This window comes from Thalia democratica, chromosome 9 (genome assembly GCF_965202585.1).
Source record: "Thalia democratica chromosome 9, ktThaDemo2.hap1.1, whole genome shotgun sequence".
NCBI classification, from domain to species: domain Eukaryota; kingdom Metazoa; phylum Chordata; class Thaliacea; order Salpida; family Salpidae; genus Thalia; species Thalia democratica.
Window position 1 is genome coordinate 17,984,273 of NC_139173.1, and position 72,089 is coordinate 18,056,361.

The window sequence follows — 72,089 nt, forward strand, 5'->3', positions numbered from 1 at the left end:
AATAATTGTCATACCTTTTTATTAGCTTTAACTTTAAACTAGATTCGTAAAAAAGAAGATCGGTAATTTTATTTGATAGTTGTAATACATTAAACGTTTCTAAAACATTGGTTGAACATCAGTAAGCCTTGTGTAATGATATTTATTTAGCCTAAAAAAGAAAGCTGGGACAACAAGTAGATGATTTATCTGACTATAGAAAAATTTTATTGGCTTTACTTTAAAAAAATTCAAAAATATAAATCGTGATTTAAATTGTGATGTTGGACTTTTAACAAAGTACACAACACTAAACTCGTACTACCAATAAAATATTTCATAATAGTGTTAACTTAAAACTAGTAATTTTAAATTTGTGCATGTTAATTTCATTTATTTAAGTTCTTCTGAAAACTGCTCTGTACAGTTTAAATTATTGAAAATACTTCTAAAAAATACTTTTTTAAATATTTAAGACAAAATCAATGATTTAAAGCAAAGTTTTAGAACATTTTATAAATAACGAGACAGGTTTCAGGGTCTTTACGCGGGCCACCATAGTTTAAAAAATACAAACAAACGCATCAACAACAAAGCATTACTAAAATAACCATTACACAAAAACTACTGCTTACTCATAATCAATAATAAGTACACATTTTTTTTAAAGAAAGCTTAGGTTTGTTTGTTTTGCTAAAGTTTATTTCAAGCTAGAAAAAACGTTGTCAGCAAGGGATTTACGCTTGATCGTCCGAATCTGGCCTGCGGGTCGTATTTTTACGACCCTGACTTCGTTTAATTGATGATATCCTCGTGTTATAATAAGAAAACAAAACAAGTGTGGTATCTTTTATAACAAGTTTTCTATCAAATGTTAGACGTGAATCAAGTGTTTCTTATGTTTATTTTACACAGACTCAAGCAAACTAATTTTATCAAGTTTTAAACAACATAAACTTGTGGTTAAATTTTTTTGGAAAACAATTACAATTAATAGAAAAACCAATTAAAAACCTTATTTATTCTCTTTATTATAAGAATGCTTCTATTTCCCCTCAAAAATAAAAGTTTTGTGGTAAATCTTAGGTTAAGTATTTGTTTGTAACAAATCATATAAAAAAAAGAGTGAAACTAGCTACTAGCCAAAGACTTTTGACGATTTTGCTTTTTATCGTTGCTTTTGAAAAAGATCTTCTTTTTTTTTTAATACAAGTTACTTTTAAAATATATTAGTACTTAGCTTCAGAAAGATTTTTTTAATTTTTTCAGCTTTGTCTTTTTTAAAATACATAAACCGCAAATATTTGTTGAGATTCGAATTATATAAATTTAATATGAAAATAAAATAAATCACTATAGTTTGTTCCTTGAACTATTCTTTATTCTGAGGTTTGGTACGTCATTTCTATTTGATAATTTGTAGATTGTCTTGAAACGTGTCTTCATTTCTTGAAGAAGTTGCAAAATTGCTGAATAGTTTAATATCTTGTTTATCAGCGTCGTTGACTACACTCATGTAATTTACTATTTCTTTTGCTTGGTCACATGATTATTAAAATTCGGTCAATTAAACTTCCAACAATTCAAATTCCGACGATTCAAATACAACAACTCAAATTCGGACAATTCAAGTTCAGACAATTGAAATTCCGACAATTCAAATTCCGACAATCTAAATCCCGCCGATTCGAATTCGGACAATTCAAGTTCTGACATGTTAAACTCCGACAATTAAAAATCAAATAAAAAATACTTTAACTTAAAATTTTCACATCAAGAGGTATAAAAGTAAAGTTTATTCAATTTATAAACTTTTAAGACTACGTCGTAGTACTAAATACTGTCGTTCTAATATGAAAATGTTTAACATTTTATATCTCTAGCAATAAATCAATAAAAAATTTGTACATTGTTGCCTGTTTTTATGCTTATCAGAATCTAAAGTTGAAAAAAAAACAACTAGTTTATATTATCTAATCATTTTTACTTTTTTTAGGGATTTTCAATTAATTATAACTTAATATAAAATTTCATATACAAAGCAACACCACGACATTAAATTTTAAAACATATGTTTAATCTTTACTTTATTATCATTTACATATATTATGCTTTTAAACAGAACTATTTTATTTAAATATTTTAACTGTAATAACGTATAACTAAAAACAATAAATTAGTTTTTTAGTACTATAGCTCCATACTTGTAGTTCTTTTTTTTAAATTGTGATTTACATATTATTGTACACTGAACGACAAAAATAAAATTGCTCAAAATGTTTGATCCTAGGACCGGGTGCACGAAAAAACATTTCGGTTATCGAGTCGCACACTACTTTGATACCTTCTAACGTCTTGTCAAGGACAGGTATTACTTAGTTTCCAAACAAGTTGTATTGTTTTATTCAAAGAAAAAATTTGTTTAGGGTTATACTTTATAGTCTTGTTTTACTTTTTCACTTTCTATGATTTTTAAAATATATATTTTTAGAATTTTAATTTAATTACACACGAACTTTTTAGGCAAAACTTAGTTTTTCAAAATAAACTCTTGCAGCGTACAAAAAACATGCAAAGATAAAAAGTTTTTGTTGTTTGAATACTAAATTTTATATATTTTTTAACTCGTTTTATTTTTTTTTGCGGCTAACAATTGTCGAGAGACCTGTAAAGTTCGAAGACTAGGTGTAGATACTTAAATAAAAAACTGTTAAAATAAATGTTAATTAGCGAGTCTTGTGAAAAACTTTATATCAAACAGTAACTGAAACAAATAATTTATATAATTTGAAAAAAAAAGGTATGGTAGAGTAGGATTGTCCCACATAATAAAACTTATAAAAGCATAAAGAAAAAGAAGTGTCTTTAAAATACTAACTAAGCTTCAGAAAGAGGAAAAAAAGAAAGTGTAACAAAGCGATCGTAAACCTTGTTGTTTTGTTTTCAAGTCTTTACGAAAGAGTTAATAGTTAAGTCGAAAAACTACAAAAGCTTTCTGTGCAGTCTCAAATCTTTTAGTAAAGAAAAAGTTGAGAAAAGAAACGTGATTTACTTCTAAGAGTTTTAAAAGTGTTTGTTTCCCTGGTACACGGGGAGACGGCGAAGCAAATGCTGAAGCACTGTTTAAGAAAAGAGTTTTTTGATGGAACGAGGGTATAAAAGTAGCCGAAAACTACACTGTCCAATTATTAACCTGTCCATGTTATGAAATCTAAATAGAAGAAATTTAATCTTATAGTTAAGTTTATCGTGCCTACAAGAATTTATGTGAAGTTGTTAGTAACATTTTTATTACAATTTTTCTTCAATTTCAGTTTTATATAAAATCATATAGCATAAAATAGTATTTAATCTATAACTAATTGTTTTAGAATTAACCTATATAAGATTTATCTGGCGTTCCATCTTGACGTCTGTAATAGTAACATCAATAACCAATTTTAACTATGATAACCAAGCACGCATTAATTATGTTAATACCAAACCTAACACGTTAGTTATAAACTGTTGTAATGGCGTCCTTCAAAGCTATAACCAATTTTCGAAGATAGGAAAGAATGCAAGAAGACAAAAAATGAAGGAAAAATGCGCCAAGATTTGGTTTTAGTTTATAACGTCGTCCTGCACAGCTTGAAACTACCAACCCACGAAGTAAAATTTTAAAATAAGGACATAAGTGGTAGCAGTGAAGCTTGAAATGGGACAGAAATATCATGTACTAAAGCTTGAAAATGAGCTTTTTTAAGTAACGGTTAGTGTTTTAAACCACAACTACTTCAAAACAGTGATAATAATCTTCTAATCAACACTTTATGCTGTTTTCACCGCATGTTTAAACGTAGTTTTCTCTGGTAACTTAACATCTGTCTTGTATATAATCTTTCCCTTATAAAATACGTTTTTATTTCTTTTAAATTGTACATTTCATCAGTAAAATATCCCACACATACTTTTATGTTATCATCTACATAAATATATCATCTTACTTAAAATTATTTTGTCTATATTGCTACAAGTTTAATTTAAATTATGACAGTACTACCTTATACTTATATAGTGATATTTATAAACGAAAACTGGTTTTATGACGTAGAAGTCCTAATGCTGGCTTTAAAAACTCTCTGAATTATATTTGCCATACTGAAATACAGTGTATAACCCTACAAGATTGTGGGTTACTTCAATTAGAGAATGGTTATGGTACTCTTTAAATGCCAATTATTAACCATAAATAATAAAAAATAATAATCTAGCTAAATGATACTTAATAACTAGGCATAATAATTGAGTGCTTTAATTATTGTTTTAGAAAAAAAAGATACACCGTTAACAGTATAAAGAACCATGCATATAATAAAAGTGTCAAAAAATTTATGCTTCATAAAATACTTTATATGGAATTAAAACCTTTACACGTAGTATAAATCTAAGAGAAGCATACTTAAGGAATACTTAATTAAGTTGAAAAATAACTACATGAAATAAATCACACATTTAAGAAATAAACATTGTTAAAAAAATACTTAACACAAGCAGTTATATAACACAAATGTCTATATTCCGAAAACTACATGTTGACACTTTCAATGACTGCCAGATGGGTTGTGGCTCGAATGTGTCTGCTCAAACTGATAAGTTTATATGTTCGCGTAGTTTGTTGCATCAGTAAACCATGTTACTTATCGTATGATGTTGTCGTAAGATTACAAAAGTTGCGCTTCTCGTAGTTCTCTCTTATTCTTCTTGCGAGCTTTCTCTTAAACACTTGGATGGATATTAATTACTTCAAACTTTCCATTAAATCAAAACTGTTTATTAAATGCAATTTGATATCATGTAACAAGTTGTCGACATAAAGTTTAAGTTTTATACCTACTCAAGTTTCAAAAAGTACACACATCTTTTTCAAAAAAAAGATTTGTATCTTTAAAAGTAAAACATTGTTACTTAAAAATAAAAATTTGTTTTAAATGTGATAAGTTGTCTTTCAATACTTTGTAAACGTAGAAAAAATTGTTTAGTATGTAAAAGTATATGTTACAATACAACTTATTAAATTGTTTTGCTTATTTACGCTTACAAGTTGTATTTAATAGAGCAATAAGATTGCTTTGAATTTAAAATCTTAAGAAAATAAAAGTTTTTTCTCACTATTAGTAAAAATAGATCTTAAAAAACTAGCGCAATTTTTAAGTTCGATTATTACTCTACAAAAAATTAATCAGTGATGTCAACCTCAACGTTTCTCTATTTATGTAATAAATAGCTATAAGGCTTCATTAGGTACGATTACTAAAATTTGTTGTTATATTATTGTTTATTGAACGACAGAAATAGCGCTCAAAATGTTTGGTCATAGGATCTGTTACACGAAAAACCTTTCGTTATTGAAGCGAGCACCATTTTGATACCTTGTAATGTCTTATCAAGGACATAAGCAATAAGGAAGTTAAGGAAAAAAAAGTTTTATACAGTATTTTATTTAAATTTATAAAGATTATTGTATTCTGAACTTAAAATAATGTAAAAATTTAATATCATTTTTACTTTATATATATATATTTATATCAATAAACCAAAACAAATCTTTAACATTTTATGTTTAAAATAAAAATTAGCAAAGAAAAATACTTAATAAATAACTTTTTATCCAAAAATCTAATTTAAATTTAGCTGATTAAAGTACGTTTAATAGAATATATATTTTTTTATTATATGCGAACCATCTAAAATTAAAAAACGCTACTACTTTATTCAAAAATATTAACACAAATATTACTAATCAAGCCAATTAAATTCTCATAAGTAATTATTTATAACAGTATTTTACAGTAACACAGACATTTTCTTGTGGTGTTTTAACTGGTATGTTTACTGTAAACTAAAGAAAGACTGTTAGCTTAAAAACTTTTTATTAAAGAAAAGAAAATCATTAAACGTAACTAGTTAATTTGGGAAAAAACAAAAACTATTTTATAAAAGATTTTTTTTAGTCACAACTTAGAAAATAAACAACTTTTAGTTGTTTAGTATAGAAACTGTAATAAAATTATTTATAAAAAAAAAGGGTGAACAGTTAAATAAACTGTTTTGAACTAATTAACTAGAGTCATTAATGTCGCAGTACTATATATTTATTTTAATAAAAACATATTTAATTTTTTGTTAAATTTGTTTATGTACTTTTATTTTAACCGGATAACTAGTAAACGGTATTTAAAAGTCAGCACTCAGCAGCCAATCATGGTTTGTAGTAAATTTAGCTTCAACCACCAAACTTTTTCATGTTAGGGTATTAAAAAAATTGTATGAAATACAGTTAATAGTTTTAAAATAGTATATATAAAATAATAAAATTTAGTAATAACTTAATTAGTAAACCTTTTAAATTACTATATAATAAACGATATACTCTAGCTTTACTATATTTAGTAATTAAATTTTTATGTAACACATATTTCCACAATGAACAAATTTTCTTCAACAATAATAAAATTAAATTTTACACACTCTAAGTAAATGTGGGTTTTTGAACTTTTCTCCTTTTTAAAATAAAAATAGTAAAATTATTTTGCTTGAGGTACAGTAAATAGTTCATTGTCACACGTTATATATGCTGAGTAGTAGTTCATATATACTTAAAATTTAGTTACAACTTTAGCAAAATTTTGTTTGTTGATTTAGATTTCCCAAACTTTTTTTCAAATGGCCCCCTTTAAAGAAATTGAAAAAGCTATGGCCCTCTTCAACAAGATTACTCATAAACTACCTTTTTTTTTAAATCTTTATCTGCAACTCGAGAATATCTAGTGTAAGTTCCTAAACTAAACCCCTAAGACCTTTTTTTCTTTGCTCTACATCTGCGACTCGAGAATGTCTAGTGTAATTTTCTAAACTACCATAAAAAACCCCTAAGACCTTTTTTTTTGCTCTTCATCTGCAACTCAAGAATATCTAGTGTAAGTTTCAAAGTATGAACTCATGGTCCCCCTGTGGCTCCTTTACTGCTCATGGCCCCCCTCTTACCCCTTTGCTGCTTGTGGCCCACTTTGGGAAACCCTGATTTAGATTATAAAACTCTACTGCTCCCTAGTTAAGTAGAAAAGTAATTTTGAAATAAAATACTAACTATAAAAACAATTGTTTACTTCATCATTTATAAAATCTACGAAACCAATGCAGCAATGTATATTATAAAATACAAACTAGAAAATTATTTGTTACTATTATCTAAGTAAGTCATAAGACTTTTCCTTTTTATAAAGTTTGATAAAACATGTTTTTATAACAGTTGTAAACTTTTATTTTTTTACACTTGTTTTTATTTTTAAGATTAAAAAATGTTTTATAAGCTTTATAAACTTTTGCAGAGATAAACTATAGTAAATATTAAAAAAAAATGGAGTTAAAAATTGAAGCTGTATTTTTTATGTTGGTGTTCTTACTTTCACTGTGTTCTAATTTTGTGAATGCTTTAGGTATGTTTTAATTTTTTGTGAATATTTAAACTAATACAATTTTATATGTACATATATTAATTAAACTTATGTTCTGTTTAGATTTTTCTTAATTTTGTAGAAGTTAATTTTATGACTGCTAATATAGTTTTTATAATCAACAGTCATAACTATACTTTTTAAATAAAGATTAAAAAACTGCAACCATCTAGTTGAAAAAAAAAATCAATAGTATCTAATATTTGTTATGAATTATAATTTAATGAATAATAATGAAAACTTTTTTTTTTATCAATTTGTTTTTTAGGGGAGATGAAGTCAGAAATATTAAGTTGGGATTATGAGAGTGAGGATGATAGTAGCACAATTATAGAGCATGTGCAAGTTGAAATTAAGCAAATGCAAGCTATGATTTCATTTAAGGATGAAAGTAGTCACAGAAAAGTAGTTATTTTATTTTACAGTATTGCAACTTTATTTGTTTTCAAAATTATATAGTAGTTCTTAAGTATTTTCCAAACATATTCATTGTAAGTAAGTTAATTTTTTATTAAATTTTCTAAGATTTTTACAAAAGTATGTATTATTGTAAAGATTTTTGTACTACAAATTAATTTTTAATTAACAAAAAAAAAAACTTCAAAGTAAAACAAAAGTTGAAACGCATTAATGATTTTTTTAAAGTTTTAGTTGAATTTGGTAAAATAGTTAAGGTAGTTTTTACATTTTGTTCTTATAAACTTATAAAAAAGTAAATATGAATAATAAAAAAAAATAATAATTATAGCCACCGGATGATATAGCAAACAAGCAATTACAGCTACTAAGAAATCTGCTTGATGCTATAACAGATGAACAAAAAAGTATTAGTAGTTCTTTGTGTGAAAATACAGCCTTGAGGTATTTTTTTTTATTAAAAATGTTTTATATATTTCAAATATAACATTGAAAGAAAGTAGAAAATTATATCTAGTTTAATTTTTTTTATATAAAAACACTTTTTTCCAAATTTGCTTGCTATTGTTTTAGTGCTTATTGCACCAATTGTCAAAGCAAATTAAAGTTAAGTTTGTTGGTGAAATTATTATAAAGTTTACTAAAACATTGTGAGGCAATAAAAATAATTTAGTTAGTTGATATTTTCAAATACATAAGTACATAAGTTTTAAGTTATGATTCAATTTTTAAATAAATAAATTTTACCTCAGACGTTTTTGTGTCAAAACTTTATTCTGACTAACAGCGTTTCACTGCTCTCAAATAAATTTAAGAACAGATCTACGGAGTCTCAAAAAAGCTCTAAGAATAGACTATTTTTAGAGCTTATGTCTATTATTAGCTTAGGTCTATTATTAGAGCTTTTTTGAGACTCTGTAGATATGTTCTTAAATTTATTTGAGAGCAGTGAAACGCCGTTAGTCAGAATAAAGTTTTGACACAAAAACATCTGTGGTATATCTTCTGATGAGTTTAGCTTATCAGGATCTCCAGGATTTAACGCCTTTTAACGTTACATCTTATAAATAAATTTTATTTATGTTTATACTCTTTTTAATTTTTTATTTATTTACCAATAGTTTTTTTTTTAATAATTTTTTTGACTTAATATCTCTCCAAGCTTCTTAAATAGACAATTATAAGCAATTTTGGAAAAAAGTTTTTTTTATTCAAAATATTTAGCTCTGCAATAACGAATTGCATATAATAACTGTGACAGTAATCAATCCAAAAAAAAATAAGTATATCCAGTTTTATATGTTTTTTACATCTTAAACCATTTAATGTCTTTGATTTTTTAATTTTTTAAAGTGATGTTATGTAGATTTTCTTCTATTTAATGCAATGCTTTAACAAATAACTACATCACAGCATCTATCATTAAACTATGCTTCTTAATTAAAAAATTTTTCGTTCTAGCTATTTAGCTTATTAGCTATAAGTTATCAGGTTTATTTTTAGATATTTTATTTTTGTAAAATAAAATTAGTGGTATCTGTACAAATTAAAAAAATAATATTTTTACTTAACATGATCTTTATAAAAAGTTATATAAAGAAATGTTTATACATAAATCTATTGTTAACACAGAGATGAAGGAACAAAAACAATAGGATTTTTAGAATTTAGTCCTCCATACATAGACTTTGGTCACCAGTAAGTTTTTTTAAATTTTCACAGTAAGTTGTATAAAGTATTTAAAAGTAACTCTGAAATATTATTTATGAGTATCGGAAGCTAACATCTGATTTATGATACCAATAAAAATAACAATGTTTCTTATTAATTACAGAGAAATAGGTACAGTTACAACAAGAGACATCATTATATATAATAAAATGGACAAAGATGTTGAGTTGAATTCGATTGCTGGCTCTACTCCGCACCTACATGCATCTTTCTTTGGAAATAAGGTTAACGCATAATTTTGTATGAGATCTTATATGATTTAAAAAAATAATTTTTGTCAGAGTGTTTGAAATTTTAGCATGCTGTGCTGATGCCTAGTAATATTTATCTACAGTTTTTAGTATTATAAACAGATCATAAAAAATTAGTATTTGGTTTTTTTCTGGACATGTTGGGCGAGATTTTTCTGTAAAATGTCCGGATAAGTACAAAAAGTTATTTTTTATAAAAGAACAAACTGCTGTATTTAGTGCAATACATAATAAAAGCTCAGCTCCTCATTTTTTTTACTTTAAACTTTTTAAACTTTTTTTCACTTATCAAAATGTTGTACAAAGTGACCTTCTTATGCTAAATTGCTCAATTATTAAAGACTTTAACAGAATATTTTTACCATTTTACAAACTTCTGATTTATTTTCAATGGTTAGTGCAACTCGTTTTCTTTTTTTGAAGTCTTGCCATTTCTAAAATCTGGTATGTTGAGTGTGTTAAACAACTTGTATAACTTATAAATATAAAAAGTTGTCAAAAAGTGAAACATAAAATAACAGTTTTACATTATTATTTTTAAAACTTAGAATTTGTTAAACTATTAAAAAAACATTTAAAGTTAAAAAAAAATGTTAAGTCATATTTAAATTGTTTACAAAAGTTTTAAAAACTGACTTTATATACAAAGGTTTTTTATAACTAAACTAGTTTTGAACAAAGCTTAAATGTAAGCTTCAGTAATATGATTACGTCATAATAATGAAACAAATTGCAGATCTTACTAAATCCCTTAAAATTTTCTTACAGTATGAAAGCTTAAATATTTGTGTCACACAAAAATGTTTGTGTTTGATATTGTGTTATTTTTGAATTTTTTTCTTGACTGAAACTGTCCGGATAAGCGAATAAGCACTGTATTGCTATTTACTATTTGATTTTGAAATTTTTTATTTTTTGTTAATTTTCTGTAAAATTCACCTTAAAGTATGCGTATTATTAATTAATAGCTTTTTTATAAAGTATTCAAAATACTTATTTCATACAACAAATGAAAGCTAGGCCTGTCGAATAAATTTTAAAGCCGAAGTCTATAGCTATGAATAATGAACATGCAGTATAACCATGATTCGACGCAGGTTCAAAATAACTTGAATTGCTATATCATTGCTTTTCTTGTTTCGGTGCTAAAATACTTGTTGCTACTTTTTTTAGGTCTTAAACTTAAAATTTTGTAGTTTTTTTGAATTTTGTTAAAATTTAGATAGAGAAGCTCATTGTTTATTTAATCACAACCACGATAATTTTAAAGTTATTATCTGTCTGAAAAATAAAAACAACAAACTTTAATATAATGATAACATTTTATGTCCGGTAAAATATTGTATTTAAACTGATAATTAAGCTACTTATTAGCATCAATTTACACTAACAACTAAAGTTTTAGAATATATTTGTTGATTGTATATATAAGAACATAATAATAATAATAATAATAAATGTATAGTTATAATCTTTATTTTACAAAAAAAGATTATGAAACAACTTATAACTGAAAAATTAAAAATATGTTTAGATATTAGCAACTGGTGGTAATACATCGTTTCAAACTATTTTTAATCCAAGAAGTTCTGGAAATGTTGAAAACACTATCTATATAGATACTTCACAAGGAAGATTTTCCTATCAGGTATGTTTGAATTTCATTATAAAATTTTGTTTTTATTATGCATTTAAGATAAAAAATCTTTAACTATACATACAGTAAAACTATTCGATGAAATCCACATAAAGAAAAGAAGTTGGTTAAACAATGATTATTTTTACTGACAACCAAAATTAGTTAAATAGTATCATAATTCTAATCAGTAAAGACAAATTTTTGAAGTTGTATAAGCTATTGATGATTTTTTTAGCAAAAATAGTTATATTTAGCTTTTATATAAAATACATTTTAGCTTATAAGTAGACAACATCTAAAGCTGTTAGCTTAGCTTATACTTAAGCTTAAGACTAATAAAAGACTAGTCGATTAATGGGTTTTTGATATTTACTATTTAAAATTTTAAATGTGTTTATATATATATTTTTAAAGCAGGGATTGCATTTATGAACACAGTTTTAATGGAATGGTTTTTTTTTAAATTTGCTATTGTTTTTAATATATTTTAAAAGCAAACTTAAAACAATGCCAAACAAAACAAGTCTATACACATATAACATACATCCCTAGCCTATCTTTTGCAAAAATTAGAAAAAAAAAAACCTTAACATTTAATCCTCCTTACACAAACAGTATTTATTTCAACTTGAAAAAAATGTTTTAGCATCAATTCATAAATGAATAACTTATAAAATTTATTAGAAAACACTTCTGCCATTGTAACTTTTATCTACGTGAAATACTAAACTGCACATACTACCTAAAATAACAGCTCTTGCTACAGACTACGGCCCGGGTTTTTTCTTAGTATAGGTATCCTTACCTAAAAGTTCTAATAAGATCAAAACTAGATTCGAAGTCTGTTATTGGATTTTTTTGTTCTTTCAGTCTAGTGTTAAATTTTAGATTTAGGAAGTAACTTCTTGGCAATGCTGATGAGTGTAAATAATTTTAGTTGTATTTGTAAACTATAACTGTATATTTATTTTACGGTTACAAGCATCAAGTTTACTTTTCTCATATATAATTGTAAAATTGATTTCTTGGTACTTATTGAAAGACTCTGTTTTAAAGGATAGTACTGATAAATAATACTTTAAATATAAAATGTATTTTATTGAAATCTTTTCAAATTCTTTTCATTTTTAATATTATTAATAAAGTTTTAAATTCAACAGTAAGTTTGTAACTTTGTTAATTCAAGAACCCTCAATTTGTAGAGATTTATTTAGCTTTTTCGTTTATGTCATCACTAGTATATTTTATGTTGTGTTTGACGTGCCTGCATTATTTTCCTGAGTGTTTCATATCTCATACCTCTCTTATGTAAAACTGCATCTTTAAAAAAAATCTGATAAAGGGAAAGCTAAGATTTAAACACTTGAGTGAATATTTTAAAAGTTCGTGCAGCTTCAGAAGCCACTTTGTTTATGCGAGGATATTCGATTACACCTAATATACTTAGTTTGTTGATAAAATGGTTTCAGTGAAACAAAAATTACATAATTCAGTTAAAAAATAAGATTACTTAATCTTTTATTTTAAACATCATATAAAGTTATACTTTAGATTAAACTTAATTTTTATGATTAGATTTTTATACGTATACAAAGTACACAACTACCAATTACTTAAGAAAAAACATTTTGAAATCGTTTTAAAATTACTGATAGAAATCAAATAAAGGTGGCTTAGAAGTTTAAATCACAAGATATTAACTAGGAAATGCAAGCTTTCTAAAATTCTGTTTTTACCTTTAGATGGCCAAATATTCTCATTTTCTTTTGTCTTATCAATCTTTTATATAAATGAACTTTCTATGTAATTAGTAAAGCATTAAAGAACAAGTTCAGTAAATACTTATTTGAAAAAATTTAATTTTATTTATTGACTTAAAAGTTTTATTTTATGCTACTTTTATTTTAGATAATAACATTAAGGGCTTTTTAAGTAACCAGTATGTTAAGTTATTGTTTTAGTTTTAGGTACCAGTTTTACTATTAGCATTTTAAAACTTATTTCACATAAGAACTTTTAATTTTGGTATAAGTTAAAAAAATTTTTTTTTTACTTTAACTGTTTTTAAAAAAACTAATTAATAAAAACTCTTTAGTATATTAATTGGTGTAAAATAAAAAATATAATCTTTACATTATTTAGTTGTTTGGAGTTGGGCATCCGAATCCATACCGGTTTAAGCCGCTTACGAGTTCTTCTGTATTTGTCAATAGTTCTTTTTCTCCATTACTAACCATTTTCAATCCAACTTCTTCGCCTATACAAGTATTGAATTTATTTTTTTGTTGTTTAAAGAGAATCAGTACTAATTTTATATGAATAAAAATACGTTTTAAGGTTTACTTAAGTAAAGCTCATGTATATAAGCTCATGCTTAAATTTTACAACTTAAAAAGAAAAATTATAAAGAAACTGATGTTTTTTTAATAACTATGATTTACTATCATTTCCACTTATATATGTTTACATAATAAAAAACTCTCTACCATAGGTGAAAGAAGTATATAGTTCGTCGGTTAATTTGCATCTGCAATTACCTGACGGCCAAGATTCAGCTGACACTTCTGCATGGGTTTGTTTTAACTTGAAATATTCACTTATGTGTTAAAATATTTTTGTAGTATGTATTCAGTGATACGTATCAGTTTCTGCTGAAGAATAACTAAGCTTGTATTGTAATTTATAAAATGAGTGTAAAAAAGTTTCAGTTGTATAAAAAATGAACATCCGAAATTTAAACAGTTTAAAAAATTGTACGTACATTATGTTATTTTTTTGTTTTAAGTTGTGTTTTGAATTATCACTTAATGTTATTTAGAAAGTGGAGCCTTACGAAACTAAATCTTTAATGCGAGTTTACTATATTGTGTCAAATTTAAATACTTTCGGTAACCGAACAGCATATATTAATATTCGGGCTGAAAGTGAAAATAATTGCACGTTGTTTAAAGTTCCCATGGATGTCACTATCACTTCCAGTTAGTTTTTTAAAATATATTTTTATAATTATTTACCAAAAAACGTTAAAAATAACAACAAAATTTAAATAATATTTCTACATATAAAGTGTTTGTATATGATATGAAGTATGAAAAAAAATATTTAACTATTTAAAATAAAATCTTATAATACACTTTAGTTGATAAAAGACTTTGCTAAAAAGAATCATATGTGGCATGTCTAAATTAATAGTTTTTTAACAGAACCTGGTATATATTTTTCAATGGATTATTTGGATTTTGGTACAATGAGATCCGGAGGTAATTTTTTTTAATTAGTTTGAATGTGAATGAGTTTAGCTTCTTCTATACAAATGTTTTATTTACACGCTGAAGCATTAAGTACAATTTCTTGTTAGATTTTATAGCATTGAAATAGTTTTTTTTTTCTTGGTTTAAAGTTAATTTATATAATAATTTTTTTTTTAAGTTTGTTTTTGTATTCATAAACTAAAAAAACATTTATTTAATATAAGATGTAACGTTATAAGGCGTTAAATCCTGGAGATCCTGATAAGCTAAGCTTATCGGAATGTATATCACAGATGTTCTTGTGCTAAAACTTTATTTCAACTAACGGCGTTTCACTGCTCTCAAATAAATTTAAGAACAGATCTACGGAGTCTATAAAATGTTAACACACATTAGAAAAAAAGCAGAAAAAAAGCATGTATAATTATGTATAGTGTTTATCTAGGTAGTAACTATAAATGGACTTTATGGTTTAAAAACAAAGTTTGGGATAAAAGCATAAAATTATAAAATTATCTACAAAAAAAACAAATTTAATAAAAGTAGGCACTAACCTCAAAAAGCTCTAAGAATAGGCAGGTTTTAAAAATGAAAATTAAATTGGGTTGTGCAGAAATGTTACGTCATAATAATTTTAACAAATTGTTCAATAATTTATACAGCTTGAAAACATGAAGTATTAAACTTGCAAGTATATGTAAGTTTTGTGAAATAAATTAGTACATAAGTAGACATTTATTTAATATAAGTATTTGTATTAGACTTACTTTTATATAATTATTTCTCATTTTTATTTATTTTATAACTCATAATCTTAGTATAAGTGAAAAATTAATCTTTTAATTGCATGTCAAATAAATTGTTTAAATAATAGAAAATTAAAATTTTACATCTGCTTTGTTTTGTTCATAAAGTGTAGTAAAATGCTTTTAAAAAACGTGTAGTTTATGTAGTCCACTTATACATAATATATGTAGTGTTTTTTGAACTAGTACATTATAATAAAGAATTGGTTAGTACATTTTTAAGAGTTAGTTTTAAACAAATTAGTTAAATCAGTGTTATTACCACTTATATAGAAAGTTAAAAAGTTACATGATTATGAACGGACTTTTAATTATTTTTAAATTGACAGACGAAAAAAGAATGCTGTCAGTGTACATGCTGAACACAGGAGATCGTGAAATTACCATAAAAAGCATAAAAGTGGAAAAGAAAAAAGTCAAGAGGGAAGAACCGTTAGAGATACAACTCACACAAACGAAAATACCCACATCAAAACAACAATTTGTGCTTGCTGCCAATGTTACGTTTAATCGTAAGTTTTGAATACTTTAGTTTCTAACTAGAATTCAAACAGTTCGTGGTATACAAACAGTGGTATTATTTAAAACATTTGTTATTAGGATAACCTTTTAAATTTTTGCATGTTTTATGATTCAAGTATACAGTTAGAAATTAGTTAAATAACGAATTGATTTTGAGCCATAGTAAATTAGACTATTTTTGATTTTTGTGGTTTTAATGATGAAATAGTTTGGCACATCTCGTTAAATATTGTAGCTAACATAAATTTTCAAATTTACCAAAAGAGTAAATAATCATAAGTATATAAGACTTATAGTTTTATACATACAAAATTACTTTTAAATAACATCTCAAAAAGTTAAAGTGAAGTACAGGCAAGGTATAGCATATTTTTAAATAGTTCTATTCTTAACTTTTTTTTTATTAGTATTAACAAATGATTTTTTTATTTACAGCTGAAAAAGTTAAATCAAAGCACAGGCAAGGTTGTTATGGTAACTTAATTATAGCGACCTCAAGTGCAGAACAGCCATATCTTTATTTGCCTTATAAAGCCGTTGTCTACGACGGGTAATTTTTACTAGTTTTTATTTAACTGTATAAACATTAGTAATCTTTAACTAGTTTGCGGGGCTAGATTATAAGCCAATTTAAAATGATGAAGTTTTTAAAAACTTTTAACAGTCTTTAATAATAGCGAGAAAATATCTTACAGTATTTCAAAGAAGCTTGCTTCGAGAGATATCTAAATAAATAATAATAAATTTTAGTCCAAAATGTTTTCTAATTAAACACATGTATTTGGTATAATATCATACTTTGTAATAAACATTTAATTTTTTAATGCTCTCTCTCTCTATATATATATATATGTTTTAAAATATTTATGTTTTAAAATGTTATCACAATGTACAAACTGAAGATCCGTTCTGTTTAACAGAATAGTGAAACAATTGTATTTGTAAAGCATTGTGTTTTGTTAATATATATATATATATATATGTATAGAAAATAATGTGATTTTATAAAATTAATCACTTTCAATAGAGCCCGCTTGAAGGGCTTTTGAATGATTTATAAAAAAATTCGATTTAAAAAAATACAAAAAATACGTTTCATAAACAAAATATATATGTATGCTAGCTAAAGGGTGTAATACAAACACAGATATATGAAGTAGAATATTGTTTTTAAGTTTGTTAATTTTGTTTTCATTATTAACTCATGTGACAAACACATGATAACTATCTGTATTTGTCTTACTTAACAATTTAATTAAAGTTGTTAAACAACATAATAAAGTTTTTTAACGAGGAGTATATAATTTATTTAAGTCAAATGTACATATTTTCAATAGCATATAAAAAACATTGACTATATATTTTAAATATTGTATAAAGTTTTATAAACACGAATGAAACGTATCTGAGTAGCATAGTTTTATAGTTGTGCATAAAAAAAAAACTTATTATTTTACCTGTTACAAAATTTTACGTAAGATCGAAAGTAAAAACTTGTAAATGATTTTAAATGCACAGCACGCTCGGTTGGAACGAGACTACCACCTTGATCGGGTTGCCGAAGTTTAAGGACGACGGAGACAGCGTGGTTGAGAGAACAATCGAAATGATGAATTCGTTTACGTTTGACGTTTTGCTGCACCGGATAGATGTGCACGGCAACGGCATGACTAGCAACGACCCCATTGTACAGGTATAATGAAGTGTAAACCATACAGGGCAGATTTATAATTTATTGCATGTACTGTTTGAATTTATCATCAATAAAAGATTTGTGTTTAAAAAAAATATATTTTCTATTGAACAAACCTTTTAAAATTTACGTCAAAGTTGTTCATTTACAATGTGAATTTGTTAAGTTTGTTGATACTAACTATTTTTTGTCTGTACACTGTTCTAAAAAAACTGATTTATGAAAATTTTGTGATAAATAAAAATAGCTTTAAAGTAGATATGTATCATGTTAACAGTTTTGTTTCTTGAAGTTTCTTTGAAATGTATAATTTTGTTAGTTCTGGATTTTTTTTCATCTATACAAAAGTAAGAAAGGGATTTAAATAACAAGTATAAGTATCCTTAAATAAATATAAGCTAAGTATTCTATTGAAAAAATTCTTAATTACCTAAATAGGTAAACTTTTATATCAAAGCTAAAGTAATGTTTTAGCCATTGTTTCATTTAATAGTATTAGTTTGAAACATTTTAAAAAATAAGAATGTTTGTAACGTCCCATGACAGTAAAATTACTATCTTGCAGTTGTATAAATAAACATTTATGATTTAAATAAATTTAAATTAAAGGACAAAATGCAATCAATTCGATTATATTTCTCATCCAGGTTGAAGAGCTCGGCACCAAGTTGAAGTCTGCGACGTCGATAAAAGTCAATGTCAAGTTGACCGCCCGTCACATCAGCCCCTCTTTCAACCTCGTTTGCAACATGACAGCCGCCCGCAACGCCATGAAGAGCACGGGGTCCACTCTGATGAATTTGCAAGCTGTCGTGAACACCAACATATCTTCCTTTACTGTTCCAATCACAATATACAGCAATTGGCTGCAGGTAATTCTATTTTACTCGCAAAGTTGAAAAAGATCTTTTCTTGAAACTCATATAAAATAATAGTTTCTAAAAGTAATAATCCTTTTTAAAACTTAACATCAAAACTTTAACTCGATGAGTAATATTAAACTATATTTTAATTTCAGTACAATTAGAAAACCTAGGCCTGAAAAAATCTGGATTTTTAAAGAATTTTTTACATATCAAATAATGAAATTTTGGTTAGATACAAAAAAATCTATCAAATACAATTTTTTTTCGTACTATTTAGAGTTTTATTAATTATAAAAAGCTTTAAAAATAGCGTTACAATACATTTCAATATCTTTATAATATTTAAGACAGTTTTTAATCTTAAGTTTAATTTTATAATAAAAATGGACAATAAAACTTTTACTATCAAAAATCTTGTAAAAACTCAGAAAACCTGGAAAAAAATTTCAAAAAACTTCTAGCAAACCTGTATATAAAACAATAACACTAATTTAGTATTACTTTAATAGAATTGTTGTTATATTTTTTTGACGTAAAAAAAAGTTATATCTATTGAGAATTACTCAAGTATGCTTTATCCTAACTATAGATTTCAAAGTAAACATTTTTTAGTATGAAACACAAGACAAAACCCAAATATTGGATTTTCAAGTTGTTGCTGTCAGGCAAAAACGGATGAAAACTATCAAAGTTATCAACTTAAACCCTGCGCCAGTGAGTTTATTATTCTTTAGTATAAATTTATGAGTTTCACATAAAACTAATAAAAAACATTAAATGGTAGTTAAGCTATTTTATACTACTCTTTGAAAAAAGTTTGTAAACACAGTTTACGCAAAGCTATTCTTTGTAGTTATTAAAACAACAAGCTGAACAAATTTTACAACAACTGTTGTGCTTTCAAGGTCAACATAGAGTCAATCTACACGACGCTCAGCGGTCTCAAGTTGAAACTGCATTTGGACGAGGAGGAAGTGTCGATGGCGCAGGACAGCAGCGGAGACGACGTTGCTGAACACGATGTCGGCACGAATCAGATAAATAAAGTAGTTTTTCACTTATATATATATATGTATATGGATCATTGGTTTACCTATCTATTGATTTTTTTTTCAAGTAGATGTCGCAATAAATTACACTTTTTGTTTTATTATATACATTTATATGATTTAGCGCTTGATTGAATTATGATAACTATAGTTGTATACCTTTAACTAATATTTTTATATAGGTAGCTTTTTGTACACAAGTTTAAAAAATTCTATCTAAATTTTATCTAAAATTTTAGTTACTAGGAACATACTTTTATTTTAATGAAATAAAAAGCTTATTTAAAAATACTGTAATAAAATGCTTAGAATTTAATTCTACTTTAATTTTTAAAAGGTAGTAGTAAATGAGAAAAGCAACCTTACGTTGGATGTTACGTTCACAGCGCCACCTAATGAGCAAAGCTACACTGGGCTTCTTATAATTGAGACCAATTATGAGGTACAAAATAAAATATTTTGACATTTACAATTAAAGAGTTTATGGTATGGTTCTTTATTAATTTTTTGCTTAGCTAATGATTCACAGAACTAGAATATTCCTTGAAATAAGTACACTTTTGTATCTTTGCTTTTAAAAATGTATAATTATTTAGTGTTCAAAATAGTTGTTAAGTAAGTATTTTATTTTAATAGATTAAAATTTTTAAATTGTTAAAGATATAATTTTAATACTCTTTAACTAAAAGCACTTGTTTTATTAGTTACTATTTAAACAATATATCAATAAACTGTATTTATAAAAATTAACATAAAGTAGTTTCCTAAAAATATCTGAATTGATTTAAAAACGTATTTTGTAAGCAACTTCCTATTTTTATATGTTGTCAAAAGTTTAAAATAAACTTAAAAGTACCTTTATTGTAGCAAAGAAAAATTAAAATTTAAAAAATGTTTATTCAAACAACCTTGTAGACATTGCAAATAACGGTGAGAGGACAGGTTGAGATGGGGTCTTTGGTGTTTGAACCGGAATCTCTAACATTTCCAAGAAGTTTCCCTGTTAGTTTTTGAAATTACTCATATAGTTTTTCTTAATAATATGTTTCTTGATAGTAATAAGGTAAACAGTATTAAATTTGTATATAAAATGAGTTAAGTGTTGTACTTACTTGAAACTATTTATTGAAGATTAAAACTAATTCAGCAAGTTTTTTTCATTGTATGAAATTTAAAACTTTTATTGTATTATATAAGTAAAAAGTTTATTAAAGTGAGTTTGGTAACAAATAAAAATTTGAAATAAAGTTTGTAAAGAAGTGTTTTTGACAAGAAATCAGAATAAAAGTATTACGACAGGGTAAAATTGTGCATCAAACTTTGAAGATTTCTTCATCTTTCGCTCATTCAACTAAATTAGAAAGTTTCACGTCTAACAGCAAGCTTTTTTACCATCGGTTAGTTTAAATTAGTTACATGCTTTTATTTTCGTAATTTTTACTTTTGTGAATAAAGAATCTGGCATTAAAAATATATAGTGTGTGTGTTTGTATATAGATTTTACTATAGTTAGGGAGGGTGGGTGTCATTTTTGCACGATCGTCACTTTTGCACGAGCGTCACTTTTGCAGGAAGGGTCACTTTTGGACGAGGGGACACTTTTGCACGGCGACTCTTTTGCACGAGCGTCACTTTAGCACGAGGGGACAATTTTCCACGGCGTCACTTTTGCACGAGGGGACTCTTTTGCACGGCGTTACTTATGCACGAGCGTCACTTTAGCACGAGGAGACACTTTTGCACGGCGTCACTTTTGCACGGAGTGTCACTTTTGCACGAGGGGACACTTTTGCACGGCGACTCTTTTTCACGAAGGGTCACTTTTGCACGAGGGGACACTTTTGCACGGCGTTACTTTTGCACAAGGAGACACTTTTGCACGGTCGTCACTTTTGCACGCAGGTTCATTTTTGCACAGCGTCATTATTGCACGAGAAGACACTTTTGCACGGCGACATTTTTACGATAACAACTTTTTACGGCAGCATTGTTGCACAACGATACTTTTGCAGAACGTCACATTTTTACGATGGATTTTTTGCACAGCGACATTTTCGCACGATGACTATTTTGCAAGGAACATCAATTTTGCTTTTTGGTAAAAAGTTTTTTAGCTAGTACCAAATCTGTAACATAAAAAGAATCTGAAAACTAAAATTTTATAACATGCTTATATTAAAGGCAAATAATGAAAGATTTAAAGTCTTAAACAGTAAAAGTTAATGTTTGAAACAAACTAGCGAAAGAATAAAATAATTTTTTTTACAAAAAATTCATACCAGGGACAAAAAACTTACTTATTTAGAAACTAGGATAAAAAAATCTTTAAGTGTAAGTAAATTGTTCTAGTTTATTTTGAACTTTAATAAAATCAACAGCTATGCCTTTTTATATATTTTCGGTTCCAAGTTTATTGTCCATATGATGGACCTAGGCATCAAAACCTAGACCACTTAAACTGAAAGACACACAAAGAAAAAAATAAGAATAAACACAAATAGTTTATTTATTAAAACAAAGATAAAAACATAATTTGATATAAAATTTATAGGTTAACATAAAAAGCAAAGTTTTAACCACAAACTTATACTTATTTACACTTTGATGTAGAACGATCAACATCAATTATTTAAATGCATTAACCAACAACAAAAATAAAAACCTAACGCTGCAAGGACCTTAACAATAGACTGGCCAGATGAATAATCATTAAATACATTGAAAAATTACTCATTATTAATAGAGTAAAGATACGGCTAATAAAATTTAACTGTAAACTAAGTTAAATCTTAAAATTAAATCAACGGTTAATAAAATTACTTATTAAATTTACTAACACAAATATAATTCAGATAAAGCTTTTTTAACTTCAATCGAAGTTCTTTAAAGTTTTTGCAAGAAACTAATTCATTTGGTAGTTTGTTTCTTATTTCAAGTGACCGATAAAAATAAATCTGCCAAGCCTCATTATTGAAATATTGCAGCGGTTGAAGACTATTATTGTATATTTTTTTGAACATAAGTTCAAACTTGCAAATGTTACTCTCTCATGGGCTTATTATGATCTTGCAATTATAGTAATGAATTAATCCGAGTTTAAATCATGAAAAATGCGCTATTTCATTACTCTTTTTATTCTCACGCTAAGGTAAAAAAAAAAAAATAAAAAATATCAAGTAAAATTTGAAATACCTTTACGCTTCATAAATTAACTAATTTTTTTTTTTATTTAACAATTGTTTAAAATTAAAATAAATTTAAAATATTTTTCTAACAACTATATAATATAATTATAACATAAAGAGAATATAAATAAAAAATAATACTCAAGATTCGTATTTTAAAGCCTTACTAAATTAAGTTAATCTTTCTGTTTAAAAATTAACGAGATTGAGATTATTTTTATTCAAAGTATTTAAAATTTATTTTTTTTTTAATTAGAAAATGTGTGTTCATCTAGTTTATTTAAATTAAGATTATAAATATGAATTAATGAATTGTGGTACGTTAAAATATTGTTCTACGTAAAACTTCAAATAAAAACTTTTATTTAAGAACTTTATTTAAGCACTTACGAGCTCTTTGACCGAAACTTAGTTGTAAAATAAACTCTTAAAAGAATAAACTTATAAAACTTTACATTAAAATTTTATTAAAAAACTACCACGTTTTATTAATTCAAAACAACTTTCGTTTAAAAGCGAATATTATTTAAGTTGACAAAAAAATATTTTAGTTTTCATATGAGAAAAAACGATTAGAAGCGTGCAAAAGTGAAGTTCCGTTCGAAATTGACTGACTGTTTAAATTTTTTGCTGTTCATAAGTATATCCTCGAAAACATAATGCCGTGCGAAAGTGACGCTTTGCAAAAATGACACCATGCAAATGTAACGTCGCGCATAGTGACGCTGTGCAAAAGTGTCCCCTCGTGCAAAAGTGACCCTGCGTGCAAAAGTGACGCCGTGCAAAAGTGTCCCCTCGTCCTAAAGTGACGCTCGTGCAAAAGTAACGCCGTGCAAAAGTGTCCCCACGTGTAAAAGTAACCCTGCGTGCAAAAGTGTCCCCTCGTTCAAAAGTGACCCGTTCCCAGTAAGGACATAGGGGTTTCCAACATTTGTTTACAAAAATTAACATTGGCTCTTATTTGAAAACTTGGAGTATATACTATAAAAAACTTAGCAATTAATAAAAAAATTAATTAATTTTTGAGATATAATCAGTTTTGTAAAAAAAATGATACAACTGTTTGGAATCAAAAAACTTTAAGGCCGATTTTCTCGGAGTTTCGAAAAGTTCAATTAAAATCTATCTTATCCTTCATTTTTTAAGCTATTAATCTCAAATTTTCACGAAATGTTTCTTCTATTTAAATAAAAGCGCTATTGTAATAATAAAAAATAAATAAATACTAAATTATGACCATAAAAACAAAAAAAAAATATTATTTTTTAAGAAAAAAAATATATACTTAAAATTTTACAAATAACTTTTATAGAATTCTTTATTACTAAGTTAAGATTCAACTAAGTAAGTTTGAGAAAAATTGCTCAAAAATTGTGGGAGATGATATTTTTAGTGATATAGTCTTTTTCGACTTTTTTTTACCTCGCCCTTCCATTGGGACCCTGAAGATTTCTCCGACTCTGTCGCCTCATATCTCATAAACTTATTTTTATTATAAGAAATGATAACAAGCAACTGTTAAGTTAAAAATCTTTATAGATCAACATGTAAAAAAGCGCATGACCTTCTTATCCCCTTATTTAATACTGCTCTTCCGTGGTAGCCTTTTGAAGAAGATCTAATTTACTTACGAATCAAATGTTTTTTGTGTGGCATATTTCGCTTAATATATTTATAGACAAAGCAATAAGGACTAAGTAAAAAGGTTCAAAAAATCACATTTGCTGTTTTTGTAGTTTTATTTAATTCAACGATTTACCTTGAGGTATAATAAAATTAAAGTTTATGCAATACCAACAAAATTAGTTCTCTTTTTAATTTTGTTTTTGAGGTTGAAATTTTCTAAAGTCTTATATAGTATAAAACTATTTTTATAAAGTTTTTTTGTATTATTAAGACTTGAATATTTTTATAAATTTAATAACTTCATATATTTTCGATCAAATAAAACGTTGTAAAAGTTAATTTCAGCTGTTGAAAAACTCAATATATTTAGAGGTAGAATAAATATCAAGTCTTACGTACTTTCCTTATGTTTGTATCAACTGATCTGCTGCCACTCACACTTACTGTTGTTTTTTAATGATACAAATTAACTCATGCTCACTTTGACTTATCAACTTCAACTCACAGTAAGCTGAGAAGCAAAGAGTCGTGCGGAGGGAAGTTTGTGAAAAGCGGCAAAGTTTACTTCGACATACGACAGGAATGCAAGCTGAACGGTTGCTACACCACACTGCCATCTTCAACAACTCGTTAGTTTGTTTTTTATGTTTGTTTCGCAAGTTTTCCGTAGATTGTAAACTATTAAGATTAAGAGTTATTTGTTTTTATTGTGGTTTATTGCGCAACCCAGGCACTAAAACCTGAGCCACTCAAACAGAATAAAAACGATGAAAAAATAGACAGAAGTTTGGTGAATATATTTTATAGTGTTTTACTGCTCACTAATTGTTTTCGTTCCTTTTGGTTTATTTGATAGTCAAGTGATTTATTTTTGTAAATATTATACATGTTGTAATAGTTAATAGATGTGCCAAATAGTTGTGGTAATTTCTTTTCAGTTGGACATACATGGATTACAAGTTTAAGCTTAGGAAAAAGCACAAGTAGCATTGATGAAAAGTGCTATAAAATTTTAACTGATCGGTGGAACAAAGTTGTGAATAGCAATCAAGCTAAGTAAGTTTAGTTTGAAAACGAATTAAATATTTTTACTGCTACTGAAATATAATATAAAATAAAAATAAAATGTTTATAAAGTACATAGCTGCTTGAGGTAAAAGTTTTATACCTTTCGTAGTGCAAATAGAATATGTCTTTGTAATTGTTATATATTTATAATAAATTTATAATATCTGATCAAGTTTACCAAGCTGGAATTTTTATATTACAAAATAAATTACGTCAACAGAAAGGAAGCCACATTTACATTGATGACGTCATCACAGCAGACTTACCACTTGGACACCCGAGCGTCTTTGTATTGGCCGCATTTGGCTGACACCAACCATTACAAGTTTCCTAAAACCATGGTTGGACATAGCAGTGTTAGTCGAAACTATAGTTGATAGGTTTTATAGTAATACCTAAACTAAACATTGTTGAACTAAACAATTTAAGTGATAAAATTTAAGAAAATTAACAATTTTCAAATAATTTATATTTGTTTTAATAAAAGAAAGGTTTAAACAAACTAGTAAACATTTTTTTTAGTTATACAATATTGTTTCAGAATCTGGAGGTCAAAATAAGAAATCCATCAGACTTTTTTCTTGTAGTCCAGCTGACCACGTTATCAAATTATCCTCAATCTGATGACGTCATAAAGCTTTTGAACTTAACAACCGAACTTCCGTTCAGCAGTTTTGTTAGCAACGACTCGTCAGTATTTCAAATTAATCACAATTCAGACTTAGTAAGTTGTATTTTGTTTAAAATTAGTTTAAATTAATTTTTAAGGCCAATGGGGAAAGGTATTATTTTTATGAAGTTTAACATTGACCATTATATGAAAGCTTATAGTTTGACGTGTTATAGTTCAATTTTTATGGAAAAAATAATAATTATGTTTTGGGATAGTGTCAAAAATAGTTTTCGGTCTAAACATAAATGTATCCAAATATGTTCATTGTCAATTTTCTAGGAAGTTTCTTAAAAGGAATAAACTTTAAATTCTAATTTTCTGTTTTATAACAAAGTTTATATTTTCTGGAAAAGTTATTCGTATTTTTAACAAGAGGAGAGCAGTATATGTTTAATAAAAATATATTTAAAACGTTCTCAAGTATTTACATAACAAACAAGTTTGTTCAACTATTTTTAGCATTAATTTAAAATAAATCATTTAATAACAAAATTTATTTTTACTAGTAATAATAAAATGATTTATACAGAAAATTAGTTAGTTGTAAAAGTAGTTGTAAAAGATTTTATACGTTTTGTTTCTAAATCATCAGTTTAAATAATGTTAGTATTGCTTAAAAAAAATTATAAATCAAGTTTAAGTTACTCACAGTGACTCAAGACATAAAATTTAAAAAATAAGCTTTTGTATCAAGTTATAACTAAGTTTTTACATGAAATAAATATTTTTTTTAAACCTTGTAGTTTCATGTTTAGGCTCTAAATTTAAGTGCCAAAATGTCAGTTAGGCTGTTAAAATAACATAAAAGTTCCTAAATATAAAAAGTTCTTTCAAAAAAGACCAGTAAACGCTTGCTAAAAATATTTTTTTGTATCGTCCAGCAATGCACCATATAAGCTACAACTTTCTAAGTACTATTTAAGCTAATTTGTACTTACCATGATATTAAAGTTCTTACCTGTGTAACAATCATAACAAGTACATAAGTTTTTGTTTGTTTTAGTACAAAATGTCATACTTGAGTGAGTTTGTGGCGATAAACTTGAAGCCAATCATGCAACTATAATTTAGGTACTTTAACAAAAAAAAATTCTTATTCTATACTAACAGAGGCTTTAACAATTTTTTTTTTGGTTTTTAACTCAGTAGGCCTCAATTTTTTTTTGTCAAATGCACATAAAATTTTAATAGTTTGAATTCGTTAAAATCACAGTACAAGAAGCAGAAACTACGCGAAGTTATGAACGGAAATAGCGGACTTACTTGGCTGAAAATTGCCTTCAATCTGAACTTGGACAACTGTGCGAACGATGAAAAATGCACCATAATGGTCCTTGAACCTGGCCAGCAGAGAACCATACCTATTCAATACAAACCTACTGTTAATACAAAGCATCATTCTTACATACTGATAAGGTAAAATGGAAGAAATTACAAAAACATTAAGACTGACATTTTTTCTAATTAAAAAAACTTAAGTAAAACTAACTTTTAGTACATTAGTAAAACCGAGCGATTAAAACGTTCTTACGCTTTGTTTTAATTTTTTGGTAAAGGTTTTGTTTAATTAATAGTTCCTGTTAACAATATTAACGCTTAATCATCGATTTTCAAAGTTAAGATTTTCGTATATAGTACTACATATGAAGTTGATTTTTGTAAATAAAATTTAAAGTAAGTCGATTTGTATGCTATGCTATAAAACTAGCTTTTATATTAGAAAATAATTTTATAAACGGATTAATTCTTGAAATTTAGATTTTTGTTATTAATGAAATTAGTTTTACAATATTTGTAACTCCATATCAATTACAAACTAGAAACAACTTAACTGCTTTGGAGCCAATTCACTTAATTGGAGATTCGTACATTGAAAAACTGAAAGTCGGATCAGTTGAACACCACCAGTCCCACATTAAAGACTTGAAGATTCAGTACACAGAATACTTGTTGCGAGACTGTTTACAGTATCCTAAAAACAATAGGCATAATTGTTAGTGTTTTTAAAATGTTTTGTAAAAAAATATTAACAATATATAATAACTGTTATAGATGGTTCATTTTTGAAAAGGTTAATGTGTTTCAGAATCCTATCAGTGTTTATACTAAGTATTATGTATTAAAGAATAAAAAAATATTTTTTTGATTTATTTCAGCTTATTATGAAGGACCATACATTACCATCTTAAAAAAGTTTCAAGTAAAAAATATGGGACCTCTGCCTCTAGAAATATTGCATTTAGTTATAGATGATCAAGTTTGCGAAGGATACGGATTTAAAATTGTCAATTGCTTTGAGTTTGAAAATATTTTACAGCCCAACGCTTCGCAGGAAATAGTTATAAGGTTTTTTTTTGATACTAATTCTAAATATTGTGCCTTTTTTATATGTCCAGTTAGTTTTAAACATGCTAATAAAACATAAACATTTTAAAACTATATTTAATATTAATAAATCTTTTTTTATTCACTTTCTACTAGTATATAAAATTTAAATAGTTTTAGTTAAAAAAATAAAATAAGCATGTGCATTTCAAAACGGCTAATCGCCTGATTAAAAAGTATATGAAACGGTGAAAAATGCTGTTTGATTATTTTTACTGTTCTTTATTTTATTATTCCGCTAAATTTCAATCTCTTTTTCTTCGACGCAGGTTCTCTCCCGACTTCACCACGACGCAGGTCACTCGCACGCTCAAGTTCCTCACTGAGCAGGGAACGCTGTTCCAGTTCAACTTGAACGTCACGCTTCCCAGGAGCATGCTGCGAATATGCCAGCAGGCGATACCGAAGCACGCGGACGAGCTGACCATCGCCGTCGCCGCCCGGGTCATGGTCATGTTCTTTGTCGTGGGCGTGCTCGTCGCGGCCTACTTCGAGGTGATTTTAAGTTCATCTCACATTTTTGTAAAGTCTGTACGGTTTGAAATACAGGGTTGCCACTTTACCTGAAAACCTGGAAAAACCTGGTATTTGACAATCTAGGCTAAAATAACATGGAAAAACCTGGAATTTTAATAACTTTAACATTTTTAGTTGTAAAATTTTGATTTGACACAAAAAATCTATCATATAATTAAGATTTTTTGTCATCATCAAAATTTTTTTTTATTACAAAACACATTTAAAGTAACTTTAAAATATCTTTTCAATGCTATTTAACACAGTTTCTTTAATGGAAATTAATTTAAAACTGAAAATAGACCCAAAAATGTGTACTTTTAAAAACCTGGAAGAAATTTGGAAAACCTGGAAAAAAATTTGAAAAAATGAATGGCAACCCTGGAAATAACTTTGGTTTGGTAAAAGATTATAAGTATGTTTAAACCTCAGGGGCCGGAAAACTGCGGGCATCAGGCCAAATGTGGCTCGCCAAGCACGGTTCTTTTTAGCTAAAATACAATTTTTGTGTACTTTTTACTTTAGATATCACAATAAAGGTTTTTGATATAATAATAATAATAATAATAAGGAGAATAATCAACTCAGTTTTTAAATTTAATTGTCAAAACAATTGTTCACTCGTTGAATTTAAAAAAGGCTGCTGACCCCTCCTTTAAACAATTGATTTTGTAATTAAAAATTTACTTTTAGTGTTCATAATCTCATCGTTCGTTTAGTTTTTAAGTGTGTGACAAAACCTATTAAACAGAAAAAATAAAAAAAAACTCTTTTTAAATAAGTGAAAAACTAGGCAAACGAAGTACTGGAAGCAATCATAAAATTAAAAGACGAGCAGCAAGCTCCTCTGATAAAACTAGCAATGGTAGATGGTTGTGTTCAATTGCCATCCACGCCTAAATGCGAAACTAACTGCGAACCAGTTGTCAATCCTTTGCATCTTGTCAAGTTAGTTTTACGAAATTTCAAAACACCAATAAAGACGTTTTTTTTAACCTTTAAAGATCCTTTGTACTTGTTGTGTAGGTGTAAGTACAAAAGTTTTAATTTTAGTTGAAGGTTTTATAGGTTAAGTTATAACACTAATAACAACTGATTGTCTTTATTAAAACTTTTGTTTTATGCACATATCTACTCTGTATGTATACTTTTATATACAAAGCAAACCTTTGTTTGCCTACTTTTTTCTTTTAAAATGTTACTTAGTTCAGTAAAAAAAAACTTGAATTTAATCAAATCTTTAATACTTAGATAAATTATTTTCCTGCATCTGTTGTGTTCATATGAGTAAAAGCTTATTTTAACTGCTTTCATTCCAACGTTTATTTTGTTCCTTTTAGGATCCTACGCTACCTAGTCAGACTACTAAAGGTTGTCATCCCGCGCAGAAGGGACGACTTGCACATCAATTACGTTAAACTCGAGAAAAAAGTTGAACCGACCATCGACATCATATGCTACCAGAACAAAAAGCACAACTCTTCTGCTAAGAACGGCTCTAGCGCAGAAGGCGTTTGCGGCAAAAACGGCGCGAGCGTCAAAAAGAACCAGCAGAAGCGGCCGAGCAGCTCGCCGGGAAGCCTGTCGCGGATGAGCAACACGCCGAGGAGGACCAGGGTCAGGCAGCAGCACAGGCTGAGCAAGCAGAACCGGGGCAGCAGCAGGTTCACTGACGAAGCGTTGAAATTTTTCTTGTACATTCCCAGATGCTTTCAGGCGTTCTTTTCCCGCGTGTGGTGCCGCGCGCGCGCTTTCTTCACACTACCTCAACACGACTCCTCGGCGAGGAGTCACGCCAAGAGCAGAGTATCAAAATTTTTTAAGTATTTTTCCTATCCACCGCACTCTTGTTCGTCGTCGGGCGACGGCTCGGCGTTGCAAGACGACGTTAAAAAAAATGCTGCTAAATGCAAAAGCTCTCAACAGGCCGCAAAGGTCAACAAAAAGAACAATCCCGTGCAGAACGTTGCTGCAGTCTGCTCCAATAGGAAAGTTTGCAGCACGTTGAAAAGTGAAAACGTTCAATACAATAAAAAAGTTAAAGGTAGGTAATGTTAAATTGAATTTAAGTTAATTTTAAGGGATATGATTATTTTTTAGGGTAATCTTTTAATATACTTTGTTTAAGGTTTTTATTTTAATGCTATAATTAGTTTTTATTAAAAAGAATTTATTAAACTTGAGTTAAATAGTTGTATTAGAATAGTTTTAAAATTAGATTCCAAAAAAATCTTATTATATTTTCGTCGATCTTTTTAAATAGTCTCATTTTTTGTTTTAAATTTTTATTACATACTTACATTTTAAAGCTTTTTAACCGCTTTAAAAATAACTCTCAAATTTTGAGGTCCGTCGCTTATATTACCTTAGAGTAGACAAATCTTATTAGTCTTTTGTAGTTTTTAATTTTTCATGAAAAATCACTGTGAAAAGTATACATGCTTTAAATTTATTCTTTATTAAAAATTGTATAAGTTGATTGTTAAATAGTTTTATGTTTAAAGTAACCAACATTATTTACTTAAGGCGTTATTAATAGATGTTTTTAAGTTATTTGGATCTTTTTTACCCTTTATTTGAATATTAAGTAATGACTTTTTGCTTGTAGATTAGCTATTTGCTCACAATTTTTAAAATTAAAATCAAGTTTAAAATTGACTACGTTTTTAAACAAAAGCAAAGTTATAGTTTTTTATTGTTTTGTTTACTGTTTTATTTTTATTTTTGTTATTTATTAAAAAAATTACTCTTCAATTTTTTTAAAGTTCTTAAAAACTTAAATTGTTTACATTAAAACCAAGCACTAATTAGTTTTTAGTTAATTTTAGTTTATAAAACTTTATAATTTTAATATTTGAGCATAATGAACTAACATATTTTCGGACATATTAAAACTGTATGAAATAAATGTTTAAATCATTTTTTATATGTAGTTTTTTATTGTTGCATCTAGAAAATTTAATTTCTTCGGGATTGTCACATTAGTCTTTTTTAAAAGTTCTTGTATATTTTATTATACAAATTAAATATTCTTTAACAAATTAAACTAGTTTAAAATTATGGTTTAATTCTAATTTTTTTTTGCTCGCCTGTTTTATCGTTCTTAAGTATTTATTTTGTGTAAAACTAATTACTAGTTGTGTTTTTCTTAAAACTATCATATATGTATATTTTACTTTTATACAAAAAATACTTAAAAACTAATTAAATTTTATCGAATAGCATAGTCAAAGCTACGACAATATTTATTGTTTTCTTGTACTAAACATTACATAATAATTTTTACAGCAAAGAAAACAAAAAATTTAAGGAACAATAACATTGCGGACAAAATAAAAAATGAAGATCCAAAAGTAAGTTTTAATTAATAAAAAGCAATAATTTTACTCTATTTTATAAATTCTTAACTTTTAGACGAAGAAGTCTGTTTCAAAACCATCAATACCTCGAAAATCATCTTTACCTATCTATCGAACGAGCAAAACTTTTGAGAACAAATCTGAAACTAGTAAATATGAAAGCTCGTCTAGCACAAGTTCTCATAAGTGAGATACTTTAACTTTTACTTATATTTTTTAGTTGTATATATTTTTTTTCTTTATTTGAAAGGTAAGTGTGCTTACAAACATGGTAACCTTCTTTGAGTAACTTAAAAATATTTTCTAAATACTGCAACTATTACTTTTTATTTATGAACGTAGCACTTTGGCACTAACTCAAGATTTTTTTTACAGAAATTCTACCAAAGAAAAAGTCAAAGCTAAAAGTGTTTCAAATTCAGGATACTTAGTAAAACAAAAAACACTCGATAAAGTTTCGACGTCTTCTTCTGTGACCATTAAAAACTCTTTTGTAGACGCTGTTGCCGAACCTGTCAAATCTGCACCACAAGTAAGTTTTGACTAGTTTAATTGGTTTTTATTCTTTGTGTATTCTATAAGTAGTTTCACACTTCACTCGAAAACCGTTCAGAGACATAATAGTCTGACAAAGATCCTTTTTAGTTAATTTAGTTTGAGAAAGCTACGTTGTATGATAGTTAAAAAGTTTTTTTAAATTTAGAATGTAAATTATTTTGAGTATTTACATAATTCAACGAAAAATTCAAGTAGCTTCAAAACTTTCGTCAAATGGGGCATCAAGACCAACTTGAAATTACACAAGCTTTTATTTATTCAGAAAAAGTCATCCAATGTGAATAACGACTGCTAAAAGTTATTATATCCTATTATATGCTTATATATTTAATTTATTAGCTCTTCAGCCAAAAACTTCTTGTAATCAAAGCTATACTTATCTGGTTGAACAACAAAGACTACTTTACACGCTACATCCATTATCCTTATTTAAACTCTTTAAATTTTTGTTCACCCGTTTTCAAGCTGCCTACCACTGTCTGCATAGTTCAACCACCAAAATTAGCCCATTGGAGACTTTTGAATTCGGTTTTATTTTCACAGAAACCTTCACTACCCTCGCGTGCCAACAGCTTCCCCGTGCAATCCCCACCCTCCACCTGCGTCAACGTCGGTCCGATGTCGTACGCGGGAGCGCTCACGGGAGCCAAGCAACCTTCCAAACCGACCAGATCCCCCTCGCCTGCTCATTCCGATCTTCCACCAACGAGCAGCGTCAGCAACACGAGCTCAAGTGAGAACAATTTTATTGAGCTTTTTTGTGATGTTTTGTAAGTTTGCTTGTGAACAAGTTTTAAACTCCTTTTAGTATTGATTTTAGAGTAAAATTTATATGGTAATTCATTTCATCAACTGAAGTAAATTTAAAAACAGTTATTATATTTTCGGCTTAAGCTTAAAATGAATCGATAGAACGCGTCATTTAAGTGCTATAAATGACACTCTAAGCAGTTTTAAAAAGTAGAAGTTCCAAAATACTAAAAAAATATGATCTTATCAATATTTTAGAAGCCTCTCAAGATGCTTCAAGCCAAACTGTCATTGAAAACGGAGCTGAATTTTCTATACAAAGATCCACATTTAAGGTTTGAAAATACTTAAACTGTTATCATGTAATGAAACTAAAAGTTTAGATTTTTAGATTTAATATTCAAAATTTTTTATTTTAATTGGAAAATTCCAACTTTTTTTTGCATAAACTTAAGGTGAAGTTTAAAACTGATTTATTTGTGAAGCCAAGAACTACATAATTTTCTATTACAAACTAGTTGTTATTTCTTAGTATTCAGCGACACAACAAACAGCGAAATTCTATTTTTTTACATACGTAAAGTTAATCTTTCTTATTTATTACTAACTAATGTATATAAAAATATGACTGACATGGAAAGTATTTGTACTTATATCAAAAGAGTTTTAAACGCCTAGTTATATATAGTTAAAATAGAAACTAAAAAATAAACTTTATATTTTTTTCAGCTGAAATTTAGAATTTATACGAATAAAGCTAAAGATAATCGGCTTTGGATAAAAAACTTTTTTAATCCAAAGTTAATCCACTTGAAATTAGTATCCAAATACTAGCCGTATAATCTTTGCAAAACACAGTTTTAAAATTTTTCTTTGCATTATAAAATAAGGCTTCTGATAATACTTTACTTTTCAAATGTTTTTGTATCCGTTTAATAATCGTACTTAGCTTAGATTATTAAAGGAAGTTGAGATTTATATTTTACATTGATTTACACTTATGAAAGATCGTTATCAATGTTATGTATTTCGGAAATACACTTTTGTTTATTCACTATTACAACTCACTAATCCACCAAGTAGAAATATCTTGCCCGCGACGTTACTTTTGCTTGAAAATGACCTTTTGCAATAAAAAAAAGAGCTTTTATAAAACAAGCATTTTTTAAAGTGCTCATTTTTTGATTTTCAGAACATAATAGTGCTTATTAGATGATGATTATTTACTTATATATTTTATTAGAACCTTGATTTTAAAGTTAATTGTATTTATAAGTTTTTTTATAAAGATACGTTCAGGGTTGCAACATGGTCAGGAAATCAGGAAAAGTCAGAAAAAAATGGGGGTTTTTGAAAAAAAGTCAGGAATAGTCAGGAAATTTGACAAGATTAAAAAAAAAAAAGGTCAGATTATGTCAGATTAATTTAGAAAATTCCTTATTTTCTAAGGCCTTCAAATAGTAAAAAAATAATTAAAAATCTTTTTAAGTCAGACTAAAATTGCAAAGAAATTTACAAAATTATTTAATTTCCAATGCCTTTATCTGGTATAAGTTTATAAATTTCCTATTGTAAAATTGCAGCATTTTTCTATTAACATATTGAACAACTACCCTACTTGAACAAGCAGTTTTTTATGCTCTTTAGTATTGATTACCTGTGGCAAGAACACTTCCATAGTGAAACTGTGATATATACGCAAAAGTTTTCTTGCATTTCTTTAGTTATGTGATTTCTTATGCAGCCTTTTTTGACATTGTACCAGAGTACCCAGCCTGTTGTTGCCTTTATGCATGAAAACATTTTGTGCTTGGTAATCAAATTGCTGTGCATCATTATGAAAGACGTGATAGTTACGAACCTCAGCTTAACCAGTTATTCAAGGTTGAATTAAATGATCAAGCTGTCCTAAAACCTGCCCTTGATCTTGGTTGTGCTGCAACTAATTTACTTGCAAATTTGAGGAAAAAAGACCTAGTTGAGGAACAAATGGTCTTTTATTGAAAAAAAATTATTTGTTATAAAAGCGGTTGAAAATCTCCGGAGCAGAATGGCTATTGGAAGTACATTTGTAAAAAATATGTCATGCCTAAATCCGCATAGCCTTGAAAAAAATAGGAGTCACAATTGTTGTTAGGCGTTTTTCCAACATAGTGCACTCCTTAACATAGTAAAAAATGTGCTCCAACTCTGAAGGTGATACTAGCATTGAACAATTTAGAACTTTGGTAAATTGTCCAATGAATGCATTAAAGTTCAAGAGCTTCAAGCAAAAGGAAGATTTTTTTGACCAGTTCTATTTTGAAACATTTAAATTTTCTGCCAAATCTTCTCTTGGAAAGTTGTTGCAACCATTATTTGTGTTGCACAATGACCAGGCTGAGGTTGAGCTAGATTAAGTATTAAGAAAGCTCTGCTTGAAAACAGTATGAAATGAGAAACTATTACATCCAGAAGAATTAAATATTATATGTATGTAAACAAACTATAACTTTATAAAGTTAGAAAATACAAGTATTTTGGTGATAGAACTGTTTATTGCAAATACATCAATCATACACAGATGGTTCAAGTGATGTAATGGAAGTTAGATGATTGAATTCATCAAAAAAACAGTTGTTTTAACCTGTATAAAAATAAGATTGGAAGATTTATATAGTTTCAAGTGTTTGACTATGTATATTAAAATAAGTTTAACTTAAAAGTTTAGATTTAGAAAAGTCAGGAAAATTTTAGTTACAAGTCAGGAAAAGTCAGGAAATTTTTCTCAGCTTGATCTGTGGCGACCATTTCGTTGCTCAATAGATAAAAATTTTATGAAGAAATGTAATTCGTTAAAGACTAGACTCTTTGTATTAAGTATGGCCTGTCGACTAAAAAATTTTCCTACCCGTAATTAGACTATAAGCGCTTCAAGACTGGTATTATACTTTCAATATAAGTCTTTTTGATAAGTGTTTTGTTTTCCTGTCTTAAATACAAAGGTATTAAGATGAATACTTTTTTTATCATCAACTTGTTAAAAGTTTTAAGAATTTTAAAAAATATATATGTGCTCCTTTAAAGATAAGTAAGTATAATTAAGACTCGCTAACTTTAACGGGCATCTTTAGTTTTATTAATTTCAGTTAAATAAACTTTTGCTAACATGCTACAGTTTAAAGTTAAAGCTTCCTTTTTACATCTAAACTAAATTTATCCGCTGTGATGTTTAAATAAAAATAAAAAGTTAACACATAGCTCCTTCCTAACTCAAACTCACTACTTGGGTTTTGTTAACAGAGAGATGTGGCCAGCAACGCTAACAATACTGCCAAATTGTCGTCGACTGTCTCTGCGTCTTCCGCTCAACAATCACCCCTCGCCACTGTGAGCTCCCACCAACACGACGTGTTTCAACGGGCGAGCCCGTGGAACTTTTCAAGTGAGAATCTGATCTGTATCAGCTTTTTTCGCAGCGTTTTGTTGAAACTTATTAAGTGACTTAGACATTGTTTAGCCAGTGTTTTTTATTTAAATTCGCACAGGTATCACTAAAAAAAGATGCACACAAGACAATTTTTGATGTTTTTTAATAAAAACTACCTTTTTAAAGCTTGCTAAGAACTATCGAGAATGCTTCAAAATGAAGTAATATTAAATATAAACTGTTTACAAATTTTTTCGTTACTCATCAAAATTTTTTGTGCATAAGTGAACGGTTTTGGAAATACTGAGTAGACTAAAAAAAGTTTTAACCATACTTAAAAGTTTTCGTGCAACATAAACAAATAAAATTGGTTTTTATCAGCTATATAAGTAAAAGATCACAAATATTATACCTGTGCTCCGTTTAAAAGATTATTTTATGGCTTTTGGGCAAAATGCTTTTTTGTCATTAAAGGTTAATACTTTCATATAATAATTCTTTCTAACCTTTATCTTTATTTTGTATAAAAATTGAGTCTTGTTCAACTAATATTGAATTTTTATCAAAAAGTATAATGTGACAGTTTTTTTATTTTAGCAGACAGTTATATAGAAACACCTTTTACATCCTCACAATCTATTGTTCTTGATAACCTGATACAAAATAGTAATCAATTCACCAATGTGCCGTGCTTACCTTCTTTAAACGCGCATTTCGATGAAAATTTGCCAATGTTAAATACAGAGGGTTGGTTGATTAAATTTTTATGTTGCTGTATGTTTTTTCCATAAAGCTAGTAGCAAACTTTTCTGCAATTTTTAATCAAATTATCTTTTCAAGCTATTGGAAATCCGTTGTTGAACAAAGAAAAAAGTACAAGTACTGGAATGGAAGGCATAAGTATAGGTTGTTATGTATTTTTTATTCTTTAAAGTTTTTATTTAATTTAAACCATTTGTACTTGGAAATATCGTTTTTTTTTTAATATTATTAACTTATGAGTTTGTTAATTGAGTATATTTTTGTTAGTTTGCTTAAGTCTAATAAAAAATCTCTAACAAAAGATATACTTTAGATTTTTAAAGACCTTTTGTATACTTTTTCGGTTTATGGCCCAGTAACACTATATTAATTTTATGCTATGTTGGAAAATTTTATCATATTTAATCAAATTGTTTAGTTAAAAAGTAAAAAAGCTAAAAAAATTATAAATCAGTATTCTCAAAATCTACTGTGAACTGGTTACATTTCTGTGCACACTTACACGCTTTAATAGATATTGAAATAATTATAACATAAAATAATTTTTTTATTAAAGTATTTAAATCGTCAATATTGTATTTAAGTTTAATAAGAGTCTTCAAAGTTTTAAAACACTTTTGTTTTTTGAATTAAAAACAGCAACATAAGATGTAAATAACATTTAAAATAAAATTAACTGAACATCTCCTTTTATTAATTTATTTTTTGTTTTGTATAAACTAAAAACAAAATAAAAGTTTTAAACTGTGATGTTAAACATTAAAATGGTTAAGATATTTTGACTTCAAAAGCTGCAATACTAAAGATACTTCTTAGATTTTTTTTTTGGGCCATAAAATTATAAATTGTTGTCTTTGATTAATTTATAAATAAAAAAGAAGTCTAACAATTTGTAACAAATTGATAATTCCGAATTTAAAGAGAAAAAAAAAATTCTGCAATTACATTTTCTAAGAAAGTTATAAAAAACATTTTATATCAACCGCTTTAAGTTAATCGCCTTCTAATGTTAATTAAATTAAATAACCTAAAATATTTGTTATTATTAAATAAGAACCGTTTCTAACCTTGGTGTTGGTTTAAACGGTAATCTAATTTTAAAATATTAACTTAAATTTGTTTTTCTCAATATAAGCTAAATTTAGCCGTCAGTTTTTTGTTTTTAAAATAAAAGTTACGTAAAATGTTTACGCTAGTTAATTTAACATACATACTAAGCTTCCAAGCTTAAAAGATACTCGAATTTAACAACAACAGTTTTTATTGAAGATTTTAAACTAAAACTTAAAATGGTGTTTAAAAGTATTTATATATATTTTTTTGTTAACAAAATTTGTAAAACTAATTTAAATGTAAAAGCTCTGTAGCGGCTGTGTTAAAATTGGTACAACAGTACTTTATTTTACAATTCATTCTATTAAATTTCAACAGCTTTAAAATATACTATATTACAGCGTGCAATAAAATATTTATTTATGAAGTTAAAAGTTTTAAATAAAAAACTCATAAAATTGATTTTAAATAAAACATTAAAATTCTCCATTTTTAAGTCACATGGTTTACTTTTTTTGATCATAAGTTTAGCTGCTTATTGTTTTTCTTTTAAATTTTATTATCATTATGTAGCACAATATTATTCTACCAATTTTTTACTCTGTATTTTTTTTTTTTTATTTTTATACTCCTATCAGATTTTGCAATTTAAAGTAAATTCAATAAAGTTTTACTTATTTATATTGAAAACAACATTTTAAAAAAGAACTATAACTTTCTACTTACATTACGAATTATCTAGCTTTAGGTTTAATGCAAAAAGCTCAACTGCTTATATTCATCTCATTATTTCGATTAACAGCTCCCAGGCCCGCGAGCAAAACCCCCATCGGACCTCCCAGCAGGCAGGTGACTCCCGACAAGCTGTACCCGTACAGCCCACCGTTGATTCCCGCAGATTCCCTGGTCGCTAACAGCGCAATTCTGCCGCCCGGACTTCCCCTCGTCCAAAACTTTGTTTTCACCACCGAAGCGCTGCCCCAGCTTCCACTCTGGCCCGCGACCACGATCGAGGACATTCTCAACCAGAACCTGGACCCCGTTTTTCAAGCCGCCCCTCAGGCCCCAGGTGTCATCAGCCACTCCGTCGTGGCGCCGGCGACGCAACATGATAATATTTGGAGTTCGAACGAGCAGACGGGGGCTTTCCCTCCATCTACATCCACGAGCGGCAACGGGAGGTACTACAACATCTGGGCGGTGCAAAACTCCGCCACCATGGAGGACAACACCGAGAACGACCAGGTTTTTGAATTTGTTGTATTTCGTTTTGATTGATCGAATTGTTTGCTTTGTATTCGCTGATATGATTTGTGCCTTAATTATTTTAATACTTTAAGCTTGAACAAGTTGGTCCAAGTTGAGTTGTTGTTGAATGACATATGTTATGTCTAAAGGTAATTTGAAAAAAAAAGACAATATTTTATTAAAATACTTGAATTTAATTAAAAGCTTCATAAAATACTTGATAACCCACTAGTTTTGAAGTTAATTTTTTTTTTAAATTAGAGATGCTGAAAGACTTCGAAGCTTGTTATCTCATTAGGGATGCGTAATGCATTTTTTGTCCTTTTGTTTTTATTCTTTTATCCTATTTCGAAAAGAATTTTATAGCAATGATGACACGACTATTCAAATTTGTACAACTCAACTTTTTTTATATTTAAAGGGTCACAACTCAAAAAGTTATATAAAAAAAAAAAAAAGTTTAAAGCTCAAGTTGATATGATTATGGTAGTAAAAAAAATTCAAAAACAAAAAAAGTTTAATTACCAGAGTTTGCTATATTTTAAAACATATTTTAAATTTAACTCATATAATGTTTTAAATTTTTTAAGCAAAAAAAAACATTAAAGGTATCAATTAGACCTACGTACGCTTTTTTTCAAATTTATATACTTTTATTTATGTAGCTTATGAAAAACACAATTTGTTACAAATTTATTACTTTTGAGCAAAATTTAACGAATACAAATATGTACGACAATTACAAAAATTAATTAAATAAGATTAAAACTAATTAGTTTTTACAGTGCAACATAATATTTTACAGGTACAAAAAGATTTCGAAAGCATGGGACTTAGAGAGCTTTGGGAACGAAAGAAATAATCGAAGCTGTTAAAATGTCATTTCATTATCATGTTAAATCAAAGAAATTTCTGTTAAGTGTTTCAGAGTTTGAAATATTATTTTGAATTCAAATTGTTGGTACATTTTGTTAATAAATAAGTTGTTCAAAGGTTATTTAATTTTTTTCTTCTTCTGTAATAAAGTTTTATTAAAGCACAAAAAATTAGCATAAAAATAAAGTTCATATTATTTCAAGTTATTCTCATCAATTTTTTTCTAAAATGAAATTTTCAGACTTTTGTAATGCTACTATTTAATACAATAACAAACCATTAAATTTATAAGCTAGTACATCTACGAACTTTTTGAGTTAGCATTTTCGTTAATAAAGTTAGAATTGACAATTCAAAACTCTAGTTTTAAGAATTATAGTGGTTCTTTTTGCTTGTTTTAAAAATATATAAATTCCTATACAATCATAATATTTTAGGATATAACAATATCATAGCTGTGGTCCTAAGATAATTACCATAATTTTATTTCTATACTATTACATTCTAATAACAGAGCTGCACTAAATAATGTTAAAAACTTAACATCAATTATATGCGACTGACTATTAAACAACATTAAAAATATAAAGTTATACCCTTACTTCATTCACGAATTACAATTATACACTACAAAAAGTGTATATGACATAACCTAGTTGTCTACCTTCCAAAATAAATTTTAAATTATCAAAAAAAGTTTAAAAAAATTTCAAAGGAAGCAACAAGTGTATTCTTTGTTTAGTAGATAGTTATATCAACACTAAATACTAAATCACATAAAAGGTTACAATAAGTTTGTCATTTATACAGGTTATTACTCACTTTTTTTTTACACTATTTACGAACTTTTTAAAACAAATGAAGCTTGATAATGCTATTAGCTTGTAATATAATGCAACAAATCGAAATAAGTGTTGGAATTTTATTTACCATAGTCTAGCGCAGGGTTTCCCAAACTTATTTTCTTTAGACCACCTTTAAAGAAATTAAAAAAGTTATGGCCCCCTACAACAAGATTTCTTAAAAAACTACCATTAAAAACGCCTAGGACCTTTTTTCTTGCTCTTCATCATCAACTCCAAATATCTAGCGTAAGTTTCAAATAATGGTCTTGTGGCTCCCCCTTTTACGGCTTGTGGCCCCCTAGTTTTTTTTCATAGTATCTAGTATAAGCTTCAAAACAGTCATGAAAAACGCCTAAGACCCTTTTTTTGCTCTTTTTCATCAACTAGTTGCAACTACACAATATCTAAGGTAAGTTTCAAACTATGACCTCATGGCCCCTAAAATTTCCTGGTCTATCGTTATAACTATTAGTGCTAATTAATCTGTTTCTTTAATACAGGTAAGTTATATTGATATTTTAAAACTTATTGACGTAAGTGTAAAATTATACCAACAACCTTGTATACAATTAGATTTTATATTTTTTTAAATAATTTCCCTAAATTTAATGTCAAAAAACAATAATTTTGATTAGGTTTCATGCTGAATGAGCTTGTAAAAAAAAGACAATAAAGTTAGTGATTTAAGTTTAAGCTACTCAAGTTTTGAACTGTTAAAATTATTTTTCTAACTCCTTATTTTAATAACCTTAGATACTTTTTCTAAGAGTTTTAGAAAAATCTAATAAAGTAAACTTTTTCTTTAACTAATCCAAACTGTTAATTTTTATTCTTTTGTTACTTTTTCTTCGATATGAAATATGTTTTTTAATTATAAGTAAATCTAGAAAATATGTAGTAAATATATGTTTTTCTTTTTTATAGACAAAGTTAAGTTATAGTATGGCAATATGTTAAACATGTCTTTTTAAGCAAATACGACAAAATTTACTAAACATGTTTTTTTAACATCTATCTATTTTATAGCATTATTATACATTGTAAACATTTTTTTAAATTTTATCGTATTAGTTTTTGCCTCCAAAAATCTATCTAGTCTTAAGTCCTAACTTAAATAATTTTTTATCCCTGATGAGATAGTTTAAATTTACTAACTATATTAGGTGCTTTAAGTTTTGCGTCAGTTGAAACTAATCTAAGGCGTTCTGATAGGCTAATATTTTACTTAATTTTAATTTAAGTTTGTTTTAGTATAACTTTTTTACATATAACTATTTTTTCTATTTACAATTTTTAACTTGGGTTAGGCTTGAGACAATAGATTAAAAATTTCGGTTATCAATGGTAAGGGATAAAGGTTAGTATTTTAAAAATATACTGCTGTATTAGTAATTCACTTCTTTTGCATAATTTTACGAATAAAAAAATCTCAAAACCTTACAACTGCAATACGTTTTTACTTATGATATAAAAACATTTTCTAATAAGTACTTAAATCAAAAAATAAACTAATTTTACAATTATTAGGTAAAATTATTTTATTTTACTAAAATTAATACTGTTTCCACCTACCCTATATTTTATTTGATTTTCTTAAATAAAGGCAACAATAATAATGAAATTACCTGTATAAAATTTTTAAAGCCATTAAAAAAATGGACTTTTTTGGATTTTACTTATTTTTCCCTAGTGCTGGACTAATTAGATACATGATTGTTTACAGTATGTATTTTGTATAAAAAAACAGATGATAATTTTATGTGTTTAATAGCAAAAAAATTAAGAGTTCTTTACTAAAATAAAATAGTACACGATATTTAAGTTTTAAAGTTTAGTATAAACCAGATTTAACTAAAACGGCTTGTCAGTAAAAATAAGGTAAGTTTTAAATAAAATTTAAAAGTTTTAACAATATACTTGATGTTAATATCCTTTTTTATTTTGTTTCATAACGTATAAAAGCTATAATGAAAAAAACTTCTTTAATATAAGACTGTAACTTTGACGTGTGATTTAAAATAAAGACATACTTATAATTAAAATATTTATATCAGTATCTATACTTATTTTAATTTGTATAAAATTTAAAGTTTTCTATTATTATTTAGTACTAGAAAAAATAATTTTTAATTATTGAAAGATAATTATTTTAAATTCCAAGATTATAATTAAATAATAGTTGTTATTATCTATTGAGTATTCTCAATTTTACATAGATAGTGCGAGGCTTATAGCTAAGTCAGCTTGACAATGGTTACTATGTAAATTATCTTTTTATTTTACTTAATTTATGTTCAGTACTCAAGATTAAAATAGTTTTAACCAATGGTTTCAATTCTTTTAAAAACCTAAAATAAGATTAAGACTTTTAAAACTGGTAACTACTCCTGTTGTTTTGATATTGGTCTCAATGCTTTGATGTACTAAAATGCTGCCTTTGTACCTAGTTTAACACATTTTATATAAAAAACTTATCATCCTGTATTTATATATAATAGTAAAAGCTTTAGATTGGTTTACTGGAGCCGGTGCTACCTTAAAAAAGAAAGGAAATGGAAAAAACAAGTTTTAATTATTTTTTGTAAACGTTTTCTAATAATAAATTTTACATTTAATGGTAGATTTGTTTGTGAATTTTGACTAATATTATAGATATTTTCACTAATAATTATCACGAATATACACAACCAAATGCTGTAACAAAATACAACATTAAATAAGGTTTTGAGAAAAAAATATAAACTTTGTGCACTCCTTTGAAACTATTTTCAAGCTAAAAGTTTTTAACTATATCAAAAACAAAATTATAATTTATGAGAGCTTGTTTTTATTCTGGGTTTAGGTTTTTATCTACGATTTTAAATAGTGATCTACCGGATCCACAAAATAAGGATCCGGCTCTATACGGATTCAGTTTAAATTTTATGAAACTAAAGCTAAAAACTCCCCACAAGTATGCTAAAAGATTTTTTTGCTCTTCATTGTAAACTCCGGAACATATATTAAAATTTCAAATTCTGAATATTTATTTTAAATTAAAAACTTCTACATTTACGCCGTAGACTTATTTTGCTCTTTATTGTCAACTTCAGAATGTTAATTTTCACGATAAACTTGGTTCTTTTTTTTTGTCAAAACATGTATACAAAAAGCCAAGTTTAGTGACCTACAGATCTACAAAAGAAGGATCACGGAAGAACATCTTATTATTATTTTTTAATTAAATTGATAAAAAGTGGTGAAAATTTAGATAAAATCAAAAAAAGCCTCCGTAAAACTTTCATCAAATCGTCTTAAATTCCGCACACTCTGTTATTAAGATAATTTTAAATGTAAAAGAATCTTCAGCTAAAAACTCTAAGGTCAAATTTTTGGACCCTATTTAGTTTACATTGGGGGTTGTTTTTAGATAATCAAACACCGCTTCTATGAAGGTTTATCAAAAACAGATAAATTTTAGGTATTTTTGTGATAATTGCAACATGTAAAACAATTTTCAGCTGAAAACTCAAAAGTAGAATTTTTTATAAATATCCTAATTCACTTTGTATGTAATTTAAAGGTTATACAAGATTGACGTCAAAAAATACCATTTATAGTTAGTTGGTTACGATTTTATATGTCGATACTTTTATTAAAAACTATTTAATATTTCAAGTTATAGGCAACTTTTATTCAGAACTTAACCAAGTTTAAACTTCTAGAATATGAGCCACTTTTGAAAATTTAACAGCTTCAAATAATTTTCAAACAAATGTAACTAACTAGACTACTATTATTCATAAGATCTATTAATAACTTACGTCAACTTGTTTTATTTTAGTTCCGCTTACTTTGAGTTATTTAGAAACTTTAACACTTTATTTAAAGACATTTATTCATAAAAAATGATTAAAGTATTAAACATAACCATAATGGAGGTAAACAAAGTACTGCACTGGAAAACTATTCAACAAACTACAGGCTGCTTGGTAAAAATTTTCAGAGTTAATTTTGTGTACTATTATTGTACTAAATATTATATCTCTAAAATAAACTCTTTTTATATATTAGTTATAAACATTTTTTTAATTACTAAACTAACTTTAGTTATATATGAATAACAAAAAAAAATATTTTAATAGTTATTAAGTTTTTTTTTTCATATACAAAAATATATTACATTTAATTGTTTCAAGCTTTACTTTTAAAGTGCACCTTACTTAAAAAATTTTACGTTTCAGTAAAATGAACCGAAATACCCTCTCATGCCTATTGAACGCTCATCGACAAAGTATGAATTTTTACGGCAGTTTTTGAAGGCAACCATCATCAAAGACTTTGGACCTTTATTTCTTTTGAAAATGTATCGGCGCACAAGGTAATCGAAAACGAACCGCAACTTAATGTGGATCACAAAAACAACCTGATGCTGTTTCACGGCACCACCGTGGAAAACTCGGTTGAAATTTTGCGAGAAAAAGAATAAACGTTGCTAAATAGTTATCATGATTAATTAGATTTTGTAAGTTTGTTTTGTATTACAACTTTATAAAATATTATCATTTAGGATCCGGATTCGGCAATATTTTAGATTAATAAAATTTGATAACGTTTTCTAATCATAAATTTTACTTATAATAGTAGATTTGTTGGTAAAATTTTACTAAGTTTTTAAATGTTGAATATACACAACCAAATGCTGTAAAAAAATACAACATTAAATTAGATTTTGCTAAAAAAGATCTTAGAAATTTTTTGCACTCCTTTGAAACTATTTTCAAGCTAAAAGTTGTTAACCATATCAAAAACAAAGTTATAATTTATGAGAGCTTGTTTGTAAAGAAAAACCTTTAAATAACATTCATTAAACTTTTAATTGAAAATGGTAGTTTAGTTAGTATAAGAGCTATAGGTAACAGTAAGGTCAGGGGTAAAGTTGATAGTAAAAAATGTAAATAATAAAAGTAATACCGACATAGGGTAATAAATAGGGGAAACAGTGGTAGAAAAAATAATAAAGAATAAGTATATTAACAAAAAAAAAAACATTTTCAACCCGTGCAAAAGTGTCCCTCCATGCATTTTTGACACTTACCAATTTCATTAAGCATGTAAAAGCTTTGGTTCCCAACATTAAAAAGACAAGACAAGCTATTAAGTTATAATCAAAAAAAAATATGTAACATATTTTTTATTACGTAAATCCTATACTTTATGTAAATAATTCATGTTTCGTTTTCTATATTGTTTAAAAAAAATCTAAAAGACTCTAGATTAGTTTAGTTTAAATAAAACCTCAACATTACTCAAACCTAGTAATGAGTAAAAAAAATTGCAAACACTTTTAAAGTTAGTATACTTGATATCAGTTAAACATTAAATATGTATAACAACTACTGTATAAATCAATAGACAAAATGACAAATCAATGAACATTAACAACAAAGACAACAATTACTTAAAAATACTGTTTTATGATATAAATCTTCATAGTTTTATGAATGTCTAACTAATTTTTAATTAAAAATGTCAAAATATCACTACTCCAATCCAATGAATTCCATTTACATGTGCTTAACTGATGATATCATTTCTTGAAATCTAAAATTTTTTCAGTTTAAAATCTTTTGATAATTGAATTAAATAAATACATGACGTAAGAACTTACAGTTTGTAAAAAATACTTTTCAACTTCCTTTCCCTCATACAAAGCGGAAGTTTTTAAATTAGAGACAAACTTTAATTTCTTTTTCTTGATTGTATTTTATAACAATAAGAAGTATCCACGAGTTATCTGTTAACATATTAAGTATTTTTAATAAATTTTAAGTGTTTGAGATGTCTAACGAAATTGAATATTAAAGTTTTTTGGTAAGCAATTTGGAATATTAGTCACTAACATTAACATTGAGCCAAGAATTCATTCCTCCATTTTTTAGTATATTCGTGTTAGATTAATTCGTGTGTAAAGGTTTGACTACATTTAAAGTAGTTTCTAAAGTATGATGTTGTTGTTTATATATTTGTTAGTGTTCGCAATTGTTCTTTAATACAACATGTTCATTCATTATCATGCCTAGTTTTATACAGAGTAGCCTTAAGTATTATTTAACATCAGCATTTAGTATAATTTAAATTTTTACTTAAGGACCGTACATCAGTTGGTTACAACACGAACTTTACAAATGTAAAAAAGCCATTTTCAACTTTTCAATAAGCCACTTTTATCTCTAAATAGAAGTCATTTACGTCGATATAACACTGGGTCCTATTGTTGGTTCTACGGAATTCCCATTTTTCTGCTGACTCAGCAAGTAAACAAAATGGACTTTTTTGTTTAAGTTTTACCTCAGGATCAAGTATTCAATAGCAAGCTAAATTTAGTAAATTAGCAAGCTAAAAAGTGAAATTTTTTTGACTGCCCAAAATTTAAAAACAGACCTCCTCCCCCTTTTGCCCATTTACTTTTATTGCTCCCCGAATTACTAAAACTGCCATTAGGCGGCGATATTGCCCACTTTGAGAAACCCTGAGTTAGAGTGATGATTAAAATCTGCTTTTGATTTGAGATAAACGCATAGCGTACTGTTAATTAACGTAAGTAAATTTTTATTTGTATAAAATTTCAAGGAAAAGTTAGCTATATTGAAACTTTAACTATTTAATCTTTAAATTAACAACTTAATATTTTATCTTTTAGAATATTGTTGTTCTTCAGTTCTAAAAGTATAATTAAATATTATAATTATATTTGTTATTATGGTTAAATATCCTCAGTTTTACATAGATAATGCGACGCTTATAGCTAAGTCAGCTTGCCAATGATTACAATCTAATAATAGTACGCTGTAAAAGTATGTCTTTTTGTTGTCATTAGCCTATGTTCAGTAATTATAAATTTTTGACAATTTAAAAATATTACTAAGTCTTTTGAAAGTACTTGAATAATCTACAAAATATATCATATTGGTCTACTAAAATGCAGATTTAGTGTTAGTTTAATACTAATATTGTTAAACACTTTTCATTCCTTCACTATAGAAGATACTAGTGGCAGTCGTAGATTGATTAGATAAAGCCTGTGCTACCCCAATTTTTTTTTTTGTTCTTTAAAAATTTTTAATCTAAAACTTTGCTATAGTAGACTTGCTTGTCTTTTTCACTGAATTTTTAAATTTTGAATATAAACAATTTTTCTGTGAAAAGATGTTAGCACATAATAGAGTTTACTAAAAAAAATTTTGTGCTATGCATTTCTTTCAAGCTAGTAAAAACATAGTTCTTTTTCAATAAAAGTTTATAATTAATGAAAGTCTTTTTAAAAAAAAAACATTTAGCTATACATTTTTTAAATAATAGATAATGATAGTATAGTAAATGTAATTAAGTTGTGTAATATTTTTTGAGTAGATATCGCAAGTTTACATCAATTTACATTGTAAGAAAGTTGAAGTACATTTATCAATTTTAGTTGTAAGTTTATGAAAAAAGATTTTTGTTTTTTAATTTACAGCAACTGAAATTTTTATTAAATAAAAGCTCATTCTCGCGCGTGTCTTAATATGATTTTCTCTGTTTAGGTTTAACTTTTAAAGTTTTCATTCTGTAATGTACTAAAAACAGATAGTTTATTTTCAACTACAACACCAATAAAGTGTCATTTAAACCATTTTTGAGTTGTTTATCAGGCTTATTTACACTGGTTATTTCATTAAGGAAGGAACTGAATATAAAATACTTTTTTTTTTATATAACCCTAAATATAGATAATTAGAAAATAGTTTTTATAGTTTATTATTTCTTTTATGAATACATACTTCTGTATACATTATAACAAAAATACTTTATTAACATTTGAGTAAAAAATTACACCATTTTAAAAATATTTAACTAAAACTAATTACAGAAAAAAAAAACATAATTAAGTAGGTATAACCTGTGCAACCACACTTAGTTGTGAAAGTAATCACAACAAGTGAAAGATAAAAATGAACAGTAGCTAAGTTATTGGTTATCAAGCTGTTTAATATTTTTTCACTTTATAACAAATAAATGCACGCGATTTTTACATAAGTACATTTCTTACCATTTATAATAACTGTTACTTTAATAGGTTTGATAAAATTTTGTAACCTATCCACAAAATATGTAGGAATTAAGTTTAAAGTAAATGGGTGTTTCTAAACCTCTGTGGGTGGTATTTTATTGTACAATTGTTAGTTAAGTAAAATTTGTCATGCGCATTATTTTTGTAAGTGTATAATAATGAAATGAGTAGTGATCTATATCTAACCAACATAAAGTATTTATTCCTTAAATTAGTGAAAATTTTTAATAAGATGTTAGTTTTGTTTGCTTGAATAAAAAATTTATTAGAAATCTTTGTTTTCAGGGGTTTTTAGACTTTTTTCTTAGTTTTTCTTTTAATGATATTTAGATACAATTGAGAGTTTCTTGGTTTTCAGTAATTTGAAAAAAAATAAATATTTTGTATTGCTGGTAAACTTAGCCTGCATTAAATTTAAAGGCTTATATTTGGATTATCTCCTGTAGATGATACCCTAGGTTTTTTCATCGAGTTTTGGTTAAGTCTTTAAGAGAAAAAAGTGATAAGAAACTGATGTTATACTTAAATCTAGTTTTTCTAAAGTTAGCCATATTGCACCCCATAGGGGCTATTACAAAAATTTAGTTTAGTGGGCTATAATTTTGAACTTACAATAAATGTTCTAGAAATGATAGTGAAAAGCAAAAAACAAAAATAATTCTTAAAAGTGTTAGGTGTACTTAAGAAATTTTTTTTGAGAAATCTTGTCAAGGCGATCATAGCTTTTTCATTTTCTTTAAAAGGGGCCTTATGAAAGAAAAAGTTTAGGAAACCCAGAATTAAATGCAAAATATTCGTTTCAATGTCGGAAAAAAGTATAGTTACGTGAAAAGTTTAAATAAAAAACAAAATTACAAGAAAACTAGCAGACATAGGATTCGACATTACAATTAGCGCAGGTGAAACCTCCACCAACTTCTTAGACATACATTTAAACCTCCTAACTGATGATTATTGTCCATATGTAAAGCCAAACGCAAAGACCATCTATATTGACAAAGATTCTAACCATCCTAGAACAATTAAGAAAAATATCCCAAAAATGATCGAAAATAGAATCTCAAAACTAACAAAAAGCAAAGAATCATTTGATAACGCGAAACAAATCTACCAAAACGCTTTAAGCAAAAGCAACTTCCATCATAAGCTCGAATATAATCCAACAATTAATAACAACAAAGCAAAAAACAGAAAAAGAAAATGTATATTTTACAACCCACCTTTCTGTGAATCACTGAAAACCAAATTCGGAAACCTCTTTTTAAAACTGCTTGACAAGCACTTCCCACAATCAACAGAATTACACAAAATCTTCAATAGAAGTTCCACCAAGATATCATACTGTTGTTCCCCAAATATTAAAGCACTAATAAGTGGACATAATAAGAAACTGCTAGAAAAACCACAAATAGAACCGAAGCTATGCAACTGCAGAAACAGAGAGCAATGTCCAGTAATGAATAAATGTAAATTAGAAAATGTAATATACGAAGCAATCGTCTCATCTGAGAAAAATAAGAGAATGTCATATATTGGATCCACCCGAAGAGCATTCAAAAATAGATTGTACGAACATAGAGTATCATTTCCAAAACCCAACAAGAAGAAGCCCGCCAACTGTACACAACTCGCCAACTACATGTGGAAATTATATGAAAAAGGCGAGAAACCCACTATTGAATGGAAAATCCTCCGACAGACAAAAAGCAGATTTAAACCAAACTTCATGTGCTCGATATGTAACCTTGAAAGACTGTTTATAGCAAATGCTAACCAGAGAAAAATCCTAAATAAAAGAAATGAACTAGTCACGCAATGCCCTCATTACCCTAAGGAATACTTTTAGTTTATTTTTTATCGCATTAACTTAGTTTATTTAGTTTATTTCATTTAATTTAATTATATTGTTACATTGTATTTATGTTTGTATTGTGTAAAGATTTTGTTTTAAAGTTACAACATTCCCGTAAAAAGACCATTTCTGTTTTCTAAAAATCCCCTACAAATCTTAGTATTTACATTTTTTCAAAATCCTAATATATTAAATGCTTAGTAAATAAATTTTCAAAATATATAAAATCTATAGTTAATAAATTATTTAAACTAAACTTACCTATATTTCATTTTAATTTAACTTAACTTTAAAATTTAACTTTTGTAAACTACATATTATTTAAAACTCATATTTCAAATGTAAATATTATTTTCATTTATGTGTGTATTTTTATTTTCCAATTCATCGCCCTGTATACTTTTGTTTTCAGCTTTTTTTAGCGTCTGATGAACTGCTCTGCAGGGAAACGGCGTAACGCAATAAAAGTTTAACAATAAGTTTATATAAAAGTTTAAATGCTTAGTTAAGAATAGGTCGAGTAGCATATCTTGATAATATTGATATAATAGTTTGGAATTAGCTTTCCATTTACAGTTTTTAATAGTGATCTACAGGATCCACAACATTAGTATCCGGATAAAGTTTATATTTTAATAACCCCAAGCTAAATTCTCCACAAATATACCGAAGTCTTTTTATGCTCTTCATTGTAGACTCCAGAATAAATATTATAAGTTTTAAAATTTCCCCGGCATGTCTATTGTAAACTATAAAATTCCCACAGTTATGCCGTATGCTTTTTATTTCTCTATATCGTAAACTTCAAAAAGACTATTATAAGTTTCACGATTAATTTGGTGCTTTTTTTGCCAAAATTTGTACAACAAAAGCCAAAGTAAGTGATTTACTGGTTCTAAAAAATAAGGATTACCGAGGCTCTTAGTATGTTTTTTTCAAAAAAAAATTAAACAGAGGAAAAACGATAGAAAAATAGAGACAGTTAAAGCCTCCGTAAAACTTTTTTAAATTTAAATTGTCTTAAACTCGGCACAATGTATTTTTAAGAAAATGTCCAATTTTAAAACTATTTTCACCTAATAACTCTAACGTCATACTTTTTGAACCAATAAAGTTTACATTGGGGTTGTTTTCATAAAATCAAAAATCGACTATACGAATAATTATCGAAATCAGAAAGTTATATCACGAGAGGTTTTTGTGATAATTGAAGGGGCGTGTTTTGTCTGATTTCTAGTTTCCTTTGCTACCCCTGAAAAAACTGGAATAAGTGTAATAAAAAACGGTTGATTATGGTTTAATTTTAAAATATTTTGTTAAGAATTCATACTTACATGTTAAATTTTTAATACCAAGTAAAGTTAAGTTCATACTTTTTAAAGAACTAAGTCAAAAATGACAAAGTTCTATAGTTAATTTTATAGATAATAATGTACAAACTATTTTAAAGTTTTATAATTACAAAGTTTCACAACTTGAATTTTTTATTCAAAATAAGCCAATCAAAGAAGCTTTTAAAAACAATTTTCAAATGGTTTTACAGCTCGAAGGGTTTCTTTTTTAGTTTTGGATACTTTTGACCAAGTCCCATACTTTTTTTATTTTTGCAACATTAGAAAACCGTAGTTTACAGTTTTTGTTTCTTTAATAATTGTTTAAAATAATTGTTCACCTTTGCTATTAGTTTATTTTCAAAAATACATTTGATTTTGATTTAAACTTGATTTTTAGCTAAATAATTTGAAGTAGAACTATTTAGATAAGTAACTTATTTACGTATCATGAAATATTTTTTCTATTATTAAGATAAATCAATTAGTAAGTTTGAATAAAACTTAGTTTTTACTTTCTTATGTATAAAATATTTAGTTAGTTGTGTTAGCTTCACTGTGCAAGGAAAACCTTTTACATTGTTAACAAAAACTTGACTTAGGTGGATATTTAGATTAATTTAACAAACGTTGAAGAACTAGACTACTTAAAAAGATTTTGCGTTCTGTTTTACTCAGGGTTGCCAAAAAACCTGGAGTCTTGAAAAAACTTCGAATATGAGAATTCAGGCTAAAAAACATGGAATTTGAGAAATTTAAAAAATAAGCCTAAAAAAACCTAGAATTTTAAATCAAAATCACTAAAACACCTTGAAAATCCTGGAGTTTTAAATAATTTTTTTACATGTTTCATAGTAAATTTTTAGTTTGAAAAAAAAAAAATATAATACAGAATAAACTTATTTGTCATCATCATTTATTTAACAAATTTTGAGTAGCTTAACAGTATCTTTTCAATATATTTATACTATTTTACATAGTTTTTTACCTTAACTTAATTTTTAACAAAAAATAGATTCAAAAACGTGTACTATTAAAAACTTGGAAGAAATTTTGAAAACCTAAAAAAAACTTGCCAAAAACCAGTGCCAATCGTGTTTATTGGTATTTTAAATTGTTTAAAGATTAAACACTTTAATGTACCTGATAAATTTTAGACAAACATAGTAGTAGACAGTTGTGTATTTTTTAAAGTGTATTATTAAAAGCTGCTATAAAAATTACTCTACTATTTAACAAATAAAACTGTGCACTCCCATTTAAAAAAGTCTTGACACGCCCCTGGATAATAGCCGCATTTAAAATAGTTTTCAGCTGAAATATTAAAGTTGATTTTTTTATAATCAGTCTAAAACACTTAGTCTTGTATACAATGTTAATACAAGATTTTCATCAAAAAATATCATTAATAGTTAGTTGGTTATGATTTTTTATGTTGATGTTTTTATTAAAATATTTTCAATACTTGAAACTGTAAACACCGTTTATTCAATACTAAACCTTGTTTAAACTTCTGAAAATATGAAAAACTTTTCAAAATCATGATCTAAAAGTTTAAAATAATTTAAAACAAATGCAAATTACCAGTCTAATATTCTTTTCATGAACTATTAATGATTTACATCAACCAATTTTTTTGGTTCCGCTTTTCTTTGTTGTTTAGATACTATGATAATTTTTTTGTTTTATTTGTAGATATTTCTTCATAAAAAATGTTTAAAATAATAAACAAGACCATAAAGGAGGTAAGTAAAGCAATGCACAGGAAAACTATTCAAGGTACTACTGGCTGCTTGGTAAAATGGAGAAATTTTTCAGAGTAAGTTTTGTTGTAGTGTTAATGTACTACTTGTTTTTATTTATTGTTTTTAAATTATAAAAATTATATTTGTTGTTTAAGACATAAATTCAATAACGAAATCGCTTTTTCTTATGTTTTAATATCAAACAGTTTTATATTAACAATTACTTAGATAGTCAAAAAAGCTATATTTCTCAGAAAAAAATGTTAATGTAATACTAACCAACCTATTAACTCACAAAGCTTTCATCATTAATTGACATTATCAATGTAAAAACGGCTTATTAAATTTATGTACAGTATTAGAATTCTATTTGAATAAGCCCTTAAATAATGTCAATTTTTACTAAATGATGAAAGTTTTGTTAGTTAATAGTTTGGTTGGACAGTTTATTTCTGAGCTGTATAGTTTTTTTGATTGATTAAAATTGTTTAACTGTCTGAAATGATAGATAACTGGAATTTGTTCTGACCCCGAATTTCGGCTTACTTATATTTCGACATTAATTAATTAGAAGTTTTTTGTGTATATACAAAATAGTTTTATTTTTCATTATTTCTTGCTAAGCTTTTAAAGTGTGGTATACAAAAAAAGCTCACGGCGTACAAAAGTCCAGTCTTCTGCTCTGCAGACTTTCACCAATGTTTTGTTGGTTGTATTTAATACGAGCCTACCAGCTGTCTTGCCTAGTGAACAATATATTGAACGTCAAACGGCAAAAAAAAATACGCAGACGTCAATGCAAGCAAACACCATGCTTGCATGTATAAACCATTTGTAGATTGACTACTACAGGTTTTTCAGTTTTGACTGACTGATGAGTCCTAATCAGGACGAAACCGCTCCCAGTCTACCGAAGGCTAGTGGTTTGATGATCGAATTGGTATGATCAACCCTTTTTTAAAAATTAAACTTTTCAGTAAAAAAGAACCGAAATACTCTCTTATGCCAATTGAACGCTTATCGACAAAGTATGAATTTTTACGGCAGTTTTTGAAGGCAACCATCATCAAAGACTTTGGACCTTTATTTCTTTTGAAAAATGTATTGGCGCACAAGGTGATCGAAAACGAACTGAAACTTGACGTGGATCACAAAAACAACCTGATGCTATTTCACGGCACCACCGTGGAAAACTCGATTGGAATTTTGCGTGAGGGTTTTAAAAAATCGGAAAAAGGGCGTTTCGGCAGAGGTCTCTACCTAACAGCGTGCTCAGACGAAGCCATCACTTACACTGATATCAGGACCGAGGGAAAAGACATTGAAAAACACTGCATTTTTATCAGTGAAGTTCTCAACTCACATGTTTTAAAGTACGACATGAAATTAGGAGCAGTCCTCGAACAACAGCTGGAGCAAGAACTCGAAGAGCACCCATTTACCGTTTTTGAAAGCATGATGGGCGAGGGACCCGATAGAGGCGAAGAAAATTTCGAGAAGGACGAACAAGGTAGGCTCTACAGGTTCGATCCGTTTAGCAAATGGAGCTTCAACGACCAGTACAGAGTTGATGCGCGTCTGGTGAAGCCGAGGTATTACTTGGAGTTTGAAAGAACAGTAAATGAAGTGCAAATGGATAAACTTGAAAAATGGATTGAATACAACAATGAAATGGCTTGCAAATATGCATCCAAATGTGATGGTCACTGTCCCTCGGATCAAGAATAAGTGCACCAGTGTGAACAACACAACTTGGTATTGTTATTAGAATAAATAGCAAAAAAAGATCGTTCATTGTTGTATATCTTTTTTTATTTATCTCGTATTTGTCATGTTTAGTAGTCAATAAAATCCTTTGAGTAATTTAATATTTATAAGACCCAGTCGTCAAGAAAATATGACTATACACTTACAAACTTTTTCGTACAAATGTTAATTTTTCAACTTAAAAATATGCAACATTGAAACTTGCAATGACAATAATTTTTAATCAATAAAATATTTGACGTTAAAAAGTACAGTGAAACGAAGTGATGTATAGAAAAACCTAGCGTAGGGTAGAAGTAACAGTGTTAGTAAAAAACAAAAAAAAATTAAAGAAAATAAAAGAAAAATAAATAAATAAGTTACCGCCGAAGGTAAGCATTAGGAGTAACAGTTACATTTATAAAAAATTAACAAAAAAACTAAATTAAAAAAATTATATTAAAGTTAATAAAAAAAATATATAAATATAAAAAACAAAAAATTCAACCCGTGCAAAAATTTCTGCGTGTGAAATTATCTGCTCGTGCAAAAGTGTTTTCGTGCAAAGGTGACCCTTTGTGCAAAAGTCTCTTCGTGCAATTTTGTATTCGTGCAGAAGTATTTTTGTTCAGTTTTGTGCCCTCGTGCAATTTCGCAAATTGACTGCTACCCGATAAAATAACTAAAAAAAAACAATTTTTAAAGGAAGAAAACTAAAAGATGTAATAAAGCAAAAAAAAAAACAGTTTGTGAAAAGAATCTTTTTAGCATGAAAAATAAAATGTTTTAAGAAAAAAAGTTACTGAGAATAATAAAATCAGGCTTATTAACTGGTTAAAAATATATAAAACCATCAAAGTTTAGAAAAACCAAGATTACAGAAAAAACTCTTCTTTCGTGTTTTGAGTTTTTTTTTAAAGTGTATCTATGTTAGACAACTATAAGTTTAACTATAATAAAATAAGTTATGTTAATAGACAATAAAACACTTTGAGTATTAAAAATAGGTATGAGGTAAACAAATGTAATACTTTGCAAAGTTACCATCAACTAAATATTATAGTAATGATTTAGCTGTTAACTTTAAAAAAAAATAATATCAGTGTAAAAATTTGTTTTTGTACCAGAATACTTTTTTGACAAACGAAATTTTTAATTTACTTTTACGTAAATTAGCTTTTAAAAATAAAAACAAAGTCACTCATTGTTGACGCGTGGTATTTTTAGGGGTGCCAAAAGTTTACAAGTATTTAAATAACTATTTTATTGTATAATTTTTAATAATTTAGAATAATAGAATATTTACAGTTACAACAAATCATTTGAAAACTTAAATTTATTCAAAAAATAGCAATTTTTACAGTTTTATATAATTATATAGTTTTTAAATGTTTTTAGGCAGAGCATCCGCTCCACCCAAAATCACGCCCCTAGTGTTAACTGTATTAAAAAAATTATGTTATATACAATTTTTATCAAAAGTAACAAATTGTAACAGGATATCAAACTGCATTTGATTAAAATTTATTGGAAAGTTTTGAGTTAAAGTTCATGTTCATCCAAACGTTTAAGAGAAAGCTTGCAAGGCATTTTACTGATGCAAGTTTTAATTTGCATGCAACAGCCGGGAACAAGTCAAATATGCACGAAGGAACACTTTCAAACGGAGGGTCACTTTTGCACAATGACATTGTTGCACGGAAGGTCACTTTTGCGCACAAGTGTTGAGTTTTCAACGTAAAAATATGCAACATTAAAACTCGCGTCTTTTATAATTTTAACTCATAAATATTTAGAAGTTTAAAAATACAGTAAAACCACATAATGCATAGAAAAACTTCATGGTTGTCAAGCTTCTTAACTCTTAAAAATTTTAAAGTTTTTATCTGTATTTATAAAAAAATATGTATATAAACTCAAACAAATTTAAAATAAAGAAAACGAAAACGTCGATTAAACGAAAACAGAACAAAGTATCACATAAAACTTACAATCTTTTAACATGAAAAAAAAAATCTATAAGAAAAAATTGCTTACAATGATAAACTCAGGCGAATTGACTTGTTTTAAGTTCTAAAGTATACATAAAATCGTAAAAAATTAAAATACATTTGGTTCCAGAAAAACAAATACAGTTTTTACCTGTTTTGAGGTTTTTTAAAATGTATACTTATTTTAATACTCTATACCAACAAGTTTAAGTAAAAATAATAAACAATGTAAACAGACACAAAAAATAATTACATATACAATAAATTAGTTCATTTGTAAAACAAATATAAATATAAAAAGTGCAAAGACACTACTTTCTTTATATTCTAACAGTTATTTCAGTGAATACTTTAACTTTTTTTTTTCTTGAAAAAAATTATATTATTGAATGTTTTTGTACTAAACTACTTTACTGACTAACGATGTTTCGCTGTTCTTAAAATATGAACATATACAAAGTATGTAAAAGATTAACGGAAATTAGAAAAGTAGAGAAAAGTTAATTGTTAATGTGTTAGATATATTTACTATAGAAATAAGTTTTTGAATAAAAATCATATATAACCTTTTTTATACAATAAAAAACTAGTTTTAAACATTTTAACTTAATCATTCAAAAACTGATATGAACTTACTAAAATTATAAACTTTTGTTAGAGTAAGTGTCAAAAATTAAGTTTCAAAGCTACAAATCATGTTGTAAAACATTGTTTACAAAAACATTATAAGAATATGTAAAATAACAGACTGAAGTTTTCAAATAAGTTTTAGTTACATAAAGTTTAAAGTTAAGATTTACCAACACAATGCTTTGTGTATGGGTAAATTTTAACAATAGCAAAGCTTATAAAGCAGCTATATGTTCTACCTATCATATTATTAAACCAATTTTAACAGCTCAGCTTTCAGCTGCATTCTTCTATCGGATTAAACTAGTCAGTGTTTTCTAACGTTTTTAATATACTAGTTTAAACTTCCTTATATATTTTACTAGCTACATTCATCATTAAAAAATGATAATTGTCACATACTAGTAGTTTTTGTAATATTTTCTACTAATTTAATATAGTTAGTTATAATAGTTTTGTGTAATATAAAAGTTTATTTGTAGAAGAAAAAAACTTAATGATTTTTTTATAAAACTAATATTATTACATGGTTATATTGAAATTGTTGAATTTTGCAACATTAAAAACCAATTTTAATTATATTCACAAAAAGTTCAGACTTTAAAAATGTTAATTACGCACAAACTGGTGCTGAATTATTTCTTTTTAAACGCTAACATCTAAATATATTATTTAATTAGCATGTATTCAAATGAGCATCAATATTATCGGCAACATAGTCTGCTTTGTTACATAATTTTTCTTCTAAAAAGTATACACCATCTCGTTTTTTAGGTGAGAGCGCTTGTGTGATTGAACATTCTTATCTTAAAAGTGTGCTTGGTCGCGGTCAATATAGTATTAGTGTACAAAAGTTGTTTTGATTTTCAAATAAGCTCTACTTTTTTGGGTCTCTTGGTCCTAGGATTCAAAGCTTGATCACTTTATATCTAACTAAGGACTAAGAAAATTACATTAAAAGTAATATTCATTCATTTATATATAAAAACGAAAATATTTAATTCAATGAATTTATAGATAATACATTTGTTGTTTAAAATTTCGATTTAGTTAGTACAATATGACAAAAATACTTATGTGCTTACACTTTAAACGTAGTAGAAACGGAATGTATGTGTACTTTCGGTAACATTTGTTTTAAAAATTATGAAACTTGATAACTTTAAACTTAAAATTATAATGATTCATTAAAGTCTAATATTGTAGCCACTGTTTTTTTTATTAAGTTTCTTTATTAATCTTCTTTATTTTAGTAAAAGTGTATTTTAAGCACTGACAAGCTCTTTTAGTAATATTTAGTCTGCTAAACATTTTTTGATAAAGTAGAAAACTTTTTTGTTTTCTTTTTATTTATTGTAAATAGATCCTAATTTTTTTTTTTTATATATAAACTTATATTGTTTTTTAGTACGTGTAAGTTTTATGTGTACTTTTTAATTATTAATGTTAGTGTATTGAAAATTATTCCAATTGTACCAAAACTATGCTAATATTAAAATTATGATATTTGAAAAAAGTTTTTCTAAATTAAAACCTCATGTAAATACTCTGGATTGGAATAACCACTGCGTAGCTTAGAATTTTATAAATATAAAATTATTTATGAAAATATAAAACTTTGCTTTTTTTATGTTGAATAAGCTGAAAAGATTATTGTTTAAAATTAATGCTAGATATATTTTAAGCTTTTTAATTTGTTTTTATCGTTGTGTTATAAATACATGTTTCAATTAACTATTAAAGCAATGTGTTTATTCAAATCTTATAACGACCATTAATACATTTTGTTATAATTGTAGAAAACACTTAATTAAAGTTGACACATATACTACAGTTTAGTTCAAAGTGTTTATTTATTAATTATTTAGTATGTTTTTCTTAAAAAGGGTATACTATCAAAATCCACCCGAACAAAATACTCTCTCATGCTAATTGAACGCTCATCGGAAAAGTATAAACCTATGCGTCAGTTTTTAGTGGGAACCATCATCAAAGACTTCGGTTCATTATTTCTTTTGAAAATTTATCGGCGCACAACTTGACGTGTGGATCACAACAACAACCTGATGCTGTTTCATGGCACTACTGTGAAAAACCTGGTTGGGAATATGCGAGAGGGTTTCAAAAATTCAGAAGAAGGGCGTTTTGGCAGAGGTCTCTAACTGAAGGCGTGCTCAGACGAAGCCATCACTTACACTGACATCAGGACCGAGAGAAAAGACACTGAAAAACACTGCATTTTATAGGAAACTTCTTAACTCGGAAGTTAGAGAGTAGAAGTCAATTTTGAAGCCTGTTCTCGAAGAGCAGCTGGAGCAAGAACTCGAATAGCACCCTTTCAGTGTTTTCAAAAGTATTATTGGCGATAGACTGAGAGAAGATGAAGAAAATTTCAAGAGGAACGAAAAAGGTAGGCTCTACAGGTTCGATCCGTTTTGCAAATGGAGCTTCAATGACTAGTACTAGTGATGTACCGGACGTGATGTACTAGTGATGTATCACTATCCGGGTCCGGATCCTGCCGGATATTGCCACTTTTGTCTGATATCCGGATACGGCCGGATCTTGATATGAAAAAAAAATCCGGATCCGGTTCTGGCCGGATTCTAATTTGAAAAAAAGTCCGGATCCGGTTCCGGCCGGATCCTAATTTGAAAAAAAAGTCCGGATCCGGGTCCGGCCGGATCCTAACAAAACTCCGGCCGATTCGGATCTAGTTAGTAAAAAAGAGCGTACAGAAAAGTATTTTTTTCAAAAACAAACCCTGTGTAAATTAAAAGAGTCATTTTCGTCAGAAAATACGTTCGAAAATTAAACAGCTATATTGATTGGCTCATTTTGTACACGTGACTAATTTACATTTGTTTACATTTAAACAATGAAACAAACATTTCAGAAATGCAACTCTTTACCTATGTTGTAAAATTAAAAACTTTACTACTAAATTGTCAACCTTTTTGCTAGCTGTTCTACTGATTATTAGATTAAAGTAATTTTAGACTCAGGCTAGTTTATACTCACTCTAGCTAGTTTTTTTTTTTTGACTTAAACAGTTGCAACCCTGCTAGACTGAAAATTTTTGGGAATTTTTGAAAATCTAAGGCTGCCTCAGGCTAGTTTAGTTTTTTATAAAAACTCAGGCTAGTTTTAAGATTTTTTGAAAAACTCAGACTAGCTTTCTTTAAGGTTTTGAATGAGTTTGAGATGATCCAGTTTTCAATATTTTATGATTTTCCAGTTAGTTTTGTTCAAGTACTTGATTTTAATTGATTTTAGATTGGTAAAGCTATAGAGGGGTCCACCTTGATTTTTACAAATAGTTCGCTTAACAAAATTCAAAGTAGTTTTCGAGATACAAGGGGTCAATGCCGGCCAGCTCAATAGCTTCCTTATAGAAGGTGCAAACTAAAAAGGCGAAAAAAAAAAACAATTTTATTAAAAAACTATCTCCTCCTACAGTTTTTAAGCAATCTTATTTAAATTTTCACAGTTTCCTCTTTAATAAATTCTGAATCATTTGAGTGTAGGAAATTTTTTTATTTTGAGAAAATGTGTTTTTTTTTTTCAAAAAAAAGGTGTTTTTTTTTTGAATTTTAGACCTTAAATTTGTAAATTTCAATTGGTTAAAATTCCAACACTCAAAAGCTTTTAAACTGTATAAGGAATATTTTTTTGAAAATTTGAGGTATCTAGCTTAAAAACCTAGGAGAAAATAGATTTTTAGTGAAATGGATATTTCCGCGTTTTTAGCTTGCGCCTTCCATTAGGTCCCTATGGAACTCTCCGACTTTGACCGCTTATATCTAAAAAACTACTTTGAATTTTGAAAAGCTATAAAAAGCATCTGGTAGCTAAGATAGCATTCTATTAAACAAGATCAATTTGTAAAAAGAGTGTTTAACACCCCTATAGCCTTAATTGTAAACATTTCTTAAAATGTTCAAACTTGTGGCTGGCTGTTCTGCTAATTATTAGCTTAAAGTAATTATATTTTTTGGTTTTCAGATACCTCATTCTGTCTCAGGAAAGTTTATAATCACTCAGGTTAGTTTTTTTGAATCAAGGAGTGGCAACCCTGATATTAGCTAAAATTAGGTGATATACTGGTTGCCAAAAATCATGGAAAGTTTATAAGTTTAGAAAGATATTTTAGTGTTTTTTATTTTTCTTTCAATTTCAAGTTTTTCTTTTGTTCTTTCAATTTTAATAAAAATTAAATGTAAATATTGTTCAGAAAATTAGCAAACATACCAGCTACTATTTTTAACTGTTAATCTTAACTAGACCTTAATAACATATCATAAACTTTCTTATTATTTAGTTTTTTAGCAGCACATTAAATACTTTTAGTCTAATTTTTTTTTAATCTATAATTTTTCAAAATTCAAAAGTATATTGTAAGATATAACACATAAAAGATAAACTTCACACAATTATAATTAGTTAGTAGTTAGTTATATAAAATTGCATTATCGTACATAGTAGTTTTTATACTACTTACATTATATAGTTATTTGCCTTAACTAAAAAAGAATGCTCAATTTACTGGGATGTAAAGAGCTTATTTAAATAGATTTATGCAAGTTTTATATTTTATTCGCGACCGGTTTCGGTGGCAAGAGATTGCGACCTTTTCAAGCAAAGATAAAATATGAAACTGCATAAAACAATGTTAGTTAATTATACTGTTGTTTAAAAACTTATTCATGCGTGAAGAATATAAACAAAAATGTTGCATATTCGAAAATTCAAGCATATCAGAGTATATTTAGGTAAAATTGGTACTAGTTTAAAAAAAAAAAAGGATTGAATTAATATTAATATAATGAGTCAAAAATAAAAACTGAATCCAGAGCTTTTCTTTGAAAAAATAATAATAAAATATTTATATCTTTTCTTTAAAAAAAAAATAATAAAATATTTATACCTTTAAATTTATCTAAATGAAATTAAGAATTGTCTTAAATTGTGGTTTTAAGCCAAGAGTCAACAAAACATTAATAAAACTCAAAGTCGCTGCTTTACTAATCCTTGAATCCGGTACAAATTGCATCAACAAAAGAACAGAATTAATGAACTCATGCAGACACAGAAACAGATTTTTACTAATAAATTGTTTTAACCAATATTTATTTCGGCCATCATCAACAATGTTGAGATGTTTTATGCCATCGATAATAAACAATGAACTTTACCGCAAGATCAACAACAACAGCATCCGAGACAATCCTACGACCGGTTTCGTCCTTATTAGGACTCATCAGACAGGAATAGTCGCGAGAAACCGCTATTGTGATCTTAAACAAGCGGGCTTAAGTACTGAAGCGACCGTTTGTGGGTAAAGTAAAAAAAATGAAAATAAATATTGGCTAAAACTGATCAAACGAGCACAGACTACAATCTCACAACAAGCTGACAATGTCTGAGACGTTGAGCTGTGAATGATATAGCTGTGTCATTTTTTCAACTTTACCCACAAACGGTCGCTTAAGTACTTAAGCCCGCTTGTTTAAGATCACAATAGCGGTTTCTCGCGACTATTCCTGCCTGATGAGTCCTAATAAGGACGAAACCGGTCGTAGGATTGTCTCGGATGCTGTTGTTGTTGATCTTGCGGTAAAGTTCATTGTTTATTATACTAATAAATTGGAAAGCAGACAAAACTTAAACCAAATCATAATTAAAGTAAAAAATAGATTATTTTTCATTGAGTTTTTGTCGACATTTGACTTAAAATGAAAAAAAAAAAATTAAACAGTTCTTAATTCAACTTAGATAAATTTTTTAGATTTTTTTTTTTTAAATATTATTAAATTCGTTTAAATTTTGACTGTTGTTAACTTAGCACAAAATAGATTTTTAAATCTTCAGCGACTTTGAGTTTTATTAATGTTTTGTTGACTCTTGGCTTAAAACCACAATTTAAGACAATTCTTAATTTCATTTAGATAAATTTAAAGGTATAAATATTTTATTATTTTTTTTTTAAAGAAAAGATATAAATATTTTATTATTATTTTTTCAAAGAAAAGCTCTGGATTCAGTTTTTATTTTTGACTCATTATATTAATATTAATTCAATCCTTTTTTTTTTTTAAACTAGTACCAATTTTACCTAAATATACTCTGATATGCTTGAATTTTCGAATATGCAACATTTTTGTTTATATTCTTCACGCATGAATAAGTTTTTAAACAACAGTATAATTAACTAACATTGTTATATGCAGTTTCATATTTTATTTTTGCTTGAAAAGGTCGCAATCTCTTGCCACCGAAACCGGTCGCGAATAAAATATAAAATTTGCGTAAATCTATTTACTACTTACATTACAAATAACTTAGAGCAGGGGTTCCCAACCAGGGGTGCTCGCAACCCTTGGGGGTGCGAGGCAGCATTCCAGGGGGTGCGAGATGGCTTTTCGTTTTTGTATGACAAATAAGTAGATTTTTACTCTCTGATGAAGTTAATAAAATTAAAAGTACATTTTTTTATAAAAAAAAAGTTGGCGCTAATTTTCTGAATAAATTAATTTTATTAATACGTCATAGAGCAATAGCGCTTTTATAGAAGTAAATTCATTTTACTAATTTGTTTTAATAATTCTTAGTTTAGAATTAACATTTCAGTAAAACTTTCTTAAAGTTTTACACCTGTGAATTTTAATCATCTAAACTTTAAATATTTTATTTTCTTAACTGGCCATTAATTGTTTAAAACAGTTCATGAGCTAGCACCTATTTTAATTGAAATACTTAGATAAAAATTAGTAACTTCAGCAGGTTTTTTATTAGCTGTTAAAAACAGGTTCTTTTAAGTCTATTACATTTATAATGTAGTTTTTATTAAACTTAGTTGTGCAGAAAGTAGTGCTTGAAGATTTTACATCAGTAAATTGTAAAGTTCACAGCAATTACTGTATGTTATACCATTTAAGAAAACTTGTTTTTAGCTTTAGTGAAACCAATTTTTATAGATCAGCAAGAGTATTTAATGCATCAACTTTATTTCTATTCATTCCTTTTTTGAACTTAAACCGTTTACCTTTTTCAATCTACTTTTTTCTATTTATGTTGTAAGCATAAACTTTTATTGTATTTGCTTTTATACATATTTTTTTAGAATTTTTGACTAAATATGTTTTAATTTTTTTGAATCTTAACTCAAACTTTTCTTATTTTTAAACCTCCTACTTGCTAATAGATTTGAAAATAAAACAATACAAAAGCTTAACTTGAACAGCTGATTTTTTTTTATGAGTACATATATTTATAACAAAACTAAAAATATAAAAAGTTTAGTTTTAACCCTAATATTAATAACTTTTTTAGTGCTTTTTTCTCACTTCTAATACTTTTTCAAATCTTAAAAAACTAAATGACGAAGTCATAGGCTGAAGCATTGTTTTTGTATAAATTTTATGAAAAAAAATGTCTTAGTAATTGACTTTTTTATTTTTCTTAGAATACAGTTTATTTAATTAGTACTCAATCATGTCAAGTTAAGGAAGTGGAATGATAGTTATGTTCAGTTTGGTTTTACTTGCACTGAAACAGTTGAAGGCCTGCAAAAAACGCAATTCATGTTATGTAAAATTGTGTTTTAGAACTTTAATTTGAAGCCAGCTAAGTTGCAAGAACATTTTAACAAACGACATGGTGGAGAAAATATTTCAGGTCAAAATTTTGAGTCATTGAAATCTAAAAGGATCTGCTATGAATCACGAGGAACACTTCCAAAGTTCAGTTCGGTATCTGCTGGCAAACTTATTTTATTGGCTTCTTACCATGTGGCGTATAACGTAACATTAATATAATAATAGTACACTATCGTAAAAATTAAAATACAAAATATTAATTAATGAAATCAATGAACTTACTATCAAATTATTAGTAAGTAATTATAGCATATAGTGTTAGAGGTGCGAGATCAAATTAAGAGACTTTAGGGGTGCGGGGCATGAAAAAGGTTGGAAACCACTGACTTAGAGTATTAAGAATCCGGATCCGGCCGGATTTTAATTTGCAAAAAAATATCCGGATCCGGCCGGATTCTAATTTGAAAAAAAAGTCCGGATCCGACCGGATCCTAATTTAAAAAAAAAATCTGATCCGGGTCCGGTACATCACTAACTAGTACAGAGTTGATGCGCGTCTGGTGAAGCCGAGGTATTATTTGGAGTTTGAAAGAACAGTAAATGAAGTGCAGATGGATAAACTTGAAAAACACATTGAATACAAAAATGAAATGGCTTGCAAATACGCATACAAACGTGATGGTCACTGCCCCTCTGATCAAGAATAAGTGCAATAGTGTGAATAGCACAACTTAGTTTTATGCGATTTAATAATAAAAACAATAAAGTATCCTTCATTACGTTTTTTCCATTAATAGTTTTTTTATAGACAACATTACATAGAGTAGTCACTTAAAGTTATGAGGAAGCACTTAAGGCATAGGGGGGTTAAGCACTTTTTTCGAAACTTGATTTTATTTTACATAGTTTTTACTAAGCTACAAGATGCTTTTTACAGATTAAAAAAGTTCAAAATAACTTATGAGGTATAGCCGGTCTAAGTCGGAGGCAACAATAGGATCCTTGTGGGAGGCGCAAACTAAAACGGCAAAAATAGACTACTTCACTAAAAATTTATCTTCTCCTAAGTTTTTTGAGATAACTACCTCAAATTTTCAGGAAATGTTCCTTGATATGTTAAGAAAATTCTAAATTCTGTCTAAACAGATTTTTTTTTATAAAATTTTAATTTTTCTAAATTCTTTCCGACAGGATTTTCTAAATATATCAAGTAACATTTCCTGAAAATTTGAGAAATTTATCTCAAAAAACGTAGGAAGAGATAGATTTTTAGTGATTTCTAGTTATTTGCCGTTTTAGTTTGCGCCTCCCATAAGGACCCTGTTGTTGCCTCCGACTTTGACCGGCTATATCTCAAAAGTTATTTTGAACTTTTTTAATCTGTAAAAAATCTTGTAGCTTAACAAAAACTATACAAAATAAGATCATATTTCGAAAAAAGTTTTTTTATTCCCCCTTATGCCCTTAATTATTATAACTAACAACACCTAGTAAAAAAAAGTAACACATGACTATAAATTTACCACATAAACTTTTGCGCACAAGTGTTATTTTTCAACGTAAAATATGCAACATTAAAGCTTGCATTTTTTGAAACAAACATTAGAAAGTAATAAATAATTTAACAGTAAAAATTTAAAAATACAGTAAAACAATGTGATGTATAGAAAATTTCACGGTCATCAAGGTTTATAACAATTGTATATTTCAAAGTTTTTAAGCTATATATAAAAACTTATTAAATATTTGAAAGAAGAAAAGAAAAAGATAAAAACAAACAAAGTATGAAACGTAACTCAGAATCTTTTAGCATATAAAACATAGCATTTAATAGGAAAGAATACCGAAATAGATAAAGTCAGGCGCATTTATTTGTTACACATTGTTTAAAATATATAACATCGTAAAAACTTAAAAAAATCGTGATTTCGGAAAATTATTTTTATTTGTTTTGAGTAATTTAATTTACATCTATAAGTTTAACTATAACAAAATAAATTATGTTAACAGACAATAAAACACTTTAATTGTATAAAGAAATTATTACCGTAATAGGAAAAAAGTTTGCGAAGATACAATCAATTTAATCTTCTTTCAGTATTAATTTAACTATTTACTCTTTCTGAAAAAAAAAAAACAACAGTATAAAAAAATTGTTTTTGTACCCAAATACTTTTTTGAATAAAAAGCTCTTCAAATTTACTTAAGTTTGCTTTGAAATTTAAAAACAACAGTGGAACGCTTGGTATTTTTTCGGGGTCAAAAGTAATTGAAAAACTTTGTAATTTTAAATAGTTTAACTTAGTACAATAAAAATACTACAATTAGAAAAAATCGTTTGTAAACTAAAGCTCTAATATAGCAATTTTTTTTTAATATTTTTAACTGAGCATTCGCTTCATTCCAAATCACGCCCCTGGTATCAATTGCATTTTACAAAAACTATTGTATATATATTTTCTATAGAGTGTAACCCGTTTACCAAGTTTACTACTCGTAGAAAGCTACTTATTATATTCCTAATATTTTGCTGTAAAGAGTTTTAAAACTATTAACAACAAACTACAACAATATATGTCGAGATTTGTAAAACAGTTTCGTCATTTTAATTAAGTAAATAAATTTTAAAACATTCGTTCGGCTTAATTTATCTAGAATATCACAGTAATAACGTAATTACTTCAGTTTTTATAAAAAATTATAAAATGCAACCGTTATCAGTATCTGCTACTTTTTAGTTTTGTTTAAAATTAAGACTAAAAACTTATTACGATATATATTTGGCATAACTTAAATGTATCATGTAGTATTTTCAAAGTAATGTTCAAAATTAAACCCATAGTGGGACTAACAGTACAAAGCTATGCTGATTGGTCAGTCTAGTAACTTGTTTAACAATTTTTTACTACTTGGTAATCTATGTAATAAAGTAAACATACGTTTTTAAAGTATTGTTACAAAAGTAGTACTTGGGTTAATCAATCAATTAACAATACTTTGGTCAGATACACATTTTGAATATAAAACGCATATTAATTTATCTAAATTGCAAATGTTTTTATTCAAAGAAAAAAAGTATAAAACAAAAATTTCTTTAAAGTAAAAAGCTTTGTATGTGGAAAAGTCATTATTTGGCAGTAAAATACGTAAACTAAAACAACTAATGCTTATATATAAAATAAAAACTTAAAAATAAAAAAGTAAAAATACATATTACCTAACATGTAAAAGATAACATCATTAAAACATTAAATAGACTAAAAATTACTACAAAATTAAATTTACGTTACAAAAGCAATAAATTTCGACAATCATGAATTGAGAAGAAATTTAGTTTTATTTCATTTCCAAACGAATTTTACTGGAGAAAATATTTGTCTGTTCGTTGAGCTAATGGCTCTACTTACTACTTTATTTGGTCTTGGTGTTTTCCAACTAAATTTTTTTTTATTAGTTTTATTTTTAAAAAACAACTAACATTTTTTATAGACTTGAAAGAAAATGATTAATATTTAACTAATACTTTTTTTTTATCAATATTTAATTTTTTAAAAGTAATTTTTATTTGGAACATTTGTTACACAAAACTTAGATTAAATAAACATCTACAAATTATTTATAACGTAAAAAACATAGATTTCTTTTGTTAAATCCTTTCTAATTTCATTTAATAAAGTATTCTTGGCTGTAAATAAATTTATAATTTTTAAAGTATTTTCTTAAATTTACAATATCATTAAAATTCTTTGAATAAAAGTAACCTTTTTTGCAAGTTTGCAGGAAACTGCTCGATAGATTGCAGCCATTTTGATACGTAAGGATAATTTTTTTCATTGACAAGATTTTTGTCGATGGCTATTGAAACATCTCTATCCCACTTTGATGGTGATTCGCTACAGTTTGTTATAATATTAAACATCAGTTTAAGGAATTGTTTCTTAAAATAGATAAAACTATCAAAGATAAAAATACATTCGTAAAATTAAACTTTTAGCTAAAATTTATCTTGATTCTGTAAACAATTCTTTTAAAATGATTGTGGTCTTTCAAAATTCAAATTAGGGTTCCAACTCATCAAGGTAAAATCTGGTCTGAGTTTATTAAAAAAAAAATATTTCAATTTTCCGTGTAAACGCAATTTAAATTTGCTTAAGGCTTCTATCTAGATATATAAAAATCACTACTAGCATGTATTTAAAAACGTATGTTGGAACACTATAAAACATACATATGGAAAAGTATAAAAACTTTACAAGTTCAATACAGTCAAGTTATTTAAAAGTGTGTATGCAGAATTGGAAGTGATCATGTTAATATGTTATTTGTATACAACTCATTTTATAAAATTTTGAAATAAACCTGAAAACAAAAGTGAAAAATTTATGAAAAAAAGTTAACTAATAAAATTAAAACTAAAATAAATATATTTCTACTACATTTTCAACTTACAGATTTCATAAATAAGTAAAACAACAACAGTCTAAACTTAATCTTAGCTATAATTTTTAAATAATGTAAATAAATCCAAATAAAATTTTACAATTTACTATATATTAGTGATTTTTAACACCTTCAGAATTTGTTTATATAAAACGAAAGTTATACAATTATATACTTGTAAAAACACAACTTAAACATTTATTATTTTTTTAATAATTTAACAAAGATGTTACAGCTTAACATAATCGAATTTATTTTATTATCCTAAATCGTTATTAGAAGACTAAAATTTTTCTACAGTTTATAGTGTTATAATAAATTATAGATAGTAAAACGGCGGAAAACTTTACATAATAACTGAAATCAATACTAATTTTTTATTAATGTTTAACATTAGTAAACTAAAAGTTAAAAAAAATAATGATAAATTCAAAAAACACAACCTCATTAAAGACCTTGCAAAAAACTTGTCTGTAGTTTTTTTTAATTCTTTAATCTAGGCCCTAGGGTGAATTTTTCAAAAAAACCAGTAAGAGTTCTAAAGGCCACAAAAAAAAACAAGCTAAACTAAGCTGACCTGAGTCTTATTAATTTCAAACTAGCCTGAGTGTGTGGCAACCATGTTTTAGAAAAACTTACTTAATTATAAACAGT

The 72,089-nt window shown here is 27.0% G+C and overlaps 3 protein-coding genes across 4 annotated transcripts in view; 2 read left to right on the forward strand and 1 right to left on the reverse strand.

Moving 5' to 3' along the window:
• Nucleotides 1–7,347: 7,347 nt before the first annotated feature.
• On the forward strand, nucleotides 7,348–14,787 carry LOC145844867 (transmembrane protein 131-like). Its single transcript, XM_082952288.1, has 10 exons — nucleotides 7,348–7,457; nucleotides 7,744–7,880; nucleotides 8,224–8,336; nucleotides 9,525–9,590; nucleotides 9,727–9,847; nucleotides 11,409–11,522; nucleotides 13,656–13,778; nucleotides 14,005–14,085; nucleotides 14,332–14,491; nucleotides 14,717–14,787. Exons 1-10 carry the CDS (start codon nucleotides 7,379–7,381, stop codon nucleotides 14,785–14,787), a joined length of 1,065 nt encoding a protein of 354 aa, XP_082808414.1. The 5' UTR covers nucleotides 7,348–7,378.
• Nucleotides 14,788–15,924: 1,137 nt separating this feature from the next.
• On the forward strand, nucleotides 15,925–41,500 carry LOC145843922 (uncharacterized). Of its 2 annotated transcripts, none has more exons than XM_082951199.1 (29): nucleotides 15,925–16,082; nucleotides 16,528–16,642; nucleotides 17,611–17,785; nucleotides 18,433–18,657; nucleotides 19,264–19,365; nucleotides 19,557–19,697; nucleotides 20,038–20,142; nucleotides 20,616–20,702; nucleotides 21,000–21,097; nucleotides 25,019–25,140; nucleotides 25,450–25,567; nucleotides 25,800–25,935; nucleotides 26,121–26,303; nucleotides 27,466–27,668; nucleotides 28,073–28,245; nucleotides 28,409–28,598; nucleotides 28,907–29,132; nucleotides 29,947–30,101; nucleotides 30,494–31,197; nucleotides 32,442–32,506; nucleotides 32,568–32,698; nucleotides 32,888–33,044; nucleotides 33,614–33,803; nucleotides 34,079–34,155; nucleotides 37,103–37,244; nucleotides 37,827–37,976; nucleotides 38,070–38,135; nucleotides 39,847–40,289; nucleotides 41,098–41,500. In XM_082951199.1, exons 1-29 carry the CDS (start codon nucleotides 15,926–15,928, stop codon nucleotides 41,152–41,154), a joined length of 4,893 nt encoding a protein of 1,630 aa, XP_082807325.1. In that variant the 5' UTR covers nucleotide 15,925; the 3' UTR covers nucleotides 41,155–41,500. The 2 variants fall into 2 exon arrangements, with proteins under 2 accessions (XP_082807325.1, XP_082807326.1); XM_082951200.1 differs by having other exon boundaries at nucleotides 37,830–37,976.
• A 28,754-nt stretch (nucleotides 41,501–70,254) lies between these two features.
• Nucleotides 70,255–72,089, reverse strand: part of LOC145844729 (ankyrin repeat and LEM domain-containing protein 2-like) — a 1,886-nt gene continuing 51 nt past the window's right edge. The window contains exons 1-3 of the mRNA XM_082952151.1: nucleotides 72,075–72,089; nucleotides 70,757–70,888; nucleotides 70,255–70,430 (exon numbers count right to left, since the gene is read on the reverse strand). The exon at nucleotides 72,075–72,089 is cut by the window's right edge and continues 51 nt beyond it. Coding sequence (XP_082808277.1) covers nucleotides 70,337–70,430; nucleotides 70,757–70,888; nucleotides 72,075–72,089 — 241 coding nt within the window. The 3' untranslated portion in view covers nucleotides 70,255–70,336. The remainder of the gene's footprint in view (nucleotides 70,431–70,756; nucleotides 70,889–72,074) is intronic.

Excerpts from the sequence above, each read along its gene's own strand:
- LOC145843922 (XM_082951199.1), top strand. The coding sequence starts at position 15,926 with ATGCTGAACACAGGAGATCGTGAAATTACCATAAAAAGCATAAAAGTG. Across the intron at positions 21,098-25,018 it reads AGCAAGCTTTTTTACCATCG|TAAGCTGAGAAGCAAAGAGT; the intron begins GTTAGTTTAAAT and ends TTCAACTCACAG. Across the intron at positions 34,156-37,102 it reads TACAAAGATCCACATTTAAG|AGAGATGTGGCCAGCAACGC; the intron begins GTTTGAAAATAC and ends TTTTGTTAACAG.
- LOC145844867 (XM_082952288.1), top strand. The coding sequence starts at position 7,379 with ATGGAGTTAAAAATTGAAGCTGTATTTTTTATGTTGGTGTTCTTACTT. Across the intron at positions 9,848-11,408 it reads CATCTTTCTTTGGAAATAAG|ATATTAGCAACTGGTGGTAA; the intron begins GTTAACGCATAA and ends AAATATGTTTAG. Across the intron at positions 11,523-13,655 it reads AAGGAAGATTTTCCTATCAG|TTGTTTGGAGTTGGGCATCC; the intron begins GTATGTTTGAAT and ends TACATTATTTAG.